The sequence below is a fragment of a genome, unplaced genomic scaffold (assembly GCF_019419815.1).
Source record: "Pyrus x bretschneideri cultivar Hongxiangsu unplaced genomic scaffold, Pyrus_bretschneideri_v1 Contig3, whole genome shotgun sequence".
NCBI lineage: Eukaryota > Viridiplantae > Streptophyta > Magnoliopsida > Rosales > Rosaceae > Pyrus > Pyrus x bretschneideri.
In genome coordinates this window covers 3,899,235-3,971,323 of record NW_025999612.1, presented here as the reverse complement: position 1 = coordinate 3,971,323, position 72,089 = coordinate 3,899,235, and the positions used below count along the sequence as shown (strand labels likewise).

General features: G+C 36.9%; 3 protein-coding genes and 1 long non-coding RNA gene across 5 annotated transcripts in view; 3 read left to right on the top strand and 1 right to left on the bottom strand.

The window, feature by feature from the left end:
- The window catches only part of LOC103953385 (protein ROH1), a 1,667-nt gene extending 342 nt beyond the window's left edge, over positions 1-1,325 (bottom strand). The window contains exon 1 of the mRNA XM_048589730.1: positions 1-1,325. This exon is cut by the window's left edge and continues 342 nt beyond it. Within this exon, the coding sequence (XP_048445687.1) occupies positions 41-1,219 (1,179 nt within the window). The 5' untranslated portion in view covers positions 1,220-1,325 and the 3' untranslated portion in view covers positions 1-40.
- An 18,676-nt stretch (positions 1,326-20,001) lies between these two features.
- On the top strand, positions 20,002-22,105 carry LOC103953386. Of its 2 annotated transcripts, XR_007260337.1 has the most exons (7): positions 20,002-20,173; positions 20,267-20,328; positions 20,402-20,606; positions 20,698-20,776; positions 20,869-20,916; positions 21,131-21,244; positions 21,422-22,105. It is a non-coding gene; the product is annotated as an uncharacterized LOC103953386 (long non-coding RNA). The 2 variants fall into 2 exon arrangements; XR_001953639.2 differs by lacking the exon at positions 20,002-20,173 and having other exon boundaries at positions 20,184-20,328.
- An 8,386-nt stretch (positions 22,106-30,491) lies between these two features.
- LOC103953426 (MYB-like transcription factor EOBI) lies at positions 30,492-32,535 on the top strand. The gene is made up of 3 exons (XM_018648948.2): positions 30,492-30,624; positions 30,749-30,878; positions 31,815-32,535. Exons 1-3 carry the CDS (start codon positions 30,492-30,494, stop codon positions 32,533-32,535), a joined length of 984 nt encoding a protein of 327 aa, XP_018504464.2.
- A 17,408-nt stretch (positions 32,536-49,943) lies between these two features.
- Positions 49,944-52,479, top strand: LOC103953387 (myb-related protein 308). Its single transcript, XM_009365122.3, has 3 exons — positions 49,944-50,236; positions 50,378-50,507; positions 51,397-52,479. The coding sequence occupies exons 1-3, from the start codon at positions 50,104-50,106 to the stop codon at positions 52,193-52,195; spliced, it is 1,062 nt and encodes a 353-aa protein (XP_009363397.2). The 5' UTR covers positions 49,944-50,103; the 3' UTR covers positions 52,196-52,479.
- Positions 52,480-72,089: the final 19,610 nt, after the last annotated feature.

The window sequence follows — 72,089 nt, the reverse complement described above, 5'->3', positions numbered from 1 at the left end:
AGAACGAGTTTCTGACCGGTTAGGACCCAAGTATTATCCTTTACATGATCGGCGCAGAGTGTTTACCGCCTTGGTCCAACACCTCAAGCACCTCGGTCCTGCTCCTCACCACCCTATGAAACAACTCTCTGATCTGCAGCTGCAAGGGCACCAAACCCTCCTCCATCCTCCTACAATTCTCCGCCAGCTCTGCCACCTGCGCCGCCACCTCCTCCAGCTTCTCCGCCTCCGCGGGGAACTGAAACGAGTCTGCAAATTCAATCAAAGACTGCCCCAATTTCTCCATCCTCTGCATCTCCTCAAGCAATCCTGCCGACCCCTTCTTCTCTTTCTTCTTCCACTCCTCGGCGATCTTCTCCTGAAGGCTGATCATGGACTGCGTCCAGGACAAATTCCTCGGGACCGGAAAGTGAGTTATCAACCCGGTTCGCTCTTGGCACGGAATCGCCGTCACCAACATCCACATCACAGACAACATGATCGCACTCATTATATACACCGGCTGAGCCAACCCAGAGGCCTCATTGCCCTTCGGTGCCACCAAATTGCTCGACATCGCTTGAATTTGCTTTGCTGCCGACCAGCCTTTCGACATTCCCCACGACAAGGCCCGAAAATGCCCGACAGCTCGGTCTTTACTTGGGGCGGAAACACCCTGTCTGCGACCGAAAGACCAAGATCTCTCGGTTGCTTTGTTTGCTCCTCCTTCCTTGTCCTCCACCGCCATCGCCGTCACCAGAGAATGCAACGCCCTTTTCGCTCTTCGCACCTGGCCGTCACCAAGTGGCCTCTGTTCCAAAGCTGAGACCGCAATCTCAGCCAGCTTCTGAAAATGCCTGATCGACTCGATTCCGTGTGAGACCGCGTTGCAAATGTCCAGTGCTTTGACAACGCGGTCCAAAAACTCGGGGACGAGCCGGTCGAGCGGGGCCTTGGTAATCTGTGATGGGTCTCGACCCATCAACAGAACGGCTTTGAACTCGGCCTCACAGCAAAGGAAGACGTCGAGGAGCTTCCGGACCCAAGCAATTGATAAAATCGGGCCAGAAGGGCAGTCCTCCGGCGGAGATAGGAGGTCGGAGAAGCGATCCGCGACGTCCTTTTGGAAGTGTTCAAGGTCTTCGAGCTCCTGTTCGTGGTTTCCGTCCATGGACACCACCTGGTTTCTTCGGATGCTGATTCGGTTCAGAAACGAACCCTGATTATCTGTTGCGCCCATTTTCTGGATTTTCGATTTTGTTTATTCTCTCCTGAGATTGAAGAGTAAGAAGAAGAGAGAAATGGGAAGCAGGAGGGGGAGAGAGAGAGTAATGTCGAAAGATAAGGGGAGGCAAGTGGTTTTTGGCAGTTAAATATGGTGCGAATTAATGGGGCCACGGATTGTCGGGGACGAGACCGTTTCTTGTTCCTTTTTGTGCACGCTGACTCGGGAATTTGTTCCAAGATTAGCCTTCGCATTCCCTTGTAATTAGCAGCCCAATACAAAACATTTTGTCTCACACCATGCGAGACTGACATTTATATGGTGGATTTGATAGTACGTTGTGATTTTTTGTGGTTAGTGTGACTTATTAGTTATCACAGATAAGTTAACGACCCATTGTAAAGGTTTCTACGTAAATATCACATTATTTGTAAAAGAATAAAAATGATGTGAAGCAACATAAAACTAATTCATGAATATACTACATATGGTAATTAGTAAATAGGAAATTTGGACGAAGATTAGAGATAAGGAAGAAAACTTAAGATAAATTATTCGTGCTAGAAAAGAAAGAAATAAAATTTGATTACATGACAATGAGCTACAAGGAAAATATTACTTTACGACATGCTTCACATTTCAAAGTGTAAATGTTCTTCTAACGTACGCTTCAAGCTTTTGAGCCTATAAAAGCAAATATGTTTAGTCCAGTGATTAAGTACGTTTTATTTGCATCCTGAGATGATTAATTAGTATGCAATAATAATTCTCACTTCATGTAATGCTAGAGAGACTGTCTTTTAAGATCATATTTTGTAAACTAAATGATGTAACGGTTGATGATTAAACTTTTTGTTTTTAATGATTTAAAGAAGTTCAACCAAGAACCACCATATCATATAGTTTATATAACATAACTTAAAAAGATGATATCTCCAGCATTTTCCTTTTCACTTCATTCATCTCATTCTCGCGTCCTCATCTCTATATATAATATGATAATAGTCAGGAGTTCTTTATCAAAAGATTTTAAGACCAAATTCCGAAGTTATGACCAACTCAAAGCCTCTTCCCTGCACGGTGAATGGTCTTCGTTATCGAAGGTTTCATTATTCTCAAAAGAATTGTGATATTCACGCACATGTTAAAAAAATTACTTTCCACACACTCATTTTCAATTTTCACTTTCAAAACGAGTGAATTGAAAAAAATTAATAGATAAAATTAACAAGGATGTGTGAAAGATAAAAAGTGAATAGTACTAACATTTACAAAATTCATATTATTCTAAGCCCATACATTTAGTTGTACAATAATTATATTATCTAGATATTGAATGACTATTTGAACCCCACCGGTTAGTATTTGCACTGTTTGGCCACAAAAGTGAGTCACTAAAGAGATTTATTTTGACTAAAATGATCGACTTTTGACATTAGGTTTCTAAAATGATTCATTTTTAGCATGTCGTCATTATATAATTGATATATCATCAATATTTGATTTTGATCATTTCAACATCTAAATGTCAAAAGTGAACCATTTCAGCCAATTACCTTTAACGAAAATGACTTTCTTGCATTTTTTTTTTTACTAGAATTTAATGAAAAATAAAGCATGTTTTTGGGCTAAGCTTGAGCATTATCTCTCCGACGTAATTAGTTTGTTCAGTTTGAACTGTAAAACCTAGATTTAGCACTCTATATTATCCATATTGTTAAGTACGGAGGAGAAAGTGTGTAATAAACCTCATTTTTCATCACATTATTGTTGGATAAGAAAATTAATATTACTAAGGAATTATAAAATGGTAGAAATAAAAATTATGGAATTTTACTTTTTAAGATTTGTGAATTTTCTTGTTTCGCTAACTTAAAAGAACAATAGAATTTGAATGCCAAGTTTAATGTGGGTATAGAGTCATTAATATATAAATGAAAGATAGTTATGAAATGTGCTGGTAATTGTGGTGGCGAAGGCAGTGGGTGGTGGCGGCTACGATGATGATGGCAGCAATGATGGGTGGATGGTTGTGCCACTCATGGTTGAGTTTTCTTTTTTGTATTTTTTATTTTGAAACTCTCACTCATAAAAATTAGGAAATAACACATTTTATATGAAATTTGGTTAAATTTCATGTTTTTTTTTCCTACACGGACATTCTAAATTTATATGTTTATAAATCTAAACAAGAGAATTGATGCATGTCAATTTATGAACTTTGAACTTTGTTCAAATTTCAAGTTTATTTCCCTTACTCAAACATAGTCTTAGAGAAATGCAAATTCCACATATGTATATTTGTGTGCAGTTTGGAGATTTACATGCAAATGAAGAGTAAGGAGGTTGAGTTGTGTGATGTAATCATCTAGAGGAGAAGAAAATTTTCAACGTGTTGAGAACATGGTCCATTACACAAAGTGTCATAATGCAATTAGCCCTTTGCGATTCCCTACAATGCTTTCAGCACGATCCAAATCTGTTCCCACCTTTGTTTTCCCCACCTTTTATTTTCCTAACTGGATTTATATGGATGGGACACACAAGTTTTAAGATTTGTTCAGTATTGTTTTTGAGGTGTGAATTCAATGTTACATAGCATCTTGTGTTACAGATTTTTATTTGCAAGATTTGTTTTTCATAATTGTTTGGATTTTTTTTATTTTTAATTACGGTCATTCATTTTTCATACTTTTCAATATTACGTATCATTAAAAAAAATATAATTTTGTTGCGTTAGCTTTTAAATTGTTAAGTTTTATTAGCTTTTTTATTATAAGATTATTGTATTGATATACATATAAATGAATTGAATATCAATGACAAGTATGTATCATTTCATTCTTCATGACCAATGTCAAAATGGAATATGTGACAGCCCGTTCTGAAAATTTTAAAGCGTACGCGTGAAAAGACGATTTTGCCCCTAATGTGAATTTTTACGTTGTGTGGTTGTTTTGAGCTTGGTGTGGCTGGTTTTGCACCACACATTTTTCCCCACACACTCCCTTCCCCCTTTCCCTGTCCCTGCATCCTGTCCCGTGCCATTTCCCTTCCCCATTTCCTATCCCATTGTATGGACACACCCCAAAACCCATGTAATCTTCACAGATCGAAGGAACAAAGTACATATCCATGCTCGTGAGGTCCATAGAAGTTCAACCATACCCATTTTAGGTAAGGATACCTTCGTTTTCACGTCGAACTCGGGATACCCGATTTTTGGCACTGTTCATGCACACATAAATTCTTATGTTTTTGGGAATTTCAAGCTTGTAGGAAGCTTGGTGAGGTCCTTAGGAGGCTCGGGGTGGTTCGTTTGAAGGTTTTGGACGTCGGGATCGTGAGTTTCGAGGTTGGACGGAGTTGGGGGTATTTTCCCGGCGAGATTTCGTGGGTTTTAGCACTTGAAAGTGGTATGATTTTGTTCCTCTCGTTGTAAGCTTTATTTTGGTACCAATTTTGTGAAATTTGGTTGAAAAACGAAGAAGATAGGACGATTTGAAATTTTTCCCGATTTTCCGGCGCCGGAGCCTCGCCGGAGAAGACGACGGAATATTCCGTCAGTTTGGACGGAATATTCCTAACGCCGTTGACGGAATCCGTTAAAGTTAACAGAATATTCCTGATGGCGTTAACTGACGCCGTCAGCGTGCCAGGCACGTGCCTGTGCGTGGCCAGCGCGTGTGGCCGTGCCTTGGCTGGTGTGTGGGGGCGCGTGCGACGGTGAAATTTTTTTCTAAAAATATAGGGATGCTCCTGAGGTTGAGTAGATCGCGTTGGTGTATTCACACACCCCATTTGAGCATTGTATGAGAAGTTATTTCTTAAGGTTGGTTATGTGTTTTAAAATTAACGTTTTTATAGTTGTTTCGCATATAGGTGATACCTATCCCGAGGACGAGCGTGGACACTCGAGGCAGGGGGTTACGACCCTTCCACATAACAGTGAGTGGGCTTTTGGTTTTCCGTATATACCTATATACTTATACTTTTCCCAGAAATTGATTTAAAACGTTTATTCGTTTATATGCCATGCCTATAGTTTACCGTTTGTTTATGCATTGTTAGTTGCATGTATATATATGTATGTTTGGTGTTGCGGACGCACAGGTAAGTGCCAGGTGAGTATGATTACGTTTATGTTCAGTAGCGTTTTGAGATGCATATAGAGAGCTCATAACCTGCACCCCCGGTGTTAGTGCTCCCGCCCAGAGTTGGGCACAGTCCTTCACATGATGTTCACCTCCCGCACCACACGCTCATCTTGGATCCAAGTTAGGTGCACAGTCCTGTCGTACAGACCACTTTAGGTGGTTCCGACTCGTAGGTGACCCGCGATTATTCGCCCAGCCTTCACGTGATCATAGCAGTTGAGCGTACTTATATTACACCCAGGCTTGTCGTACAGACCACTTTAGATGGTTCCGACTCGTGTGCAGGTCTAGTTAGTGAGATGGAGATTTGAGCTCTAGATTCAGCCGTACAGGTCACGTTAGGTGACTCCGGCTGACAGCTTTTATGGCATTGATGTGATATTACCTGAGCACTTGCATTTTACTCTGAGGTTTTGGCATAGCATACTTTCCGAGCATGATTTATATATATGTATATTATATTTTCTGGGAAGTATACAGGTTTTACGGCGAGGGGTTAGAACTTATTTATTAAATGGTTTTCGAAAGGCTTTGTTTTTGCCCATTCACGCTTTTGTTTTGCGCCCCTCCAGGTCTAGTTAGTGAGATGGAGATTTGAGCCAACTAGAACTGCACACTTTTGAAACGTGCATGGGCAAAAACAAAAGCGTGAATGGTCAAAACAAAAGCGTGACCTGTACGACAACTAGAACCTGTACGTTTGGAGGTTGTCCCCGGCATATCTGACAGACGATCACCAGTGTAGGACCACCTTCGGGTGTGCTTTTGTAGTGTCGTTTTCTCCTGGACTGCATTAGGCTTTCATGCTCTGAACTTAGTGTTCACACTTACGCTTGCACTTGTTCGTTATTACTTTGTGTAAAGCTAGTTTTTACTTATTCGTACTATTTATATTATTATTTTATTAACTTCCGCACTGTGCACATGGTTACGTCACTTTCACGTGACGGCCAGCATGCCCTGATCTCGATCGGGGTATGTCAGAATACGCTTTGTGGCACACATGACTTTATTCTATTTTTTCACATCGTTTTTCGTATACAAGTGACAATTTACAACGAGAATTGAATCCAAAATGTAATTTAGAGCGGGTTAAGTTTCACCAATACATGAGACTTATAAACCATTAACTAAGGTTAAACACTAATTTTTGTTAAAAATGCGATCACACATAGTAAATCATAATTAATGTAGTGTACGTGACACATAAGTCCTAAGGTGGTAATGAGACTAGGATTAAAAGTGATGGATAAAAATTTGTACTTTAATCTTTGTATTATATGCAGCAGCAGCAATGATAGTAGTTTGCTAGGGTTTAGGGTTTCTGAAAAGACTTCCTAGTCGGTTTCTCAAAAGACATTACGAGATGACCATGTGCTAAACTTCATGAAATTAAGGACAGCCGAAAAATGTTAAGACTAAAAAAACCAGTTGTTTGGTGAAAACAGAGCTCAAACTAGATGGAATATGGTGCCAAAAGGGAACATTCTTTGTCAAGAAATTAATGCATTTTACCGGCCATGCACCGCGTGTTAAACTTAGAAGCTGAGAGATGGAGCCGGCTTCATTGCCATAGATCTATTAAAGTCAATGGGAAAAAAAAAAAGATTAGGATGGGGGGTTGCCCCATCTCCCACATGATGATATTTGATGGTAACGACATTGAATTGTTAATTGTGGGCCTGTGGTGTAAATGAGAGAGAAAGAAAACCAGTGTGGGTGATTAACAAATTAAATAAAAATTCTAAACCTAAAATTTAGAATAACCTGTATGTAGCCAAGCTCACTCAACCCAAACACAATAAAAACCCTACCTTAAACCATAACATAAATCATAATTACTAGCGGATCTAAGAAAGAATAAATCTCTAGCGATTTAAGCACATAATGATGAATAAGAATCGCATAATAGTGACAGAGAGTCCTGATTTGAATAAGAATAAGATGACCAAAAACACATGAAAAAATTGTAGCAAACTCCTTCAAATCAGAGGTAGAACTAAAGATAGAAAAATAAACTTAAGGAGAACGTTATTCGTTAACATGAAAGTGACTTAATAGTTGTGGTTTTGGTTTTCTTTAGAGCCTGTGACCGTGGTTTCTCTATATTTTATTATTGTCTAAGGATGAGGTGACTAGGACACCAAATACTTGTCCATTGGTGTTTGAACGGCTAGAATGTTTTGATTAATTAATTAGAGGTTACTGTTTTTGTTGTTGTATTGTTTGGTAACTGTTTATATAGTTAGCCGGCCAAATCAAAATAATATTATGATATCTGATCTATCTGTCAGTATCCTAGCCGTTGAGTTATAAGCTGATGCCAACGTAGAATGTCACGTGAATTGGCATGTGATTTTCACTTCATCTCAAATGGCTTAATGTTGACCTAGTATCGAAACGGTTACTGTGAAATATTAATTCAAACTTTGAAATATTAACATATTTCTCACTGTTTTATGCAGGCTGGTTTCGATAGAGTCAGATTTGAAATTAACGGCCGATTAATTTTAAAGTTTTAGAAAAAAGTGTAACGTTAATAATTCATTCCCTAATGTCGATGCGATCAGTCATGCCATGCACCGCTTGATTGACGGACCGACTGTTGCTTTTATATTGAGTCTTGTTAGAGTAAATATAGAAATATAGAAAATAATTTGAATAATGATTTTGAGGTACGACTTGAATCGTTTTATTAAAGTGTTAATTGCCCCACTCGAATGAGTTTGCTAAAGGGTTTTTGGCAAGTCACTTCTAGGATACAACAAAGTATGTAATATTCAATTAGCAAAACCAAATTGTATTCCTTTAGAAATAACTAGAAAGAAATTATATGAATATGATGGAGAGAAAAGAGAGTAAGGAATGTAGAAACAAATTTCTAAAAATTGTGTGTGAAACATTATGCCACAATAGGTATTTATAAGCATTAAAACACCGTTCATCGAGTCCTTTCATTTTAATTAAAGATATACAACCCTTCTTAATAGTGTTGACCCAAAATACATGTTTTCTATTTAGAATTTTCAGAAAATAAATATTGATTATTTATATCTTTTAATTCTACTCATACAATTTGAGTAAGCATCATGTCTTTTAACCAAAAGTTGTAGTTCAACCAAAAGATACAAGGTTGAATTAAATCCAACCTTTTGGTACCATCATTTTCGTACACACATGCTGCACAATGCAGCACCAATATATATACATACATACATATATATATATATATATTATAGTATGTTATATGCTGCAATGCTTCACTCGAAGAGAAGCAACGGTTGGGCAAATACTGAACTTTTCAACCAACAAATATATGAATATATTATTGAAATATTCAACAATCCTTCCCCATCTTAAGAATATATAAAATAGTATTACAATAATTCTCTCTTTATAATTAATCACAAGCATACCGATATAATCATGAATGCAATAAAGGTGTCTTTCGAATTAAACCTTTAATTAGTGTAAGTAATTCAAAGTTATAACGAATGTAATGGTGAACTAAGTTTAAACCACCTATTCTTTTGTTAAAACCGGAATCACTACACACATGATTATGTCTTATTTCCTTAAAGAAATTTCTAAACTAATTAAGCACTATTATGGCCTTGTGCTTCATCCTAGTTTCATAAACATTTACAAGAGAAAACCCAACTGTTGGCAGAAGCGGCACCACTTCTTATGTTCATATAGGTGAGGTTCCTTCCCATGTCCCTGCTACTATAGACATAACTACAAATAACCTCATTAAGAGATAAAACTCATCCTCCTAAACGTAGTAGTCTTGTACTGATCATCCTGGAATGAGCTATATATTAATTTTCAGTGCTTTCACAACCACTTAACAATAACTTGTTATTACCCATTAAACTTCTAAACTAGTGATGTTCTAGATAAAGTCAGGTTACCATTATTGGTGACTAATTTTCAGTAAAGGGTTTTAGCCCCATTCCACTAGATGTACTGACTACCAAAGCTCTTGAAAGTGTTTTCGTTAATTGGTAACTAATTTTCTGTAAAGGGTTTTAGCCCCATTCCACTAGATGTACTAACTACCAAAGTTCTTGAAAGTGTTTTCGTTAACGGATCCGCCAAGTTATTACTTGATTTAACATAAATAATATTAATAACTCAATCAGTTATTAATTGCTTGACATATTCATGTCTCAAACTAATATGTCTAGACTTTCCATTGTATACCTTATTGTATGCTTTAGACAAAGTAGCCTCACTATCACAGTATAAAGAAATGGATGGCATTGGTTGTGGTCACAACTTTATTTCCAATAAAAAATTTCTAATCCATTCCGCTTCTTTACGTGTTGTCGCTAATGTTATAAATTCAGATTTCATAGTTGAATGTGCTATACATGTTTGCTTCTTCGAAGCCCAAGATATTGCTCCTCCGGCAATTGTAAAAATCCACTGTGATGTAGACTTATTATCATTAGCACTTGTTATCCAACTTGCATCTGAATATCCTTCAAGTACTGTTGGAAACTCATAGTAAGTTAAACTCAGGTTTATAGTTCTTTTAAGATAACAAAAAATTCTATTTATTGCTTTCCAATGAGTAGTACTTGGATGACTAATATATCTAGAAAGCTTACTTACTGCAAATGCGATTTCTGGCCTGGTACAGTGCATGGCATACATTAAACTTCCGATTACACTAGCATACTCAAGCTGTGCAACGGACCTACCATAATTATTAAGCAAAGTTTCACTAGGGTCATAAGGGGTATTTGCTTCTTTTATTTGTAGATGCTTAAACTTAAGAAGCAATTTTTCTATATAATGTGACTGACACAAGTGTAATCCCTACTATACTTTTTTATTTTAATTCCCAAGATAGTATCTACTTCATTCAAGTCCTTCATCTTAAATTTTGAATTTAGATACTCTTTAGTTTCAGATACAACTTTCATGTTTGTACCAAAAATTAGCAAGTCATCGACATATAAACATATAACAATACCATACTCATTTGTGAATTTAGAGTATATGCATTTATCAACACTGTTATGTCTAAATCCATATGATAAAATGACAAAATTAAACTTTTCATGCCATTGTTTTGGTGCTTGCTTCAATTCATATAATGACTTTACTAATTTACAAACCTTATTTTCATTCCCAGGCAGAACAAACCCTTCTAGTTGTTCCATATAGACTTCTTCATCTAAATCACCATTTAAAAAAGCCGTTTTCACATCCATTTGATGCACATGCAAATTATATAAAGATGCCAATGCAAACAATATTCTAATAGATGTGAGCCTAGCTACTGGTGCATATGTATCGAAATAGTCTATTCCCTTTTTTTGCTTAAAACCTTTGGCAACCAACCTGACTTTAAATATCTGAATAGACCTGTTTGTATTATATTTTCTTCTGAGTACCCATTTACAACCTATTGCTTTTGATCCTTGAGGCAAATCTACTAAAACCCATGTCTGATTAGATATTAATGATTCAAATTCATCATCTATAGCCTCTTTCCAAAAGGCTGCATCTCTTGAAGTCATTGCTTCGCTTAGACTTTTAGGATCATCCTCAACATTCAACACTATGGGTATTTTTTTAAGAACCTTTGTTCTATTTCCTTCGACTAAAAATACAATAGATTGAGATGAAATAAAATCAGAACCTAGAGTCTTTTCTTTTCTTACTCTTTGGCTTTTCCTTGGTGTTGGAAACTTGTGTTATGTGGGACTGCCAGTCCCACATCGCCCAAACACCTTTAACACTACATCTTTATAAGTGAGTTCACTCACTTATAGTTTGAAATGAATTGGGCCAAAGCCATGGACCTTGGGCCTTAGACTTGGAGGGTTTGGGTGTATATATTAAATGTCAAAGATGGGCCTTGGGGTTCTTGGGCTCGGATGGACGAAAAACACAAGTTACGTTTTTTATTTTTTTTGGATTCAGTTTTTTCCGAAAGGATAAAACTGATTGAACAGTTACGTTCAGTTTTAAAAAAAATTGATTGAACAGTTGCATTCGGTCTTTTAAAAACTGATAAGCATGAACGGTTGTATTTGTTCAAATTATACCATTATATATATGGCAATAAAACCAGAAACTCATCATCAATTTCATTTTTTCCTTTCTCCATATTTCACAGAGAAACGCTCAATCAATTCGCCAAGAATCCAAGTTCGTGTGCAAGAACTTGGATTAGATAGTTGTATCCTGCAAGATAGACGTCCATTTGAACTACTGCACTGGTGTAGGGGCGTATTTCTGTCTTAGGAGATTGCTACTGTAAGCCTTTATCTTCCTAACCAAGTCAGTGTTTTGTGGTTTATTAATTAAGTTTTATTAATTGTTTATATTGTTAGATATTGTATCCTTGTGAAATTTCTATTCGAAATAAACTGTGCAATTGTTGTATAATATATACTTAACATTTGATTGGTTCTAACACTTGGTTCATTAACAGTTTCATATTGTTTTCTTTTCTCACCTTGAGAATGACTACTAGCCAGATTAGAAAAAAGTGTTTGATCATTCTCTTTTCCAGACATTGAGTAGTCATTATAGAATTTATTTTCTATAAATTCAACATCTCTAGACTCAACTATTGTATTTGAGTCTAAATTAAGCAACCTATATACCTTTGAATTTTCTGCATATCCTACAAATATGCTTTTAATTCCTCTTAGGGTCCAGTGCCTTGTAAAAGGCTGCACAACCCCATACTCTCAAATATGACAAATTTGGTTTTCTTCCTTTCCAAATTTCATATGGTGACACATGTGTCTTCGTAGATATAATTCTATTGTGTATATGGTATGCAGTAAACAATACTTCATCCCATAAATATTTTGGAGTATTAGCATTAATCATCATAGAATTAATCATTTTAGTGAGTGTCCTATTTTTTCTTTCTGCCAAACCATTTTGTTGTGGTGTATACCATGCTCTTCACAAAAAATATCAAATTCATGTGAAAAATATTCACCACCTCTATCACTACGAAGGCATTTAATTTTCCTTCCTTTTTGGTTTTCAACTTTAGCTTTATAGCACTTAAAACACTCAAAGGCTTCATCTTTATTAGACAATAAATAAACATAAGTGAACTTAGAACAATCATCTATAAATGTGATAAAATATCTTTTTCCTCCTCTTGTTAAAACACCATTAAATTCACATATGTCAGAATGTATTAAGTCTAATAAATTTGTATTTCTTTCAGCAGTTGGAAAAGGTTTCTTAGTCATTTTCGCTTAAATACATGTTTCACATTTATCATTATAATCATCATTGCAAGCAATTAAACCAAGTGTGTGCATGTATTTTAAAGATCTAAAATTTATATGTGCTAAACGTAAATGTCATAAATGAGAGGAAGATTTAACAATATAAGCAGAAGAATTCACTTTATTATTAATACTTATTTTGAACATCACATCACAAGAATACTCCTTCCCAACAAACATTCCATTTTTCGACATTATTAACTTGTCGGACTCTAGAACAGTCTTTATACCGTTCTTAAATAATAAATTTGCAAACACAAGATTCTTTCTAATTTCTGGAACATGCAGTACAATAAGCAATGTCAATTTCTTCCCAGAAGTAAACTGAAGTTCAACGGTTCCTTTTCCTAGAACTTTGGCGGAATTATGATTTCCCATTAAAACCTCTTGATTGTTTGTTGGTGCTTCATATGTCATGAATTGTGACTTGTCATTGCACACATGTATAGTAGCTCCTCAGTCGAGCCACCAATCAGAGGGTTTTATTGCCACTGCCATATTCAATTCGGTAATCATGCCAATATGCATCATTGATACCATTGGAACAATGTTATCAATTCCAAAGTTTTCCACCATATTTGCACTATTGGTCTTATTGGCAAATTCCTCACTTGCTTTTTTTGTGTCAACAATCACAAATGTAATGTCTTTTCTTTCCACAATGGTAGCAGACGCCATTTGCATTCTTTTGATTGCTGTTGGAATTGGTCTTTTTGAACTTCCCTTTGTCAATTTTGACTTTGAAGTTTTTTTGTATTTGTTTCCTTGGACAATGTGAACTTTGGAGAAATCTAGATTTGCAAAATTCTTATCACGATTTCGAGTTTCTTCTTCAATTTGAATACTCTTTTGCAAATCCTCCAAACTAATATCTTCCACCATGTGTAGAAGTTTCTTTCTATAATTATTCCATATTTGGGGTAATTTTGCCATAATAACCTCAACAATCGTAGGATCCGGAATAACTATTTTAAGTTCACGAAACTTTGAGACCAAGACCAGTAATTCATGAACTTGGTCTAGGATGAGTTTGTTATCAAACATAGTGAACTCATAATATTTGAACATTAAAAATTTATCGGTACCTCTTTTCTCTATTATGTACTTGTGTTCGAGTGCTTCCCATATTTCCTTTGGAGATTGAATGTGTGCGTACAGTTCATATAAGCGATCAGATAATGTGCCCAAGATGTGTCCTTGAAATACCAATTCATCTTCTTCATGCTTCTTTTGATCGGCAACTATTTTGTTCTAGTCTTTGTCACTTGGTTCACGAATAGGCTTCAATTTCAGGTTCAACACATAAATGACATTTAGAACAGTAAGCATGAAACGCATCTTATCCTTCCATCGGGTGAAGTTTGATCCATCAAATTTGTCTAGCTTGTAGACATCTTGATTGATAATCTTCAAAGCCATGTTATCAGACTTGTTCTCCATGATGAAAATAACACTTTAAGATTGTTAGAGTAAATATAGAAATATATTCCGAATGATGACTTTGAGAGACGACTTGAATTATTTCTTTAAAATGTTATTTTCCCCAACTCGAATGAGTTTGCTACAGGGTTCTTGGCAAGTCACTTCCAGGATACAACAAAGTATGGAATATTCGATTAGCAAAATCGAATTATATTCCCTTAGAAATAATTAGAAAGAAATTGTATGAACGTGATGGAGAGAAAAGAGAGCAAGGAATGTAGAAACAAATTTCTAAAAATTGTGTGTGAAACATTATGCCACAATAGGTATTTATAGGCATTAAAGCACCCATTCATCGAGTCTTTTCATTTTAGTTGAAGATATACAACCCTTCTTAATAGTGTTGACCCAAAAGACATGTTTTCTATTTAGAATTTTCAGAAAATAAATATTGATTATTTATCGTTTAATTCTACTCATACAATTTGAGTAAGCATCATGTTTTTTAACCAAAAGTTGTAGTTCAACCAAAAGATACAAGGTTGAATTAAATCCAACCTTTTGGTACCATCATTTTCATACACACATGTTGCACAACACCAATATCTATTATATTCATATATATATATATATATATATACACACACATACATATATAACATATATATATATATATATATATATAATAGTATGTCATATGCTGCAATGCTTCACTCGAAGAGAAGCAACGGTTAGGCAAATACCCAACTTTTCAGCCAACAAATATATAAATATATTCTTGAGATATTCAACAAGTCTTTGCCTGAATTTGTGTGGGAGTAAAACTTGACCCATATGTCCATGCCAGGGAATCAGATTCTCACTAAACAAACCATAACTATATAGGATTACTTAACTAGCTCTTATTTTAGTTTGTACTCATATCTCCTCTTGACATGCACAACTCAGAGTTCGATAGACCGGTTAAAAAGTTCTGAGTTTAAATCTTATGCGCACGGTTATTGAATGAAATAAATAAATAACATAAGTCCACTAGTTTGAATATGGTTAAATAACAACAGTGGAATAGTTTGAATACGGTTATTGGTTGGGTAGGTTTTACACACACACACACACACACACACACACACACACATATATATATATATACATATATATATATATATATATATATATTGTAGGCCTATTTGATTGAATTGTATAAAGGACAAAGAGGGAGAGGGGCCGGTGGCAAAGAAGAGAGATATGTAATTTTGAGGTGCGTGTTGTATCACCCCTTTATTTATAGTAGTAGAATAGGTAGAATCCTTACCCTAATAAGATTTCATCTCTAATAGGAAGTAAACTACTAAAGGGAATATACAAAGATACTCCTAGATACACTAGAATTTACACAATTACATTTCTAATCCGATAGGACTGCAACAATATATACACCATATCGAACTTCAACGATCCGAATCATCTATTTTTTCAAGTTGCACCTCATAGATTATCCTTGCAAAATATTAGCTAAATCGGAAATATTTAAGACATCTAATTGGGTTTAAAAAAATTAACGAATAATTTGTTATACAAGAAAGAATGAAATTTTATCTTGAGAATTAAATAGTCAAATGATTTCGGATTGAATTGAATTTTTGCAAGGATGATCTATGAATCGAAACTAACAAAATAGATGGTTCAGATCGTTGAAGTCTCGATTTATAGATCATCCTTGCAAAAATTCAATTCAATCTGAAATCATATGCCTATTTAATTCTCAAGATAAAATTTCATTGTTTCTTATATAATAAAGTATTCATTAATTTCTTTGAACTCAATTAGATGTCTTAAACATTTCCAATTTGGCTAATACTTTACAAGGATGATCTATGAGGTGCAATTTAAAAAATAGACGGGTTTAGATCGTTAAAATTTTATGTGGTATGGACTCCACAACCAATCCCCATTGTAGTGGCACAAGTGTCCAAACAAAACCTATATATTCGAATGTGTAAGTCAACTATATATCATGAGGTCGCATCTCTCTACACATATTAAGGACTCAAGATTGTGACTTGTGAGAGTGCCATATGCAGTATTATGCCAGTTATGTCTGAAAGCTATGCATACAAATTACAATCCTAAACTGGTGACTCCATGGCTGCAGGTCATTTTCCAATGGCATGAGGGCCGAAACATAAATCCAGTAGAAACCGATCGAATAACAAATTAAAGAGCGAGATCGAGCTCGACTAAACAAGTCATCACTGAGGACTGAGGAGGCAACTTAAAAACATGAAAGACCAAACCCAAAGCCTGCAACACCATCAGCTAAGATGGGTTTTCTCTCTTTATTCCACAAGGTTTTGGTATGGTACACCAACACCTTTTCACTCTCTAACTAGCTAGTAGAAATTTTTCAGTGGGGGACAAATTTTGTGGGATAATTGTGAGATGTTAGTGGTCTGTCGACTAGCTATATTTTGGTGATCAACCACTAACTCACTACCGCAACACAAAAGATTTATCCAGCCAAGAATGTTGCTTGCACCACAAGATGTGAGTGATGGGCCATGCTAACTTGCTCTGTTTTTGAAATATTGGGCCTAGAGCATTTCTCCTAGGTCTTTTTTGTAATAGCCAATTGGGCCAAAATCCAAAGGCAAGTATTGTTGCCAACACAACCTGCGCAGCAACGCAGCCAGCCAGAACTCCGTGGGGTGATGACGTCGGCCACGCTGATATTGCACCTGTAGCCTGAGTTATCGTTCGAAGTATTTGATACTATAGAAATAAAATTACTAGTTTGTTATTATTATCATTTTTTTTTAACTAACGATATTGCTAGTTAGAGTTGTAGTAAATAATATTTAAGCGAGAGGAAAGAGGGACGACAAAGAGATGGAAGAATGTGCTCATCCGTCTAGCTTGATTGATTTTCCTTTGGCTTTGTGCTTGAATTTATACTAATTATGATGGTCTTTACTTGTTTTCAAAGTATACAAATCATACAAAGAAATGATATTCTAGATCCTATAGGATTCCTACTTTTAATTTATACAATCACATTTTTAGAATAATACTAACTAGGGTTGGAAAAAAAATCCCGAAAATCCCAAACCGTACCGAAATAATCTTGAAACCGAACCAAAAACTTCCCAAACTGAAAATTCGAAACAGTTCGATACCCAATCCCGAAAGGTTTGGTACGGTATTGGGATCTCATATAGCCTTGTTTGGTATTCCTGAACTGAACATATCAATATTTTAATATAATTTTATATATATTTGAATTAATAATGGCCATTGGATTTAATTGAGGTTCAATCTCAACCGTTTGTTGTCACCTCACTTCCTCATGGACTTCAAACTCTCCCATCTATCATCTCACTTCCATAAAGCTTCCTACATCTGCTATCATCATTATGTCTGAAGCTATAATGACTTCCACCTCTTTGCTAGCACCTAGACTCTAGGCATATTGACTTTCAAATATAAAGCAATGACAACTTCGCCTTCACAATACAAAACCAACATGGCTTTCATACATAACCCTGATATTCTTTCTCTTTCTTTCTCTCCCTCATCTGAGTTCTCTCTAATTTCTCAATCGCCCAACCAATGTAGCCATCACGCACCACCACCAAATGACTTCGTGGTGCAACTACCACATGTCCACCACTACGTCGCACAGCCACCATGCTGCGCAGCCACCACGGCTCGCTTGTTGATTCTTTGTCTCTTAATCTCTCCCCCTTCCTTATTATCCACCTTTGTCGGCCTCGTGGGAAATCTTTGCACGGAAAATGGCCAATCCCGAACCGTACCGAAATCCTAAATTTTTTTCGGGAATCCCAAACTTTTGGTTCGGTTTTGGTTTTTGGAATCTCATCCAAAATAGATTGGTTTGGGATTTGGGTTATGAGTTTTGGTTCGGGATCCCGTCCCGAACCACCCTTAATACTAACTGCAACATTCTCCTTGAGTGTGTATAACTAAATAAGTAGTCGCATAAGATCTTAAGGTAATTGTGGAAGCAATAGATGAAATCTTTTCATCAGACACATGAACTACATACGTGAGGTTCCCAAGTATGGATGCATATAAAATTATAATCTCACCAGAAGAAGGAACAAACAGAGTTAGACTAACAACGGTGTGGTTTTAGTTAGAAGGACTCTGATGCCTAATTCAGAAAGACTGTAGAAAATAATAACAATATGGTGAAGGTTCTTAATTACCTGAATAAAGTGGCTGACCTTAGCTATTTATACAGAACTCAGGAGTTAACCTTAGCGTCCAGGTTCGTTAAACCTCTTAGTAGAGTGTTCCTAGGGCATTCATAAAGAATGTGTCTCGTTAGCCCGTTAGGGTTTGACTAACAGTCTACTATTTTGTCAAGTACAAAGTAATTATATGTGATAAGTTATACACGTGGTGTGTTCCCATTGGTCGGGACATTTTATGTTGCTACACTCGTAATCTAAGGAGAAAATGTGAATTAATGCAATGTCGATGCTTGAGATTAATAAGCAGTGGTAAATGCACATGTCAAGGGTATGGCCAACCCAATGTGGGTACCTCATTAAAACTTTGCCAGGTTAGCAAAAATCCAGTTAGAAAAAAATTCTCCTGATCTAAGGAAAAAATAGTTCACTAAGGCCAAGTGAGTATATTATAGAATACTCCCCTAGAACTCCCCATGAGAACCTTTGCAATTGAAACAGTGTAGGCAATACAACTCCTCAAATAAGTTTCAGGAAAGTAAACTTCGGTGGCGACTCCATGAAGAGATCAGCGAGGCTGCCTTGGAATCAGATATGCTTGATTTCAATTTTCTAATACTTTGCTGATGTAGACGCAATAAGCTTGGCATGGTCTCTTAGATCGTCTAGTCAATACAAGCGAAATTGTCTTCATTAGTTATTGTCGGGACTCAACGATGGATGAAAACATTCAAGTGTTTCAAACATGCTCAACGAAAGCTCTATTGTGCACGTGTGGCTTTGTGTAAGGTGATGAGCTTAGCAAAGTCTAAGACATCACAACTAAGGTCTATTTCGTGGACCTCCAATATATTGTGGCGTTCCTGGCAGTAAAGACATAATTCATCTTTGAGAATGTGACTTATGCGGGTTTGATGCGTTAGCATAACTAACAGGGTAAATATTACTTCAAAATTTTCAAGGGGGTTGGATCCTGAATTACATAGGGATGGAATAAACTTAAATTCCGTAGTACCTTGAAGACATCATAAAACGTCTTTAACACTATTCTAATAATGGCATACATGCACATAGAAGCAAATGTTCAGCCTAATAAAACTTTGGATTCCATAACCTCTACAGAGGAGTCAGTTTATATTTAATGTACAAGTGATCATGGGCAGTTCAAATGGCAACCAAGATATTCTCATAACAAGGCTCAAACCTCTTGCCAAGAAATGGACAATTTTTTTTTTTTCCAAGATCAACATCTCAGTTTTTTACTTTACTCGTGAGCCAGCTTTCTCATACTATTCTAGAGTCTAAGTACGATTCATGTCAACTACAGAGGCTTCAACTTTAGCCAATTTGGAATGATTTCTTTAGAGAACCCACAAGCAACATAGTTTACTTACATATCTCTAATTGATTAGTTACTCACATAGAGAGTGAACTCCTTGATCAAATTGAGGGGGTGTTCGAGGCTTATACAAAGTGTGTGTATATATATATATATATATATATATATATATATATATATATATATATATATATATCTATAGTGTGCGGACGGATTTGGCCTTCATTTTCTTCAATGTTTTCTGATTTTGGTGGGATTTTATAGTGGAATGGCCATTTTACCCTTGGTCATGTGTGTTGCGCGTGCGTGGCTATCGGGTTTTCTAGGGAAGATACTGAAGTGTCTTTCATTTCTCTCTTTCTTCTTCTTTTCTTCCACCTCTTCCTTCGCCGAAGCAACTAAAAATAAAAAACCTACTCGCGACTTCTTCCTCCCAATTTCGGAGCTTCTCTCTCTTCCACTGTCTTTCTCTCTCTCTTCCACTGTCTCTCTCTCTCTCTCTCTCTCTCTCTCTCTCTCTCCCCTTCATTTAAGCACCTCCATACACAGGCGTCGTTTCTCCCGTAATTATATATTTAATTATTTGAAAGTTAGTTCTTCTATATAAAATTCTTGAGCTTTTGATTACCTAAAATTTTCAATTTTCTACGATATAGGGTTTTTGGATAATTTCATGATTTAGTGATCCACACATTTTCCATAACCCTCTTTACGGAAGGTAAGCAATTTATCTTGCTTTAGATTTTAAAAAATTATTTACAAAAGAAATTTATAATCTGGTGATTTTCTAGGGATCCAAGGATTGAAAAAGCAAGCAAAGCAGGGAAGAAGGTTGGAAAAGCAGGGCTCTTTCATTTGCTTCCATAATTTCGTCCCCTTATCGCAGTGCAGTTCTTGCTATGATCTTCGTTTTCAGCCCTATTTTGCTTCGGGAACCTATTCTTGGCAAAAAAGACATCGTCCTTGAAACAGCTTGAAGCTCCACTGGGTTTCGAGGTAAGATTTTCTCTGTATAATCCCACCAAACAATTATCAAATTATTATTGTTATTCTTCTATTTGGAATTTGACTATTGTGATTAATTTAGATTTTTCAGGAAGCGGGAGGTTGTTTGTAGAGTGAGTGAGATGGAGACCGAACCGCCACCGGATAGTAATAACGATGAGGTGCAATCTCGATTTTTTGTTAAATTTTGATGTTAATTTCACAACATTTTCATGTTTCTCAATTCTTATCTATTTTGTTAAATTTACGTTAGCCTTCACCGTTGGCATATACCTCGCGACCTCATCATCATGTACTCAAGGTATAGATTTAACGCTGACTGTTTACAGTTTTCATATGGGTTTTTTGAATTATAAGAAATTTGGTCTTCCTAAGATTTAATTGTTAATTTTACGGTTTAATTGTTTTCCACTAATATGCTTGAATGGTAAATTAGTTGTATATATATTCAAAAAAAAAAAAATCTGAATCTATCGCTCTGGAACTCGGCTCACCCTGGGTTTTCGTTTTTTTAGGTTTTTGTTTGTGGCTCTCGAACTTGCCTCATCCACAAATTCGGCTTTGACCGTTATTTCTCCTCCTTGGCTTCTGTTTCCATCTCTGACCTGTTCAACTTCGATTGAGCTTGAGTAAGCAGTCCACGCTTGCCTTCTTTTACGTCCAAGGATAATTGGTATCAAATATTTGCATTTTCATTGTTCGAAGTAGGAGACACCATTTTTTTTCTTGATTTTTTTTTTTTTTTTTTTTTTTTTTAAATTTTTTTTTTCTGAAACTTAATGGTTCTGATTTCAATCCTCTTGCAGAAGATTGAGAACCAGAAGGTTGGAGGACAGGATGATCAAGTATTAACCCATTTTAAAAGAAAAGGTAAACCATGAAAATCCCAAAGTGATATCCCATGACCTACAACGATTTTCTTATCGATCAAATCATTATTGGAAGCCTACTCGGAGTCTCCATGTCTTGGAACGTAATTCTGGAGTTGTTATTAATTTTTTAAAATTATTTGATATGGGTTTTGTTTATTTGTGGAGTTAGATACTATTCTACTCATCTGCCGTTGGTTTTATGATTCTTGTTGTTGTGCTGCAGCGCGTTCATTAACAAACTTCCACTCCCGGAATCTCGACTTGAACACGTTGTCGATAACCTTCATCAAATTTGGGTCACTTTTGTCAATGTCCCAATTGGCCTGTCATGCAAAAAATTAATAAATTAAAATCTCATTATTATATTATATTTAACAAACATAATTATTATTTGACTAATGAAATTAACACATACAGCTAACTCATCAATCATGTGCATCTTCAGCTTCTCGAGGATGGGTCTCCAAGACTCCCAATCTGCAGTACATTTGGTACGCACCATTGCTCCTACATCAGACGAAATGTTGGGGCGCTTATTTGACTTCACAGTCCTTATTATTTCATCAGCAATGATTTGGTAACGACTCCCACCATAAGTATGTCGGACCTGCACCGCAGCTCTTTTCTTGTTGTCTGTCAACAAAAAATATTTTCATAATACTAAAGCTAAATAAAAACGCTATACAAATGAAAAAATTTCAAGGCAAACCTTTTCCAGAACTTGCAGTAAATACGGTATTTATTTCTCTGATTCAGATGCACCAAATATATTGACCTAAAATTGATCGCCACTTGCACGACGAAACCTTTGTCGCGCAAGGGTTTGCACAGCAACGACTTTGCCGCGCAATATGTATTTCAAAAATAATTACTACCTTAAATAAATTGATATTATATTCCATTCAATTAATACATTAAATAATTAATACCTTAAATAAATTGATATTATATTCCATAATATAAACAAATTTTCAGTTATAATATATGTCACGTCCCGGCCCAGACCCCCACCACATCCCGGGCTCGACTCCACCGTAGCACGATATTGTCTGCTTCTGGGAACTCACACGAGAACTTCCCAGTGGGTCACCCATCTTGGGATTGCTCTCGCGCGAACTCGCTTAACTTCGAAGTTCCTAAGGAACCCAAAGCTAGTGAGCTCCCAAAAAGTCTCGTGCTAGGTAGAGAGGGGAATATACATATAAAGCATAGAGGATCCACTCCCATGGCCGATGTGAGATGTTACAATCCACCCCCCTTAGGGGCCCGACGTCCTCGTTGGCATACTTTCGGCCAGGGATTGGCTCTAATACCAAATTGTCACATCCCGTCTCGGGCCTCCACCACATCCTGGGCTCAACTCCACCGTAGCACGATATTATCCACTTTGGGCTATGACCACACCCTCACGGTTTTGTTCTGGGAACTCACATGAGAACTTCTCAGTGGGTCATCCATCCTGGGATTGCTCTCACGCAAACTCGCTTAACTTCAAAGTTCCTAAGGAACCCGAAGTTAGTGAGCTCCCAAAAGGCCTCGTGATAGGTAGAGATGAGAATATATATATAAGGTGAGGATCCACTCCCTTGGGCGATGTGAGATGTTACAATATATATTTTAAAAATAATTACTACCTTAAATAAATTGACATTATATTCCATTCAATTAATACACTAAATAATTAATACCTTAAATAAATTGATATTATTTTCCATTCAATTAATAACTTAAATAAATTGGTATTATATTCCATTCAACTAATACCTTAAATAAATTGATATTATATTCCATTCATTCATTTAAATAATCAAACATGAATTAAAACATAATTAAGTCCAAATACATAACTTATATAAAAATAAAAAATAAAAAAAAAACCTTAAATTTAAAACTACTATTTCGATGGTCCTCCATTCCGCTGGACTTCATAATGCCACCTATTGTAACCTCCTTCCAATGCATCCTCAATCAACTTCATCAATTGTTCGTTCGTATCATCATCAAGAGTATACTTACATTGTTACACATATATGCAAATAATTAATTCTAACATATAACAAAAAGTTTCACAAAATTAATTATTGATCCATCAATAATATACTTACTAATAATTCATCCATCATTGCCTTCTTCGCCTTCTTGGGCACATCTTTCCAAGAACATCATTCGGCAGTAGGACAATTGTTTAGCATGGCTATAGCAATCGCATGCGCGAATTGAAAATGCTGCCTCAAATCATTCGGGTCGGCGTTAGTCATGCTCTGATCATTGTTTTTATCCTCCATCTCAACATAAACAAACTTGTGAAGAATAAGGCGGACAAAATTGTGGAGAGTAAGGAGAGCAGAAGTGCATATTTGTAGGAAGGCTAGGTCCTTTGTGCGACGAAGGTTTTGTCGCGCAAAGACCCTCACAAAATACAATGCAGATTCCTGTTGATTCACATGCACTGAATGCTCTGACTGAAAATTGACTGTAACTTGCATGACGAAGCCTCGCGCTAGTGTTCCTTGGTTTCCCAAGTGTTGAATGTGCTACCCTAGAAACTTAACAACCTTTGCACTATCAAGACTTTGTCGCGCAAAGCTTCAACGGGAAAAGCTTCGTCACGCATTTATTTTCCCACAAAAAAAAAAAAAAAAAAAAAAAAAAAAATTGTGCGTTTTTCTTATTAGATTTGCGTGACGAAGCTCTTCGCCGCACAACGTTGCACGACGAAGATTTGTTCATCGTTGCGCAAGGTCTCATTGCGCGAAGGAATATGCTTTGTCATGCAAATAGTTTTTCCTACTAGTAATTATATATAATTCAAACATTTTCTGAAATTCTTTTTCTATTTATCTCCTGATTTCAGTCAACGATGCTAAGCAAAACGAAAGCAAGCCCATTAGATTAAGGAAGTCCAATGGTACTCATTGTTCCTTGTTGTAGATAGTGTTGTAACTACATTTTCCACATGTATGTAAGTAGTATGGTATATCATATATAAATTTAAAACTTTCTACATGTTTTGTATAGTTTGAAAACCCACAACATCGCACAGACACTCTTGCTAGTATTTACTAAATGACCTAGTTAGACGTATGCCGCACTTGGCCCTACTTACTATATTTAATGGATCAATTTATGTGAAGAAAGAAAACATATATAGCTTTTTGGTTTTGTTTAAAAAAAAAGGGATATATTAAAAGCCAGTTGGTGCAGTATTTTAAGTTAATTAATACAATGTCACTCCTAAGTTTCATTATTTGCAACTAACTGATAATTTTGTTCTTTTCATTATTTGTCGAATAATGGTCTCGCAAGTCATCACCAGCAATGGAAATGGCTGATTTTGATTAGAGTTCAATGCTTCTCTTTTTTCCTGGACAAATTACAAAAGAACAAGTGCAAACCGAGGGGGCCAAACCACAGTAAGTAAAAATAAAACCCCATGAATCACTAGTTAAATGATGCGACAAAGTCATTATATGATGTGACAGTTAGGGGTTTTAGTGAAAAGTCAGAATAATTATTAAAAATAATATAATTTAAAGAATTTGACCAATATCTTAGAGTTGTTCCATCGTGGGCAATAGCCCGATGGAATGGCTCTCAAATAAGGCCAGATAGCCCGAGCAATGAGGTCCAGCGTGTGCTAGCGATTGAGCCCGAGCATGTCTGGAGGAGAGGCCCGGCATGAGTGGCCGGCCCGAGAACCCGAAGGCCATGTGATGCAAGGTTGACGTTTGAGCGACGTCAGCCACGTTTTATATATTTTTTGCGTCAAGCACGTGCACTTCAAGTGCGTGTGGGCATGTGTTGTCCAACAAGGTTTCAAACCTGGGGCCCGCGGCGTGTTTTAGAAATGTTACCGTTGGGGAGGCCACGTGGCTTCCCCATGTCCGTTGGATTTGAATGGCAACAATTTATGGACCGTTGGATTTCCAAAGTAAAAAAAAAAAATTTAAAAACCTTATTCAATTTCAACCATTGGATCTGAGATCAACAGTCCATGTTATTCGGCTTTATAAATAAATAAATAAATAAAAAGAAAAAACAGTTTAAAATTTTGAAATGTTACCGTTGTGCCACATGGCGCAATCTCGAGTGTTGAAATTCAATTTTTTTTAATCCAACGAAAGAGATTAATTATGTGAATAAAATTTTTTTTAAAAATGTAAAAAAATTTTAAAAATGTAAAAAATTAATAAAAATCCGAAAAAAAAATTTGAAAAATTTAAAAAAAAGAAATTTTATTTTATTTTTCTATAAATACCTTCTCATTATCTTTTACCTTATACCACAATTTCATATTTTCTCAACTACTTTCAACCACATTCCTATCTTTCTCTTAGTTTCAATCCAATTTTTTTCCAATAAAATGACTAATGATACAATTTTTGTAAGAATAAGACATTATAAGAAGGAAGCAGAAATTATGAATAATGATAGAGATCTTGAGAAAATTGGTGTGAGATTTCTGAGGATGGATGGTGGATTATATGGAGGATTCAGAAAGGATTAGGTTGTAGATAATGTCACGTGACATGCCGTTATTCGTTAAAAATCTGATCGAAATCTATCCTAAAAAATTGTAAACAGATTGTGACATGTGGCGCGATGTGATTAATTAAAAATCTTATCGGAAACACTAATTAGTCATCATAATCTCTATATATAAAGCTAGCTGACCCATTTTTAGGGTCACGGTTTCACTAAAAAAATTTGGACAAAAATGTTCTCAAAACAAAAAAATTCAAAAGCAGTTCAAAATAATGCCGGGCTATTTTCATCATATAAACATTGTTTTTTAATGATTAATTGTTTTTGTACAGTTTTTTTAATAATTAGTATCTCACAATAGGCTAGTAATAATGTGGTTCAATTAGTTGTATATTAAATATTATTTTTTCTATTTTTAAATACATTCAAAACATCTTAAGAGGCGTGTAGTGCCGGTTATAAAAAAGGTCATTCGCACGCGCATAATAATGTAATTCAATTAGTTGTCAAATGATTATTTTTTTTTTTAACAAACGTTATTATTTACATTAGGGGGCTTAGCCTCACAATTGGCTAACAATAATGTGATTCAATCAGTTGTTTATTTAATATTATTTTCTCTATTTTTAAACACGTTGAAAACATCTTAAGAGACGTGTAGTACCCATTATAAAAAAAACGTTTTTCGCATGCGCATAATAGTGTGATTCAATTAGTTGTCAAATGATTGTTTTTTATTTTTATTTTTTCGAACAAACGATTCTACACTAAGGGGAGGGGATGGACTTAGCCTCTCAATGGGTTACCAATAATGTGATTCAATAAGTAGTTTATTAAATATTATTTTCTCTATTTTAAAACACATTCAAAACATCTTAAGAGACACGTACTGCTGGTGATAAAAAAACAAAAGCCTTTTGCACGTGCACAATAATGTGATTTAATCAGTTGTTTATTAAATATTATTTTCTCTATTGTTAAACACTTAAGAGGCGTGTGGTGCCAGTTATAAAAAAAGGTTGTTCACACGCACATAATAATATGATTCAATTAGTTGTCAAATGATTTTTTTTTTTTTTTTTTTAAACAAATGATGTTATCTACACTAAGGGAGAGGGGAGTAGGCTTAGCCTCACAATAGACTATCAATAATGTGATTCAATGTTTATTAAATATTACTTTCTCTATTCTTAAGGTAAATTCAATAAAATGTAGATGAAAATTGAAAGACTGATTTTATTATGTGGATTCAGCTGCTTTGATTGGTTTATGAGGCGTTTCTTCTAGTATGGTTTAATATTATTCATTTATTTCAAATATTTGACTTTCTCTTTGTCATAAAAAAAATTATTGAAGCAATTCACGCATATAAATACATTTAAAACGTGTAAGTCACATGTAATACGTTATGATTCAAAAAATGTCTTTTGCACACGTATGAGTGAAGGCTAGTAATCAGAAACAGAGCTGGGGTTTTGCACGTACAAGCTAGCTGAATCATCTTTTAAAGGTTGTAGTGTTTGAGAGCTCTGTTTTATGCTAATACAAATGATGTATGTGTGTGTGTGTACATATATATATTAGATGCTGCAACCAACTAGAAACTTTGTTTCTACTAGGAATTGATAGCAGAGCGAGGTTAAAAAGTTACGGGTATGGCTAGAATACTACAGTGTAGGACATGGAATTCACATATTTCATGAGAAGTTTTGAAGTGTCATGATCACTTCAATATGAGATGTTACTAATTTACATATTATAATATGAGTGGATGAAATGACATGATTGATATTTTATGCTTTATATACAATATTAATAAATAAAATAATCTATTATGACATGAGTAGATTGGTAATACCACGTTACCGATACGATAATTATACAAAAAAAAATTAAGGTATTCATATGGTGAAGTAAACGTGTCTTTTGGCACATAAAGACATATCTAAACAACATTTTTATGTGATAGGCAGTTTTATGTGATATGCATAAAATGCTTATGCATACAACTAATTACTCTGTTAAAATTCTAAAATTTTCTAGTGCGCACAAAAAATTGTGACACAAATCAATTCCGAAGTATCAACAGATAATTCTATCAATATTTTTTTAGAGAAATTAGGTTTTCATCCCTATTTTTTCTACTCCATTGATTAAAACCTTATTCGTTTTCAAATTTTGATCAAGATCCATTGTTAAATGTAACATTTCTAACACTAGATGAATATATTCAAAAACAAAATATTTACATGTCAAGATAATTAAGTTTTATTTTTAAATATATTCATCTAGTGTTAGAAATGTTACATTTAACATATTATATTTATGGCTAAACTCTTTATCATACATTTCTATTTCTAGTTTGTACCCATTTTTAATTTGCAATCATTTTTTAAATTGTACCAATTTTCTTTTAAATTTTAATTTGTACCAATTTTCTTTTAAATTTTAATTTGTACCCATATATTAATTTTTTTTTGTCCCTCATTTTCTAAACTTTTATTTGTACCCATAATCTTTTTAACCTTTTATTTGTACCCATAATTTATTTATAATGTACCCATTTTTTTAACAAATGTACCACTTTGTTATATGTAAAATGTATCCCTATTTTTTTTTTGTAAGTACCATTTTTTAATGTAAATTCTATTTATTTTTTAATCTAAAATGTACCATTTTTTTTTAAATAAAATGTACCCATTGTTTTCTATATAATATGTATCCACGTTTTTATATAAATGTACCAAATATATATATATATATATATATATATATAATGTAGCCAAATTTTATTATATAAATGTACTCATTTTATAAAAATAAAAAATAATAAAAAAATCCAATTTTTTTTAATAATCTAGAATGCACCCATAAGGAATTATTATTAATTTTTTATTTTATTTTATTTTTTTATCAAAACCCATAAGCAATTTTGAATAATTAAATTGGTAGTCTAAATGAAAGCAAAAAAAAAAAAAAAAACCGTTGAGTCTTTATTGGTATTATTGCATCTCTTTTATTATTATGTCATTTATGTAGTAGGAGAGGGACTTCAATCAAAAATTTAAAATGCATAAGGTTTGAATCTATAATAGTTAGGGACCAGGTACCGCAACTATACTATCCCATTTTTTTTTTTTTTTTTTTTTCAAATAGGACCTCCAACAAACAATCTCAACAACCCTTTTTATTTGGAAACAAATTAACTTTGTGCATCACAAAGCTTTCTCCCGTTCAAAACAAAACTTTGTTTGCATTAAGTATAAGGGAAAGCTTCGATGAATTCCCAACGTTATGTATTAATGAGGAAAATGAGAAGTTTTCTGTGGGAGAGATCGGGAGAATTGATATAAAATATTAAAACATATCTAAGTTACATGCTTAATACATATAAACGGTTAAAACTCGTCAAGTAAATTGTTAACTTTACATTTATGATTGACGTAATAATTTATTGAGGGGGCTTCCTTTGGGGCCAACCCTCATCACCATTCGAAAGTTCAAACTCTCCATATATAATTCCCTGGCAAAGAATCAACCAAATTTACTTGACGCGTTTGGAAGTTCATAAAACTTTGGTCAAATTTCTTAGTAGCACTGCGCACTATAAAATTTAGATAGAGGACTTGAGAGGACTTGAAAAAGACTAGATCAATATATGTGAAAGTAGAACATTTGTTGTAGCTTCATTTGTAGTGCTTTGAGTAGTTCATTGATAGTGCTCATTTACTTAATTTTAACAATTGAGTCTTAAGTCCTTACGACTTTGAAAGTTCCTCATCTAAAATATAGAGTAAGTAATCTTAATATAATCCTTATATAATCAAATATAGAGTGGTTCAATATTCTAATGGATAGAGTTTTAGGTTTTCCATCCATGCTTCCCGGTAGTAGTTTCAAACTCACCCCTCCCTTCATAATAGTAAATAATAATTGTGATAGGTATTCAAATTAGCATAATGATGGTAAAACAATTTATATATATTGGATCACATTGCGGAGTTGCCCAACGATGCTAATCATTTTCATTATGATCTCTAAACAGATGTATGAGGAAGGAAAAGTACAAGTAGTTTGACTCTCAACCATTTAATAAAATAAATTAACACAAGAAAAGGAGAGAGTAATCAAGATCCATATTGGAAATTGTATAATTTGTTACACAAATAAGGCTCAGAAATTAATTTCGAAGTATTCCAAAATAAAGCCAATTTCACGCTTCCACGTTAAACGTAATAGAAGAAAAAAAAACTAAAAACAAGATGTTACAAACAAGTACAAATTAAGATCAAATTTATCAAAGTGGATGGGGTGTCAATATAGGGTTAGATGGAGCTCCGGTGTCTTAACATGGGTCCCATCTTATTGGAGAAGATGGCCCATTTGTACTTTCTCTTACTTTTAAAAGGGCTGTGAGAGAGGGACCCAACGATTGCAAGAGCCATCTGAATTTCAATTCCCATGCAGACTCTGGATTGATCAGGCAACCAAAAAAAGTAGAGGAGCATATATTTACCAAATGGGTCACCACTATTGTTGCAAACAAAGAAAGGTTAAGAGAGGGCTTTGGTCCCCTGAGGAAGATGAAAAGCTCGTTAGATACATCACCACATATGGTCATGGCTGTTGGAGAAAAGTTCCTGAGCAAGCTGGTCCTGATCTCTCTCTCTCTCTCTCTCTCTCTCTCTCTCTCTCTCATATATACGTACAAAACTTTGCATGAATTAACTTTGTGATTAGGGTTTTGACGTTTATATGTGTGCGTGTGGTTTTTAGGGCTTCAAAGGTGCGGTAAGAGCTGTCGCTTGAGATGGCTCAATTACTTGAGGCCTGATATCAAAAGAGGAGGGTTTACACCAGAGGAGGAGAAATTGATTATTAGACTTCATGGGGTTGTAGGAAACAGGTGCAAATTGGAGTTACCCTACATTAATTTGCATTCTAATTATTCTTACTTTAGGGTTTTTGCATTCTCCCGAACCACAAACATGACTAATTCCTAGCCCCAAAATCATTTTAATTTCTCAACGTGTTATCCAGAAGAGTAAATTGAAGCTATCTATATATGAGGTTTCACCTCATAATTAAATATTGGGTTGATTTAAGCCATTGCGGTTAGCCTAGTGGTAAGGTAGATGAGTAAGAGTATACTAGGTTCTGGATTCAAAAGACTTAGATTAAAAGGTTAGTTAGCTATTGCCAGTAACTGGATTAATCCGAATTTAGTTGTTAAAGTAATGGCTGGTTTGGTATTGTTGTACTTTGAAAAAAAAAAAAAAACTGCTTCTGTTGTGCTGTGAGAATAAGCAGCTGTAAAATAAAGCAACAGAGTGTTTGGTGAACTTTTTTGTAAAAGTGCTTTTGAAAAAAAAAAAAGCAGTATTATAGTGTTTGATAAACTTTTATGTAAAACAAATGTGAAAAAAACTGGTTTTTCAAAGCTGGGTTTTGCAGCTTTGTGTTTTTGGCTTTTTTTCATCCAAAACTGTAAAAAAAAACTGAAGCTGAATGTTTACCGAACATAAAAAAGCTCCTAGCTTTTTTTGATAGCCACTTTTTTTTCAGAATCATCTCAGTACCAAACTAGGGCTTAGTTTCTTTTCCTGAAAAGGTTAAACTTACTTGTTTCAGCTAGCACTGTCATTCATGCACCTTATTATTTTGGTGAGTCTAGTTTTCCTTCGATCTTAATATCTTACAATTCTAGTGTCACAAACATTGTTAGCAGATGAAAATTTTGAAATTTGTTTTCCTTTGATCTTTAGTACCTTGCATGATTCTTTAATTGGGGATGTGATCGTCGGTACCTCTTATCACTCTAACATGAATTAATAAATTGTAGATGGACGCATATAGCAAAATGCCTACCCGGAAGAACCGACAATGAGATAAAGAACTACTGGAATTCATGGATTAAAAAGAAGCTAGAAAAGCCTTCTTCACCACCAACCACATCTCCTTCAAATCTTGATCATCAGCACAATTATCAAATGGGTTGCAGTTATCCAAACCAACAAGTTTTTATGAACCAAAATTTTATTACAAAACCTACAGCAGCTAGGGATCAAATCCTATACCCTTCTCCATACCCTCTATTCATGTTTGATGCTGTTTCACTTGATGAGACTACCAACAACAACACTAATGTACAATCAGCCGATCAGCATTTTCCACTTGCCAGGTCGAATAATTCGAACAACAACGGAACATGGATTTTGGATCAGCAGCAACAGCATCAAGTTCAAGCCTTTCCTTCTTCTACAGCACCATTTACAAACAATAATATGGATGCACAGATTCTACCATCCCTCCTAGGGTCAAGCATTGGAAACAATAACATGGTTCCTATTGAAGTGGAGTCATGTAGCAATATTGATGAGGAAGAAGAGATTTCAATGGAGTGCTTGCAAAGTGCTACACAGGAGCTGAATCCATTGGTACATTCCCGCCAGGCTCAACAGTGTTCATCAAACAACTTTCATTTTTGGGACAATGTTGAAGGACCAACTTTATCTAATTTGAGATCAGCTAATATATTGTCTTCTTTCCCATCATATCTATAAGAGGCTTGATGATGATGATAACGACAAATATGATGATGAATCGATGATGATGACGATGGTGGTGATGATGTGGTGATGGTGGCGGTGGTGCTGGTAGTGATGGTAATGATGACTAGCTAAAGCTTCCCCCCATCAGCCTGGCATTGAAGGAAGAAACTTGCAGTTTCAGGTTTCAGGAAACCTATATTTACGTAATACTTTTAACTGTTATACTGTGAAATACGATTACGTATAGAAAACAAAGTATAGATATGATGTGTATAAATGGATGCAATGTTCCTACTCGAGTTTAATTCTTGAAATCAGAAGTACTAATTAAGGAATAAAGGCTCAAGCAAGAGAAATAATTTCATGCATGCATGTGGCCTATCGGTTACCAAACCTCATGCGTAATACTGGCAGAGCCACTACTAGAAGAAAAACTAACATATTTTGGAGCGGTGGAGCAAGTATTTCTACAACAACTAATCACTTGCATGTGATTAATTGTTCCAGTTAGAGCCTTCGTATTAAAGAATTTGAGTTCGAACCCTCCCCTCTTCAGTTTAATTCAAATTAGATCTAATTTTGCTTGTAATTGAAAACACTAATCAGGTTGATGAGTGATGTAGAAAATTCTATATATCCTTAGGTAATTAAGTTAATTTTTCCTTATAATTAACTAGGGCTAGATTTGGTCATAACCTTATATAGGGTTACAATTTTGTCAATTCACTTCCTAGGACTCGTTGGAATCAATTTGTACGAAGGAAAAGGGCATTTTTTTTGTAGCAGCATTAGAATCAGGTCATGAAGAGAAAGGGAGAAGGTGATTTCGGGTTTGATTTTGTCAAGGGTTGTTGAAGAATTGAAGTGAGGCACCTACAGTGGCATTAAGTGAAGAGGGATGGAGGATAATAGGCCCAGATTTGCGAAGAAATTTATGTGGTTTATGTTGTTTTAAACTTATGGAATGACAAATATCTTGTGTAGAATTATACAAAAATCTAGAGGTGGGCACGGTTCGGTTTGGAGCAGTTTCAAACGGTATTAGTTTGGTTTTAAAAACTGTTAAGTTTTTAGACATCATAAAGAGTGCTCTTAAAAGGTACAAATTAAACATAACCAGTAGCTAATCAAACCACTAGAAAATGCCATAATCCATATTTAAAATGAAACTAATCCCTCATTAAAAACTAGTAAAAATCCTCACAGAGCAACCTTAATTATTAGCTAGCTAGGTACCAATTGCACACAAAAATTAGGGCTTGGGAAGAAGAAATGAATGAATTATTAGGCGTTCGAACCAAATTCGTGCACCATCGTATGTAGAGGAAGTGCACAAACACGGACAACCTATAAAATAATAAACAACCTTGAGCAAGCCTAGGACGGGAGAGAGGGGTCGGCCAAAGGCTTTCTGACGGTCAAGTTAATGAACTGTTTTAGACTCAAGCCACGGGCAAGAGAATTCAAGTATAAAGATTGCGTTATCAGAGACGAACCCTAGATGGGTGTATTTATGCCTTGGGGAGATAGACCTTTTTAGGATAGAATCCTCGTTCTAAGCCGGTAAAATCCTAAAGGATATCTAGAAGTATATATTGCATCTTCTTAGGAGTTGTGATTACTTACAGCGTACGCCAATTCCTAGATTGTATGAACTCTAAGACTTATAAAGATCTAATTGTGGCTATATCTGGATCAGATTACGTGTCTTATGGAACAAGCATGGTCATCCAATGGATTCACTTGGATTTCACATATAGCCCCAGAACAAGATGATGGTGGTACCGTTGCTCCATCTAATACAACCCTGCTTGGAGCTGGTGAGTCCATGACCTAACTTCTAAGGTAATTGTATTCGGATAAGCAAACTCCAGCCCTAGAAAATTATGGTCTTTTAAATGGTTTGCAACTTTACATGTATACTCTGTGCAGTAGATAACATATATCAATGATCCAATGCTAAGACATATGTATATTAGTTACCCAGCAAACAGACTTGCACCTTCAAATCTGTCATGCCCCGATCCCAACATACATCCAAGATCGACATGTGACGACACCAAGTACCCGTATATCTATCTTACCTCGCCTCCAGCTATGAACAAAGTAAAACTCAAGTCCCAAATTCGTAGTAATTTTTCGTATATTTTATGGCCGCATCTAACCTCCTCGTTACACTGCCTACGTACCCTAAATAGGGATCAAGCCATTCGTAGTTCACCAAACACTACACTCGACTTTTATCACAGTACTTTTAAGTAGAAAATCATTGCACTCATCAATCAATTATTAGAACTTGACAAGCATAAAATTACTAGGTTCAAGGCTACATAACAATCCCACATGACAATCAACATTTCCACTTCATCCATCACATAAATCATTCCACAATCACTCCAATTAATCAATTCCATGAATCACATATGCATGATATTAACATTTGACTATGTTAATCAATCAACAAGATCACATATCAATACATGAATTTAATTAAAGAACTCTACATAATTCCCTACTTGGATTATAAGTAATAGCATGGTAAATTTCATTTATATTCACAAGATCTAATGTGGTTAATCCCTATTCACTCGAATCTAGGGGCCAGACTAACTTTATGGAAGCGAGCAAAAGTAAGGATTCCAGATTACTCAACGGAATCCAACAAAACTATGGTCGCCTATTTCAAATGTGCCAAGTACAACTAATCCTCATCACCTTTAGAATGTGTATAGTCCCCCATCGCGAATATACCAAGTAGAACCATAGGCATAATCTCATTGTGCAGGCAGTGATCACCAAGCAGGACCACATCCTAACTCTAGCTAGTGATCAACCATCGTAGATATACTAAGCATGATCATTCCTAGAATGCGTATGGTCCCTCATTGTGGATATACCAAGCAGGACTATCCATGTACCACTGCTACACATCAACCATAAGCCAAACAATAATTGTCATCATGTCATTCACACAGGTATGCCAATCATGTACACATATGTTTTCCACACCATTCCACAATCGCATCAATCTATATCACATACCAAGCATCAAAATGCAGGGCTAAAGCAACATTGTTCAACCGAAGTCTACATCTCTAAAGAATTGGATTTCGGATCACTCAACAAAATCCAACAACATCAAGTTCTGAACCACTCAACGGAACCAAAACACCAAGCAGGATTCCTGACCACTCAACGGAATCCAAACTAGGATACGATTCTGGACCACTCGATGGAATCGCAGAGTGGAAAGGATTTCATACCTCTCAACAAAATCCGAGTGGATACAATTCCAGACTACTCAACGGAATCGTGGAGTACAATGGATATCATACCACTTAATGAAATCCAAGGTAAGATACAATTTTGGACCAGTCAACGGAATCGCGGATCACGAGGGATTTCGAACCTCTCAACGGAATCTAGATGGAGCAAGGAACCAGACCACTCAACGGAACCCCAGTGGATACCCAGTTCTGGATCACTCAACAGAACCGAGCAGAAGGCCAAGAAACATATCAACGGCTCGAAGAACAAAACATGAACCAAGTGCTCAATTTACAAAGTCTCAACGAAATGAAACAAAGCACAAGTACTAGATTTAGAACGGATAAATGAAGGGAGAAATAAAACAATGAAACGGGATATGAAACAAGCTCTAAAGCAACAAACCCCCTAGCAATGGGTTAATGGTCCACTACTAGCCCTCACATTTCATCACATTATACCAATCATGCAAATCAAACCACATCTCAAATATGCATGTCAATCACATTTCACAAATATCATCAGTACACAAGTCAAATCACGTTTAATAAACATAAGTCATTGGCTAATTATATAAAAATCACATTTAAATAGAAATCACATTTATAAAAACCAATTCACAAATGATATCAATGTAAGAAATCAAGGTAATAACCATATCATGTATATTCAAGTCACTCTCTAGCCAATGTAGGCTCACTAGACTTCACTTAGGTATGGTTTGGTATTGAGGTGATTTATAAAAAAAACTAGTATGAAAAAAAGCTGAAAGAGTTTTTGGTGTTTGGTAAACACTCCAAATCAACTTTATTTCAAAGTTTCAGATGAAAAAAAGCTAAAAATAGGAAGCTGCATTTTACAGCTTCAAAAAGCAGCTTATTTGAAAAACACAGAGCTACAGTAATCTTTTTAATGAATTTTTCAATTTGCCAACATTGCCCTCCTTTCTCCTTTCTCCTACCTTCCTCACACTTTCAGACTTTCTCTCTCTCGCACACCCTCTCGCAAAATACAGACTCTCTTTTGCACACCCTCTTCCTCTGTTGCCTGTCGATACACCTCTTCCTCCTCCTCATTTTCATCTTTCTCCATCGATCTCCGCACCACAGACGCCGCCGTCGCCTTCCCTATTTCCTCTGGTAAGCTTTTCTTGTCTAAAATTTCATTATTTATTTGTTTGGATTTTTAAATTTGGGGATGGGGAGAGTGAGTGAAAGAGGGGTGGGAAGAGTGAAAGGAAGAAGTGTATGGGTATCGGGAAAAAAAAAACTAGGGATGCAGGAAACAACTGGGGGAAAAAATTAGGGAAAAAATTAGGGTTTGTGGAGGAAACAAACCCTAAAAGAGGTAGGAGAGAGAGAAAGAATTGCTGAAGAGAGAGAGATATAGAGAGAGAAAGAGAAAGCGAAGCAAGAGGTAGTCATTTTCATACTTATATATTTTTAATTTCTCTTCTATGTGCATTGTTCTTTATTGTCTATGAATACCATTTCAATCTGTGTGCTAATTTTGATTTTCCTAATCTAAATTTCATCCCCAATTCGACCTATCCCAAGTTTCGAAATCCCACTGCTCGATTCAATTCAATTCCTTTTTTTTTTTTTTTTTTTTTTTTTTTTTTTTTTTTTTTTGTAATTGTTCTTGTATTGAATTGGTTTGTCAATTCTGAGGTTCTTTGGTTAATTTAGAGAATTAGGATTGACTCATTTCTGGGTACTGTTAATTTGGAGAATTGACATAATTTGTTATGCTTTAAGGCTGATTCTTTATGTACGGTTAAGACAAAAGAAGAAATTTTAGGGTTCCTGGGACTGCAAGAGGAACAAGGAAGCTCACTTCAATTTCTTCGTAGAGGCTACAGGGTTAGCTCTTATCTTAAACGTTTTCTTTTCTCCCTCAAATTGTTTAGAAACACGAATCCAAAAACAAATTTTTAAGGAATAATGACTTCAATTCTAGTTGAATGAGATGTGATCTAATATGCAGAGTGCTACTTGGTGGGAAGACGATGTGGAGTGGGAAGAATCTTCTGCTTGGCGTAATTGAGCAGTTTAGGGAAATGAATGCCGGTGTACCAATGGATCACGGACACACAGTTGAGCCGGATCATTCTTATATGTAATCAAGGCATGGCAAGTGTAATCCATTGTAATCTATTATTTTTGGTTGAATTGATTCACCCACATAGGTAATCTAGTTTTGGTGTGTAAAAAATGTAACTAGTAAAATTAATTCTTTATCACAAATGTTATTTGTTATTTTTGAATTGGATTCATCCTTTGACTGCAAGCTTGAGGTAATAAAGGTTGGTTGTTTTTTTTGTATCCGAGCAGTGATCTACACTAAATCTGAACTAGGAGCGAGTTTCAAACTTGGTTGCGAACTGTATTGGTAGTGACGCAGTGAGTCCAGGATGCAGTGAGTTGAACATGAAAGCCTTAACTATCAAAGTAATCCACCACTTGTAAGAAAATAGCAAAGAATCTCCAACGGTCAAGTTAATTAACAATATTAAGACTCAAGCAGCGAGCAATGTTCAAAAAATAAAGTATATTTAGTAACTCATCTTTATTTGTTAAGAAAATTAAATTAATGGCATATATAGTATTATACCATTTTTTGTCATTTCACACAATCACAACTGTTTTACATAAAAGTTTACCAAACACTATCATACTATTTTTTTTTTCCAAAAGCACTTTTACAAAAAAGTTTACCAAATACTCTTCTACTTTATTTCACATCTGCTTATTCTCACAACACAGCAGAATTAGCTTTTTTTTCTTCAAAGCACAGCAATGCCAAACAAGCCTTTAGTCTCCCGTTGTACTAATTTTAGTATTTAGAACGTTTTAAGACATGTTGACCAAAAGTCAACTCTAAGTCAACGGTGGGGTCCACAACCCAATGCAATTCGACCTGGAATGTCCACCCATGAATTTTCGATTCGTAACTTCCCAAAAGTCTCATTAATCTTCTAGAACAATATCCTGAAATCTCATCGCAATCCAACGATCGAATCTCCATCAATTTCTAGAATTTTTACAAACTTAGAAATTCAATTCGGGAAGATCCGTGAGTCGGATTCCTGATCCATCACATCGAACGGTAGAGTGGCTCTGATACCATTATATCACATTCCAGTCTTGACTCTGCCGTAGCACTATATTTTCCGTTTTGGACTTACCATTCCCTCACGGATTTGTTTCTGGGAACTCAGACGAGAACTTCCTAGTGGGGTCACCCATCTTAAGACTGCTCTCGCCCAAACTCGCTTAACTTCAGAGTTCCGATGGAATCCGAAGCCAGTGAGTTCCCAAAAGGCCTCATGTTATAGGGAGGGGAGCATGTACATATAAGGCACATCAACCCCCTCTCCGTTGGTCGATGTGGGATCTTACACACAAAGAACTTTCCATTGACATCGAAATCACCTCCAACGGACATCGAATGGAGGAGATAGAACTGGGTCAAGGAACCGGGTCGGGTGGAGAAACCGGGTTGGTCGGTTTCCTCCTTTTCCTTTCCCTCCTTTTCCCTTCCCTCCTTTCCCTCCTTGCTTTCTTTTCTCATTTTTCCCCCACTCTCCCTCCTTTCTCTCCTTTTCTTCCTCTCTCCCACTACCATCTAGCAAATTCTAGTCTCTTCTTTCTTTCTTTCTTTCTTTTTTTTGTAATACTAATTATGAAAAACCAAACTTTGTAACTAAATAATTAAAATTCTAATATTAACAAAAAAGATAGTTAATAAAACCTAATAGATATGAAATATGTAAATTAAATAATGAAATTCCAATGACGAGATTTCACAAAATTTAAATGGGTTTTTTTTTTTTCTATATCACAAATGGTCCTTGAAATTGACCATCACCATCAAAATGGTTCTTGAAATTGAAAATCAATCAATGTAGTCCCTAAAAATAGGTGTTGCAAATCAATATGGTCATTCCGTCACAATTTTGTTAAAAAATCTGTTAAGTGTTAACGTGGCACATAAATGGGCCCCATAAGTCATATTTGTGAGTAAATGGGCCCCAGAAGTCATTTTTTTTTATCACAAATAGTCCTTGAAATTGACCCAATACATCAAAGTGGTTCTTAAAATTGACCCGCGACATCAAAATGGTCCCTGAAATTGAAAATTGATCAATGTAGCCCCGTAAGTAAGTGTCTCAAATTAATGTAGTCTTTTCGTCATAATTCTGTCAAAAATTATGTTACGTGCTAATGTGACACATAAATAGGTCACACAAGTCTAATTAAATTTTAAAAATTACAAATAGGCTTAATAATTTAATAGTTAATAAAAAAATTGTCAACCCAAAAACTCAGTCTTGCAATCACCTCCAATCCCAGTCCACATTTCTATACCTCATTCTATACCTCATTCACTCTCTATTCTCTAAAAATAATCTCAATACACCCATCTTTACACACTTCGACATTCTTTCACCGAATTGAACCTAGATCAAGATTACCTTTGGTGACGGCTTAGTCCATTGACAACGACTTTTGGGCCATCATTGTTAACATTTAGGGGATTAACATCCTCACAACTTTAATCTTGGAGAGCTTATTCGGCACTTCCCTGGTAGTCTAGTGATGCAAAGAACGATGAGGTCTACCTTAAGATAATGAGGTTATAACCGAGGTGCGTCCATTGTTGGTTGAAAACTATTTCCACACCCCTTCTTAGGCCTTGGTTAAGCCTTGTGCCTTTGAGAATTTGTGGAAGGGATCTCTCTTCTGGGTACGACCTACTATAAGAAACAAAAAATTCATTGTGTAAAAAGGTATTTAGACAACTTTTTTAATTAATTATTAAACCCATATCAGCACATAACAAATTTTTTTTTACAGAATTATGGCAATAAGATCATATTTATTTGCGACACCTATTTTCAAGGACTACATAGATTGATTTTCAAATTTAAGGACCATATTGATGGTGTGAGTCAATTTCAAGGACCATTTGTGATAAAAACCAGTAAATCTTGTGGAGCCCATTTATATGTCACATCAGCCCTTAATGGAATTTTTAACATAATTGTGACGAAAATACCACATTGATTTGCGATACCTATTTTTAGGGACTACATTGATTGATTTTTATTATTAGGGACCATCTTGATGGTAAGGATTAATTTCAAGGACCATTTGTGATAAAAATCCTATTTTAATACATCTGAATGATTACTTGAATAAGAGTCAACATGAATCGCAAAAGAAATCAAATATGGACTCTAACAAACAACCAATCAAAACACTATGAGACCATGATTTTCTAGGACCAGAGTAAGGTTGATCTGAATACATTTACCTCAAAAATCCGGTCATGGACTCACCAGCTCCAGGAAAAACTATATCAGATAGAGTAGCGATGCCACCATCACTCTACTATAAGGCACTAGGCAGAGTCTTAGTGATTCCGCTGGATGACCATGCTTATTCCACAAGACACGCGATCTGATCCGATTATGGACACAATTAGATACTATAGGTCTTGGAGTTCCTATAATCTAGGAATTGGCGTGCGTCGTAAGTAATCATAACTTATAAGAGGATGCAATATCTACTTCTGGATATCCTCTAGGATTCTCCAGGCTTAGAACGATGATTGTATCCTTAAAAAGTCTTTCTCCCTACGATATAAATACACCCATCTAAGGTTCATTTATGGTAACGCAATCTAAACACTTGAATTCTCTTGCCCATTGCTTGAGTATAAAATCATTCACTAGTTTGACCGTCAAAGAGCCCTTGGTGAGCACATATCCCATCTCCGGTTCTTAGGCTTGCTCATGGTTGTTTATTGTCTTGCAAGTTGCTTGAGTTTGTGCTAAACCACCAATCATAGCAGTGCTCGAATTTGGTTTCAACAATTGGTGCTTTCATTGAGAGTATACCCATATTCCTTCCATCTAAATCATTATGCTAATTGATATGTTAGAAAGCTCAATTAATAACGACAGTCTTGTCGCCTCCTTAGGCAATATCCATTAGAAGCACAATAACGACAATTTGTTTGTCTCTAGAAGGCGTTCGACAAAGTCCATTAGCTAGAGAGCCTGCTAGACTCGTCGACAGAGGCACGCATCAAAGATCTCAAAGAAGCTGCTTCTTGTTTGAAGAATTGACTACCCGTAAGACGGAAATGATCAACCTAACGTTCTAACATTCAAGAAGGCTTCTGGCTCTCCACCCTAAGGGAAGAAATGTCCCCCGAGGTAAACTGTATCTACGACGAGCAAGAATATCTGGGAAACAATCAGAAAGAAAGAAAGGCAGCTTGCAAGAAACCAAAAATGGGGACCATTATCAGCAAGCCATTAACAATTAATTTTCACATCTTGATGTTCTTTGACTGCGATTTTGAAAACGTCCACTCACTTACGATGATGCCCTCATCGTTAAGGTCTAAATCTCTAACTCCCTGGTGAGCCACGTCATGGTCGACAACGGCTCAGGAGTCAACGTCTTATTAAAAGACACTGCCGAAAAGATGTCGATTCTTGACATCATTAACAAAGGGAAAACAACCCTTCATACCTTCAACGGGCCACCCGTGCAATCTCTAGGAATAGTGAAGTTGGCGGTCTAAACAGTACCTTATAGATTACCTAAAGACTTTCCAATTAATGGATTGCCCAACTCCTCACAATGCCATCCTTAGCCGAAACCGGTGACATAAAATGAAAGCCATTATGTCCAGCTACCTAACTTTAGGTAGAGTAAAAGAACTAAAAAGAGATCAATCAACGACGCATTGTTGCATTGTTGAAAGCATGAACATGATTAGAAAAGGAAAATAAAGCTCCAATACCTGCATGGATGAATCAGTATGGCAATCCCAATCGGGGTAAACGAGTTACAAAGAATTTGACCTCAATCTTGACCCCGAAGATGACAGTACGTTGGAGTCAAATGCAGACAAAGACGTAGTGTACATTAGCCTCGACCCTGACAAACCTGAATGTAAAGCCAAAATAGCTCAAAACTAACTGACCAAGAAAAAGAACTAGTCACCAACTTCAAGTGAGCTAACTTGAATCTTTAAGAACTTTAACTTTGTTAAAGTTGGCATTTTAATTTGGATTTTTGGAAAAATCATACTTTTTATATTGATGTATCTTTATATAACTATTTTATTATCAAATTTGTGGTTCTTTTATTTGTTTAGATTAATTATATGTGGCATTGAATGAATGAAAATAATCCAATCTTTTACTAGACAATGTACTAGATTAAGGCCAATATAGTCTCATCCAACTTGGTGTTTCACAAAACAATGAACTGGGATTCAAAGCCTAACCAATCCCTGCCAATTTAGTCTTATCCCTAGGGCCAATCTCATACAGCCCATCAAACGAGTCATAGGGCTAGGATTGGATTTGATTGGATTGGTGGGCTGGATGGGATTGATGGGCATCTCATACTAATAGTTTAAGCTTCAACTATTTTGTGTAACTTTGAATCCTTATTTGGTGGGCTGGATTTGTTTAAGAGGCATCTCTGTATTTTGTGTAGCTTGATAGTTTAAGCTTCTCGTACTAAATAAGGATTCAAAGCTACACAAAATATAGAGATGCCTTTTAAAACCTAAGATTTTTGTGAATGAGCTAGGATGAATGAATTTGTATGATCTTTTGATTTAATTTATTTGCTTGAGGAGTGCTCAACTTAATTTTTTATTCCCATTTTTCCATGTCATACGTTATAGGTTTGATCAATCTCTACGACTAACTATCACTTGCTTATCCCCATTAAATCAATCCTATTTGTACTTGCTATATGTTTTGATAAAATGTTTGAGTGCTTCTCTTAGGTGAAGGAATAATTTACTTAAATTTAGTTCAAACAAAGAGGGTGGATTACAAATTTATGGGTGAATAATATCCCACATTAGGCATATGATAAAATAACATACAATTAACATATGAGAGATTATACTTTTAAAATCTAGTAATAGGTGATTAAGTTGAGACAATATTGATGAAGTAGGAAATGTACCATGTTGGGCCTATATAGTTTATCAAAAATTAGTAAGTATAATTGAATTTAACAATGGTATAAAGGATTGAGGGTTACCTAATGATAAAGCCATCTCGTCCAACAATAAAACAGCTTTCTACTCTCTACACTTTCCTAATTGCTCAACATTATAAAATAGGGTAAAACATTGTATTGAGCACGATAAAATGTGAGAGAAGGACCCTCCTATAATTTGATACACGAAATAAAATTGCACCTAAACCTTTATTTATATTTTATTTAACTAATCACGCTTTTGGTCATTAAAAAGTGCATTTAGAAATTTTAATTATCAAGCTCTTATCTCCTTACCAAAAAAACAACCCTCAGATCTAGTAACTCCATAGCCGCTGGCTTTTTGTTACGACTTGTGGTCAGTGGCAACCGCTCTCGCCTCCCTACTAGTCCATCCACTTTGAGAGGGTATCAGTGTTGGGTCTATCTGGTCTATCGTATTTGTGACGGATTTACTTTGAGACTCCTTGATTTGGGTATAGTGGTCTCTTGTGGTGGCCATATATTGGTTTAAAATAATTTGCTTTTTGTGCAATTTCTCATCAAACCAAGAGATTGATCATTGGAGAATATGTACCCGTCTGACATCTTTTTTACTTGATTGTTCTTGGTAATGAAACACCGTATTGCTTCTGTGAAAAAAAATAAATAAATAATTATCAGTTGCATTATAAATGGTTTTTTAGTTGTTACTAGAGCCACCAAATTCTAGATTGAAGAACTAATTTGGGCTTTTATTTTAAGCCCAAAAGAACAATAGTGTATGTTCCCAGTTGTAATTAAATCATACATAATTCAACATTTATATTAACCGATCTGTCATCACTCATCTGTATTAGTTGAAAATTAGGCAAATTAACCTCATTATATTACCTATTAATCCAGTTCTTCACGTGTGTGAATAATGCCACAACTTTTTCATCCTAAAAAACCAAACATTCATGAAGAATTTCCATTGTTGGAAATAGGGGTGTAGGTATATCTATGGATTTAAATTGGGGTGAGGGTGGCCAATATTAATATATAAGGAAAGGGGCGCCGCACAAAGATTCATCATGTAGGGTACAAGCGATCAAAGTTATCATTATCTTTAATTAATAATATTAATTAGCAAGAGAGAGTGGATGTTAAGAACAGTACATATAAGTAATCAAAAGAGATTATGGTAGAGACATTTCATCCATGACTTAATGAGTTAACCAACCAATGCTTATAAAGGCAAAGTCCCAATGTCTTTTCTCACTAATCACTACTCAAAATCCTCAATGGTAGGCCCAAATGCAACTCCTTTGCTCCTCCTTAAAGCTAAGAATAATAATCATTGCTCCTTTCCGATTCTTCTCCCAAAGATCCTTATTTAAAATATATGTATGATTTTTATGTAAATATATTACTTTCAAAGTTTAAGCTTGCGATCCATCCAAGCAAAAGTCACTTCTTAATCTTCACATCAAATGTGGTAGATGTTTTGCATCATCCTCTCACTTTCCACATTGGATCGCTGCATTTCGGTGATCTCTTTCCATTATTATATTTCAAACTACGTATAAAAACCTTTGGCATGCCATATAAAACTATATAAGGAAATACCTAATCGTTTAATTTGTGTTCCACGTTCTAACTAATCGTTTGGATTCATCGCAGCCAAGACAAGGACCTTGTCTCCCAAATACGCTTTTGCAAAAATATTTTAGCATCTCCCTTAATCTGTTAAGATTGATTATAATTAATGATCAACAGTTTAATTATTTTTATCAACCATGCATAATCTGTTTTGGCCATCAAGAAGCACATATTTTGGAAATTCACACTTGGTATGTGACAATATTGATACTACAACCTAGTATGTGTTGAGATAAAATTTCACACCGGTGAGTAGCATATAAGATTTTGAGTCTTTCCGCTTATTACCAATTAGTTTTTGGTTTGATGCTCGATCTAATTCATGTGATCATCCATCAATATATAGTTCTCTAAATAGTTAACGTAACCGATGGTCAAGTAAAATTGATGCAATGCCAAAGAAAATTTCTTGTGTAAACCCCTAAAGTCAAAAAATTACCTATGGACGAGTCCTAATCAAGGAGTTGTTGTAGGTATATCAACTAGATGTGTCAAACATGTTAATTGATTAACCATGTACGCATAGACGTTATTCATACACTATCTATATGTGATCTTAATTTGTTCATTTCTTGTTATTAAAGCAAAAAATTAAACAAGTCAATAGCAAATTAATACAGAGTATTGTATTGGATCACTGTGTATTTTATTGTCGGATGATCTTAAGTCATGCATATAGCAACAAACAAGCTATAGATGTCCTTTTCAATGTCCAATGATTCTTTTGGAAGCCATGGGGAACTAAACTAACCCAGAGTACAATTTGATTTAAATAACTCATGAGTTACGTGATGCCACCGTCACGCCGTGTATCTTACGTACCAAAATAATTGTACAACAATCATGTTGATCGAGATGACATCATTCGTCTTGAATAGCTTAGGATCATTTTGGAAATGTTTTTAAAAAGAAAAACTAATTAAAAATGTTTAAAAAAATTTGAGTTTTAACGATAAAAATAAAATAAAAGATAAAGTGAATAGTACTATGATTGACTTTTTAGTGTAAAAATATAGTTTTTCGTTAAAATGAATAGTAACTGGAGCTTTTCGTTAAAAATCCTTCTTTAAAATGATAGAAAACACTTTGGTTAAAATATTTTTGGAATCAATTCTTACTAAAAATAAATATTTCTAGAATCCAAAAATATTTTCCTTAAATCACTTTTAAACGACCCCTTAAATGAAGAAATTATAATTAATCTCTAAGCAAGCATTAAGGAATAGGGAAATCAGGATTCACTAAACTCTCGTTTTAATGAGGTCTCCGTTGTCCCCCAACTAAACCAGAGAATAGCTGATAATTCGTAGTATTTTACATTAAATTACAACTTGGCAATGATTATCTGTACTCTTTTGTTATAACCTTTTTATTACGGGGATTCGAACTCTAACACATAGATTAGTCCCATTACATTCTTATTGTTAATTAATTTATTTTAAGGAAAAACAGTCACAATAAATAACTTCAATGACATAATATGAATATTCAACTCAAAATCAATTAGTATATATATGGAAAGGCTTCAGTATGATACTCTCAAATTCCCATTTACGTGCATGACCGGTCTACAAATTTTTTGATCAGAGCTGACAACAAAACTAAGGCCCAAAATAATAATTCTCACACAAAAAGTTAAGGATTCTTTTGTCCAGTAGAAAAATTTACCAGAAAAACATTTTGAGTCATTTGAGAGATATCAAGTCAAACAATTTTATAATTGATAATAATTTCAGTCGATATTGTGTGTAACGGTTTCATATTTTTTAAAGAAATGATAAAAATTTTGCCTCTTTAAAAGTAAATTAACTACACTCTTTAGATTTTTTAAAATCATGTAAAACAAAAATAGATAATATAAATAGATTGATATATTTACACACACAAAATTGACATTTTTATTGACAACACACCAGGTTAAATTCATGACATGCTTTTGGCTTAACTATTTTAAGATGACTTCCCCTCATACATTTTTTTTTTTCTTTCTATTTTTTGTTCCAAGTCCTTCATGGCAAGGGCTGACGCCTCACACAGACAATTCATATTAGAAGAGGCACATAGTACACAAATGTTAGCCTAAACACGTGAAAAGGATTTACAGTAAGCGGTTCTTATGAATAGTACATTGCAGGGTATTGAAAAATTGTATTGCCAATTTGCCATCGTGTTACAACACAATCTGAAAACCTATGTTACAAGTACTGCAAATATATACTATTCATTTTTTTTTGTTTTTGTCTTACAATCTATTCATCAAGTATTATGGAAATATGCTTAAAACCTAAGTAATATGTATTACAGTTTTCTTTGCCGAAGTATTATAAGTTAGGTGTATATTATTGAGCAAGTACTATCAAATTGCTAGTAAAGGTTGATTCATTTATTTAAAAAAGTTTAATCTAGTCAAGGTTGATTCAATTTAGTTTTTTCAATGTGTGGTGCACAAAATAATCAGTAGATTGGTTTGCAAAACATGATACAGCTGCATGCATTTTCTGTTTTGTGTGAGAGATATTTAGGGGTGTAGCATATTAAAATTTATACCCATTTTTATTGAGTTTTTAAAGTGAGATTTTCACCAGTTTAGTTGACTTTTACTGACTATATGTTATAAACTCCATCAATTTCACAGACTTTTAGTCATATATTTGTGTGGAAGACTTTTAGTCATATATTTGTGTGGAAATGAAAGAAGAGTAATATGATCCATAAAATATGGTTTAAATTGATGGTTTCTCTAGCATTACCCTTGTTGAAATGGTAATCATTATCATGAAAAAGTGGTTTTATGAGGTGGTGATTGCAATGATGGTGGTGAAAGTGTCACGTGGTGATTATTGGCAAGATGGTGGTAGTAAAGTTGGCGTCTTTGGTGATTATGGTGGCAGGCTGGTGTTGAGGTGATGGAGAAGTAGGGATGGGGGCGGTGGTGACGGGGTGGTGATGATGGTGGTTGGGGTGGCAGCCATTGTAGGAGCGACGATGATGATCATGTAATAACAATGGTGGCGGCGATGACAATAAGGTTCTAAAAGGCACTACTAGGTGCCCGGTAGGATTCGAGCACCTAATCGTCTAAGCGGGGCCTAAGTGGTTTTTTAGTATATTTACCCGAAGCAAACTTCTTACATTTGGGATCATATTTTGCCTTCACATGTAAAGAATGCTTTTCTTTTTTATTGTATGGGAACTGTATCGTAGTTTTTCGCTTTAATAGAATTTTATTTTTCGAGTAAAAAATTGGACTAATAATTTTTTATGTTATATTAGAGGGAATCAAATGATGAATATATAGGGACGGATCCGTGGTAGCACAACCTGTTCTACAAAAAATTTTACACACTTTTTTGTGGGGTCCACTTCGTAATGTAGTTTAACGATCTGAACCATCTATCTTTTATGTCTTCCCTCAAAAATCATGTCTACCAAAAATCACCCAAATCTAAAATCATATGACCGTTGGTTAAGGGTTTAGGATTTAGGGTTTCTTTGTAGAACTGTATTCATCTATTTTCTTCACTACAAATAAATGTCTTAATGGTTTTAGATTTGCATAATTATTTGCAAGCATGATCTATGAATGATGTTCTAAAAGACAGATAGTTTGGATCGTTAAAATGCATTACGAAGTGGACCCCATAAAAATGTGTTAAAATGTGTAAAAACAAAAGTGGTGTCACAAATCCACCACACACACACACACACATATATCCTATTTATAATTCATTAACTTATAATTTTGCACTACTTTAACTAACCCATGGACTTTGAATTTCAATGAATGCCGATTCATGTGTACCTATATGTAATTTCAAAATTTCATGAATTATAATTTCCTAGTTTTTTTTCTTTCTAAGAATCGCAATATACTAAACCATTATGTTGATTTAGTTATGAAAATGAAATATAAAAAAGATTTATAACAATTATTTTACAGGTTAGGAAAACACCAAATACCTTGTCGGATAGCATGTAATATTTCTTTGATCAATAGGTTACAGAAGCATATATCACATGTTACACCAGGGCGGCGCGTAATTTATTCATAAAATTACCCTTTTTGTCAAATTTTCAACACATAAATACATTCCTTCTTGAACAAAAAGTCAGACAATTACAGTGCCTTCTTTCTCCCAATCATTTCCGAGCATAAATCCTCACATATAGGTTTTGTTGCTATACAGGACGTGGTACAAAGTGATTGGTTGAAATGACCAATTGCTTGACAGTAGCAGAACAAGGAGCGAGGTGTGTGGAATCACCAGCATGACTTAGAGTACGTGAAGTTTGTTACACAATACACAAATATGTACGCAGAAAATAGTAACCAACAATGGAATGTAATATAATTAATTATGAGAGAGAAAGAGGTAGCTGATGGAATGTCATTGTAAATCTGGTTCGCTTTATGGACCCCATCACGTCGGCTCATAACCTCATAGCCTCCTACTGTAATTGTATTACTTTTAAAGGGAGGTAGAGAGAGACCTAGCAAAACACCAATTTGGTGTTGGTGATCACCATCATCACTATATCGAGTTTCATCAGTTCTGATATTCAAACGTTATCAGAATTGAGCAGAGTTTGGAGGGTTTAAGTTAATTAAAAACAGATTAGGAATTACAAATTAAGAAGATCGATAATGGGGCACCATTCTTGCTGCAACCAACAGAAGGTTAAGAGAGGGCTTTGGTCCCCTGAGGAAGATGAGAAACTGATCAGATACATCACAACTCATGGCTATGGCTGTTGGAGTGAAGTCCCAGAAAAAGCTGGTCATGGTCCTCTCTGTCTCTCTGTCTATATCTATCTATCTGTCTATCTCTTCCCTTCTGTGTGTTCGTTACTATTAATTATATCGTAATTTAATTAAATTCCTGATGATAAAAGGGGCTTAATTGTTGTGTAATTTTCAGGGCTTCAAAGGTGTGGTAAGAGCTGCCGCTTGAGATGGATTAATTATTTAAGGCCTGACATTAGAAGAGGGAGATTTACTCCAGAAGAAGAGAAATTGATTATTAGCCTCCATGGGGTTGTAGGCAACAGGTTTAATTTAACAAGCTGTATTATTAGCTAATTAATTTCATTAATCTATTTATTTCCTAATATGTAGTGATTGTGCATGCATCAAATCCAAATTAACCACCCATTGATATAGTCTTTCGGCCCTCCAAATTTAAAGCCATTGCCACGTTCGAAAATGCTCAATGGGTTTTGGGAAGCTTATATTTTTCTTTTACACAATGTGATGTTAATTTATGCTCTTTTTTTCTTGAAGAAACGGCGCTTTTGAAAATTTAAATTTGTTGCACCATTTTCAAATTATTTCAAGATTTTGGCGAGTCTGTTTTATCTTAGAACCTGTAAATTTGAAGCTATTTTGTTGTGGTTGTACGTATGTAATTGGAAGAAGTGGTTTTGAAGCTTGAGTTCGTATGGTTTTAATTATATATAAAATCACCTACTGGTCACGTTTATTCTTTCCAATAATAATATAGACAAAACAAAACCCTCCTTCCAATAATATATAAATTAATCGGTTCCAGGCCTTTGAAAAGAAACTTAAGTGAAATGGACCTCTAACTGAATACAAACAAACTTTAAAAACAAGTTTTCGGAATCAAATATATGTGTGTGCGTGGGTGCGTCAGGTTTATGTTTTAAATTTACGTGTAGCTAGTCCATAAGCTATCTTCATCACCTGTACTGTACAGTAAGAACCACATTCCACCTTATTTTTTTGCGAAAGACGTTAAGTAGTCAACTTCGGAAGTTGGCGTTGAACATCTCAGCTCATGAAATCAACGCAGATACACACAATTATACTACTAATGTAAATTACAAATTAATTAATTAGTTGCTTATGGAAGTTAATTTATTTGCTCTTTATTATACTATACATGCATGACTATAACTGTAATTTACATATATGTAGATGGGCTCATATAGCAAGCCATCTGCCGGGAAGAACAGACAATGAGATTAAGAACTACTGGAATTCATGGATCAAAAAGAAGATACGAAAGCCTTCCACACCTTCAAGTGCTACCACAATAAGTCCACCACCTAGTGTTGATCATCATCAGCATATAATTCCCCAACTGGGTAATTACAATAATCAACTAGATTTTGCACACCAAGATTTGAGTACGACCATAAAGCCTCAAGCTCAAGAAACCCTCTTTTCTTCAACATGCCCTATGTTCATGTTTGATACAAGTACTACTGCCAATATTGAAGCCGCTCCAGACAGTTACAATGCTCGTGGGGAGATTTTCCAAGACATGATTGTCACGACTGGTTTGAACTCATCTGAGCCGTGGAATTTGAATCAGCATCAAGTCCAGGCTTTCCCACCTCCGGTGACAATGTCATTTAATACTACAAGTAGCAGTACTAATAATATTACCATGAATACAAACTATTTGCCACCGTTGATCGAGAACATGGACAACATGGTACCGAACGTTGATCATCACCACCATCACCATCATCATCAATCTTGTAACAATATTGATGAGGAGGGAAATCATGATCAGATAGCCTTGGAGTGCTTAATGCAAAGGCAGGAGTTGAATGAATGGGTTGTTTCCCAACAACAATGTTCTAGCTTTCTATTTTGGGACAGTGTTGTTGATGATCAAGCGACAGTTCTTGTTGGACAAGATCACGGTATTGCACATCCAACTTCATCAAACGCAGTACAACTCTCTTCTTTTCCTCCATCTCTATAAGATATTAATGGTGGTCTGAACAACGTGCACTGCTGTCCCTCCTAACTTTACCATGCACCTGTGCACCTCTCTCTCTCCCTCTCTCTCTTTCTCTCTTTTCTGAAGTTCTTTTGAAAATGGTCCAGGCTTTTGAGTTCAGAGTTTGTTTTCTTTAATTTTGGGGTGAGATTGATCGATTGTGAAATTAAAGTGAGCTGTACATAAGAAAATGCATGAATGTTTATTTAATTTGGATTTGGGAACAGAAGAGGAATGAATAATACATGCAACGCGACCTTTGATCATTTGTCTTGGTGTTGAACTATATATAGTACGAAATGGTTTTTCCTTCCACATGCATGGCTTCTTAAATTCCAAGCTATGATAATCTTGAAAGATCAAGAAAAGTTCACGAAAAGTGAAAGCTAACAATATTATGAAAATAGAGTAATTAAAGAGGAAAAACTAGCAATTAAATATCTTATATTATAGAGGAATTAGCCATTTTTCTTCCGAATATGTAAGTTATTATCAATTTCTCCCTTAAATTTTAATTTTAATCAATTAACTTCCTAAACTTGTATTATTAGTCAAATCACCCCCTTGCGGTTAAATTTTTCAATTTTCCATCCACTATTCGGTCCATCTCAGTATTTATGAGGGAATAAAAGTCATTTTGCACCTCAACAATACCCAATCCCTGTTCATAAGCAGGAGCAAAAGTCAGAGTGCAATTTTCTTCTTTTTTCTTCCACCAGTTGGGTCCTATGATTTCTGTTTAAATTACCCATGGAGCATAATCGATCTGAACAATGCGATGGAAGTGTGAAAGCGGCGTCGTCTTCAGCTTCTTTTGTATCCAACGCTCTGGTTCGTCGGCGTCGGTGTGCTTGGGTCTGTGGCACACCAATGCGGGCTCGCTGATTTTTGCTGTTTTGGATTGAAGGCAATCAAAACGGGTGGTGACGATTAGCTACTGAGCTAGTCGTTGTGCTGCACGCTCTGCAAAGGGTAAAGAGTGAGTAAATTGTTTTGGGAAGATGGTGGAGAATCAAACGTTTTGCAAAGCAACTTGAGTCGGTCCTTCTCTTCTTCATTTCGTTGGCATACATTAGAAATTGTCGCTTTAGTGAGACAATAAATTCAACACCAGATCATCTGCACCTCCTTAGTTTCAAGCGACAAAGTCCCAGGGGCGGTCCAGAAGGTAGCCGAAGTAGGCGCCTTTCTAGGCCCCCAAATTTTTTTTAAAATATTATATATATACACACAGAGGAAAGCCATTTTTTTGAGAAAAATAAGGAGTAGTTGTATGGTTCACATCACATCGAACTTTAACAATCTGAACTGTCTATTTTTCAAGTTGCACCTCATAGATTATCTTTGCAAAATATTAGCCAAATCAGAAATGTTTAAGACATCTAATTGAGTTCAAATAAATTAACAAATATTTTGTCATATAAGAAAAACTGAAATTTTATCTTGATAATTAAATAGGCAAATGAGTTCGGATTGAATTTAATTTTTGTCAAGATGATCTATAAATCGAGACTTACAAAATAGACGTTCGGATCGTTAAAGTTCGATATGGAGTGGACCCCACATCTAAACCCAATTTTTTGAAAAAAAATGAGGATCCCTATGCATAAAGGGCATGTATATATATGTGTACACACACACATATATATATATATATATACACGATTTAAATTCAATAAAAAAAAGCAAAAATATAATATTAGGCAATAATATAATTTTTCACAAAATGAATTTTACTGTTTTTACTTTCATCACCCACATGTAAGTTGTAACTATATTTTATTCTTCAAATCTAATTAAAATTTAAAAATCAAAATGTCATTCTTTTTTCTTGGTACAACCCAATCGCTTTCTCGCTTTATTTTCGCAAAATTATCGCTCTTCTCTCTCGGTCTTCACATGATAAGTATTCTGATATTGATGGGAAAGACTTAGTTCTAGAGCTAAGAGTGTTGAGAGAAACTTTACCGAATGAAATAAATCAGACAATAGAAGTGTTGAAAGGTTGTTTCTCGAATGCATGAGTTACTTATAGAATTTTGTTAACTATACCAGTTACAATTGTGTAACATCCCGTCCCGAAACTAACGAGACGTACATTTAAAATGACAATTTTACCCTAATTTGTTTGTGTACGTTAAGTGTTGTGTAGTGTGGTGTTGTAGGACCACACACACACTCACACCTCACCCTCACTTTCCCGGGATTCCCTCCCTCATTCCCTCACTCTTTGTCTCTCTGTCTCTGTCTCAGTCTCTCTCTCTCTCTCTCTCTCCCCGAATCCATCTTCTTCTTCTTCCTTCTGCAAACTTACGGACCACACACAAACACACTCAAAACATCAACCATCGAGGAAACAAATTGCACCATTGAACTCGTGAGGTTGTGAGGAGCACAACCAAACCAATTCCAGGTAAGAAAACTACCATTTTCACGTCGTTTCGAAGTGGTCCGAATTATGCACTGTTCATGCAAACCTAAACTAGTGTGTTTTTGGAATTTCTAAGCTTGTAGATGTGTTTGTGAGGTCCCAAGGAGCTTGGGAGTGGTTCGTTGGGTGAATTTGGACGTCGGGATTGTCCTGTGCAAAGTTGGCCGAACTTGGATCGTTGTTGTAGGTGAGATTTCATGGTTTTTAGGCCTTAAAACTAGTCTAACGTTGTTCTACTAGTCCTAGGCTTCATTTTGGTATAAAGAACGTGAAATTTGGTTGAAAAACGAAGGAGAAAACAAGGTTTGAAAAATTCCCAGTTTTCCGGCGACGGCGGCGGCGCCGGCGACGGCGACTGGCCGGAGAAGGAAGGGGAATATTCCGTTAAGTTTAACGGAATATTCCTAACGGCAGTGGACGGCGTCAGTTAACGGCGTCAGTTAAGGTTAACGGAATATTCCGTCAGGTTAACGGAATATTCCTGACGGCGTCTGTTGACACCGTCAGTGTGCAGTGCACGTGACTGCGCGTGGGGGCGCGTGGGTCAGTGACTGTTCAGGCGCGTGGGGGCGCGTGCGTGGTCCAAAAATTATTTTAAAAATATGGGTGTGATCCTGAGGTTGTGTAGATCACATTGGTATATTCAATTGTCCAATTTGAGCAATGTATGAGAAGTTATTACGAGAAGTTGCTTAGGTGCTTTTAAATTAATGTTTTCGTAACTTTGTCGCGTATAGGTGATTCGTTTTCCGAGGACGAGCGTACGCACTCGAGGCAGGGGGGCTACGACCCTTCTAATTATCAGTGAGTGGGCTTTTGTTTTCCGTATATACCTATATACAGTTATATTCCCAGAAATTAAATAGAAAATGTTATTTGTTTTATGCCATGCATTATATAAATGTTATTTACGCATCATTACATGTATTATTGGTGATATACATACATATATACATGTGTATTTGGTGCGGTGGATGCACAGGTAAGTGCTAGGTAAGCGGTATTCAGGTGGTTATGCATTCCTGTTTATTATGCAATAGTAGTTTGAAATGCTTAGAGAGCTCATAATCTGCACCCCCGGTGTTAGTGCTCCCGTCCAGGGCCAGGGCACAGCCTTCACGTGTATGTTCACCAGCACCGCATGCTCGTCTTGGATCCAAGTTAGGTGCAAGCCTGTCGTAGAGATCACATTAGGTGGTTCCGACTTGTAGGTGACCCGCGATTTATCGCCAGCTTCACGTGATCGTAGCACTAGAGCATACATATATATTACACCCAGCTTGTCGTGCAGACCACGTTAGGTGGTTCCGACTCGTGTGCAGATTCAGTGATTGAGTTGAGCGTGGAGCTCTATATGCAGCGGTACATGTCACGTTAGGTGACTCCCGGCTGCCAGTTTATATGTGATTGATGTGAATTACGCTTGAGCATTTATATTTGATTATGAGATTCTGTTGTGACATATTCTCGAGCATAAATGGCATATGTGGAGCATGATTGACATACCTATACATACGTATATATGTTCATTTTCTGGGAAGTATACAGGTTTTACGGCGAGGGGTTAGAATGTGTTTTGCTAAAGAGTTTTCAAAGAACTTTGTTTTTGCCCACTCACGCTTTTGTTTTTCGCCCCTCCAGGTTCTAGTGGTCTAGCAAGTTCGGTGGTTTATCCCAGAGGGCGTCCCGGCATTTCTGACAGACACTCACCATTGTAGGGTCACCTTCGGGTGTACATATGTCGTATCTTTTCCTTTTGGACTGTTGTAGAATTGCTCTGATTTGTGTCTCACATACACTAGTACTTTGTATGCTATTAGGTTTTTATTTATTCGTACTTTTATATTACTATTTTAATAGCTTCCGCACGCGCACATGGTTACGTCACCTTCGTGTGACGGCCAGCATGCCCTGATCTCGGTCGGGGTGTGTCAGCTTGGTATCAGAGCCTAGGTTTGGCAGTCCTGTGTCTTTGTGAGTATTCTAATAGTTGGTGTCTTCTGTCAGAATCATGCCGCCTCGTCGGGAACCACGTCGCTCAGATGAGCCTAGTTTCCCTGATCTTACTCAGTTGGGGGAAGTGATTGCTACAGCCCTTCAAACAGTGATGCGCCCTCCCCAGAGGACTCCTCTGGAGACTATGTATAACCTGAAGTTGGATAAGTTTAAAGGTAACGAGGGTCATGAAGGCGCAGAACGTTGGTTGGAACACATAGAGAAGACTTTTCGTGTGTTACATAACCAGGGGAACCTTCCTATGGAAAGGTGGGTTGAGACAACCTCTTGGTTTCTGGAGATGGAGTCTGCAGCTTGGTGGGAGCAAGAACTTCGTATGTTGACTCCAGCTCAGAGGACCGATTGGAATGTTTTCAAGGATGTGTTTCAGAGGAGATTTGTACCCCCTGAGTATATCGATCGTAAGAAACAGGAATTTACTGAGTTAAAACAGCGAAAGATGACAGCTAACGAGTATTATCGTAAGTTCACTGATTTGTCTCGTTACTATCCTGATGTCGCTGGTAATCCGGCGGAGATGCTTCGTCGTTTTCGCTTGGGCACTAAGAAGAGATGGCGTTCCATGGTAACTACTACTCACTGTGAGTCCTACCAGGAGTTCTATGAGATATTGTTGAGGGTAGAGGACTCTGAGAATATGTCAAGTGATAGTGACGAAGAGAAAAACGGCAATCAGATGAAAGACGACAAAGGAAAAGGTCAAACATCGCTTGGGCCTCGCCAAACTCAGAACTTTAAAAGGGGTGGTGCAAGTTCAAGTTCGTCTAGTGGTGGTTTCAGTGCCTCTGGACAAGGACGCGGAGGTAGGTTTTATGGAGGTGCTCGAGGCCAGAGACAAAGTGATGGTGGCCGAAACCGACCCCCATTTTGCCGGAGGTGTAATAACCGACACTTCGGCGAGTGCAGGCAGATCAGCGGTGCTTGTTTCGCGTGTGGACGGACGGGACATAAAGCAGTGAATTGTCCCCAGGGTCAGCAGCAGAAGCCGCAGCAGACCTTTATGCCGCCACCTGCACCGATTCGGCAAATCCAGGGTCCGAGTAATTATGGTCAAGCAGGTAGAGGTGGTGCCTATCATTATCAGGGTGATGCTGTTCCCTATGCCCCGGGACCGTATCAGTATCCCCAGGACCCGTATTCACAAGGTGGTTATCCCCCATATCCCAGCAACTACATGCCGTATCCTCCAGCTCCAGTTGGTGGTTCTCAGTGGTACCAAGGAGGACAGTATCAACAGAGTGAGAATGCCACTAGTAGTGCAGGATCTTCGAGACAGATGGGTCAGCCCAGTCAGGGGCGTGGAGCTCAAGGTCGCGGTGTTCAAGCGAGCAGAGGTCGTGGAGGACGACAGCAGGGCCAGGGGCGTATTCACAATATTTCCCTGCAGGATGCTCAGAACAACCCGGATCTAATTATGGGTACGTTAAATATTCTTGGTTATTTTGCTAGAGTCTTAATTGATTGTGGAGCTACACATTCCGTTATTTCTCATACATTTGCTCAAGTAACGCAACATCGCCCCACACCTCTAGGGTACGATTTAGAATTCGCAATGCCTAGAGGAGAGAGATGTGTCGTAGATTGTATGTACCCAGGATGTCCAGTGATAGTAGAGGATGTGGTTATGCCAGCGGATCTTATCCCGTTAGATATTGTCGATTTTGATGTGATTTTGGGCACGGATTGGTTGCACTTCTATCGTGCCAACATTGATTGTTACGGGAAAGTAGTTACGTTTCACCGTCCTGGATTACCTGAGGTTACTTTTGTGGGTGAGCAGAGTGGGGTAAGACACGGTGTTATATCGGCTTTGCGAGCGAAGAAGTTGTTGTCTAAAGGTTGTCAGGGGTATCTAGCTCATGTGGTGCTAGAAGAGACCGTTCCTAACAGAATTGAGGATGTGAGAGTGGTTAGACACTTCCCTGATGTTTTTCCTGAGGATTTACCTGGTTTACCCCCAGATCGAGATGTGGAGTTCAATGTTGAGTTGCTTCCAGGTACTAATCCTATCTCTTTAACTCCTTATCGTATGGCTCCCGCTGAGTTAAGGGAATTAAAAGTGCAATTACAGGAATTAGTGGATAAGGGATTCATTCAGCCTAGTACTTCACCTTGGGGCGCTCCAGTGTTGTTTGTGAGAAAGAAAGATGGAACTTTGAGGCTGTGTATCGACTACAGACAATTGAATCGGGTGACGATTAAAAACCGTTATCCATTGCCTCGTATCGATGATTTGTTTGATCAGCTGAGAGGTGCTTGTGTATTTTCTAAGATAGACTTGAGGTCTGGGTACTATCAGCTGAAGATTAGTAGGAATGATGTTCCTAAGACGGCGTTCAGGACTCGTTACGGTCATTACGAGTTTTTGGTTATGCCGTTTGGGTTGACGAATGCACCAGCAGCTTTTATGGATTTGATGAACCGGGTATTTCAGCCTTACCTGGATAGATTTGTTATTGTCTTCATTGATGATATTCTGGTGTATTCTACGTCCAAAGCAGAGCATGTTAGACATCTTACTTTGGTGTTGAAGAGGTTGAGGGAACACCAATTGTATGCTAAGTTTAGCAAGTGTCAATTCTGGTTAGATCAAGTCGCGTTTTTGGGGCACATCATTTCTGCTCAAGGTATTCTTGTTGATCCTCAAAAGGTTGCAGCTGTGGAGAGTTGGGAGCAACCACGAACCGTCACTGAGGTGAGAAGTTTCATTGGTTTGGCGGGATATTATCGGAGATTCGTTAAGGATTTTTCGGTGATTGCCTTGCCACTGACGAGGTTAACAAGGAAAGATGTTAAGTTTGAGTGGAATGATAAGTGTGAGCAAAGTTTCCAGCAGTTGAAGCATTGTCTTACTAATGCACCTGTTTTGGCACTTCCAGACGATAGTGGTGATTTCGAGGTTTATAGTGATGCTTCTTTGAATGGTCTGGGATGTGTATTGATGCAGCATGGTAGGGTGATTGCTTATGCTTCGCGGCAGTTGAAAACCCATGAGATGAATTACCCTACACATGATTTGGAATTGGCTGCTATCATCTTTGCGTTGAAGTTGTGGAGACACTATCTTTACGGAGAGAAGTGTAGGATCTTCACAGATCACAAGAGTCTTCAGTATCTCTTCACCCAGAAGGAACTTAATCTTCGTCAACGGAGGTGGTTGGAGTTGCTCAGCGATTACGATTGCACGATTGACTATCACCCAGGTCGTGCGAACGTAGTGGCCGATGCACTTAGCAGGAAGTCACATGGTCGTATCAATGCGCTGTACGCTAGTTGTATTCCTCTTTTGGTGGACTTGCGTGCTACAGGAGTAAGGTTAGAAGCAGAAGATCGAGATGTGGCATTACTTGCTAATTTTCAAGTTAGACCAATCTTGGTTGATCGGGTGCTTGAAGCTCAGGTAGCTGATGAACAGATTCAAGAACTAATTCGAGCTCGAGATCAAGGAAGGAGGCGAGATCTCAGAGTTCGTGATTCTGATGGCATGTTGATGTTAGAGGGTAGAATGTTCGTGCCTAGTAATGAGGAATTGAAGAAGGAAATTCTCGATGAAGCACATATCTCGGCTTATGCCATGCACCCAGGGGCAACTAAAATGTATCATACCATTCGACCATTTTACTATTGGCCGGGTATAAAAAGGGAGATAGCTGAGTATGTGAGCAGTTGTGCTGTTTGTCAGCAGGTTAAAGCAGAAAGAAAGAAGCCGTTTGGATTGTTGCAGCCGCTTCCCGTTCCAGAGTGGAAGTGGGAAAATATCACTATGGATTTTGTGTACAAGTTGCCGCGTACACATAATGGCTTTGATGGCATTTGGGTGATCGTTGATCGGCTTACTAAGTCGGCACATTTCATTCCAGTGAGAGAGAAGTATTCCTTGAGCCGGTTAGCAGAATTGTTTATCTCGAAGGTTGTAAAGTACCATGGTGTCCCTGTAAGTATTGTCTCGGATCGTGATCCACGATTCACATCGAAGTTTTGGGTAGCTTTTCAGGAAGCTTTGGGTACGAGACTACTTTACAGTACGGCGTATCATCCACAGACGGATGGACAGTCCGAGAGAACTATTCAGACCTTGGAAGATATGCTGCGAGCATCAGTGTTACAGTTCAGTGATGCTTGGCACCAGCGGTTGGATTTGATGGAATTTGCTTACAACAACAGTTTCCATTCGAGCATTGGCATGGCGCCATTTGAAGCCTTGTATGGTAAATCTTGTCGCACTCCGTTGTGTTGGTCAGAGGTTGGCGAAAGAGTCTTAGTAGGTCCGGAGATTGTTGAGGAGACTACTCAAAATATTCAGGTAATTAGATCTAACCTGAAAGCAGCTCAGGACAGGCAGAAAAGTTTAGCAGATCGACATGCTACGGACAGAGTGTATAAGGTCGGAGATTGGGTATTTCTGAAGCTTTCACCGTGGAGAGGTGTTGTGCGGTTTGGAAAGAAAGGGAAGTTGAGTCCCAGGTACATTGGACCGTACACGGTCACAGAACGAGTTGGTGAGGTAGCTTACAGGTTGGAGTTGCCTCCGGAGTTGGCTAAAGTGCATAACGTTTTTCACGTGTCTATGCTCCAACATTATGTTGCCGATCCGTTGCATGTGATACCTCCTCAACCGTTAGAGATAAATCCAGATTTGACGTACGACGAGGAACCGTTAACGATCTTGGATTGGAAAGAAAAGGTTCTGAGGAACAAGACGGTGAATTTGGTGAAAGTCTTGTGGAGGAATCACTCGGTTGAAGAAGCTACTTGGGAGACAGAAAGTAGAATGAGGGATTTGTATCCTAGATTGTTCTTTGATCGTTAGGGGTGTAATTAGTTGTTTTGAATTTCGGGACGAAATTCTATTAAGGAGGGTAGGTTGTAACATCCCGTCCCGAAACTAACGAGACGTACATTTAAAATGACAATTTTACCCTAATTTGTTTGTGTACGTTAAGTGTTGTGTAGTGTGGTGTTGTAGGACCACACACACACTCACACCTCACCCTCACTTTCCCGGGATTCCCTCCCTCATTCCCTCACTCTTTGTCTCTCTGTCTCTGTCTCAGTCTCTCTCTCTCTCTCTCTCTCCCCGAATCCATCTTCTTCTTCTTCCTTCTGCAAACTTACGGACCACACACAAACACACTCAAAACATCAACCATCGAGGAAACAAATTGCACCATTGAACTCGTGAGGTTGTGAGGAGCACAACCAAACCAATTCCAGGTAAGAAAACTACCATTTTCACGTCGTTTCGAAGTGGTCCGAATTATGCACTGTTCATGCAAACCTAAACTAGTGTGTTTTTGGAATTTCTAAGCTTGTAGATGTGTTTGTGAGGTCCCAAGGAGCTTGGGAGTGGTTCGTTGGGTGAATTTGGACGTCGGGATTGTCCTGTGAAAAGTTGGCCGAACTTGGATCGTTGTTGTAGGTGAGATTTCATGGTTTTTAGGCCTTAAAACTAGTCTAACGTTGTTCTACTAGTCCTAGGCTTCATTTTGGTATAAAGAACGTGAAATTTGGTTGAAAAACGAAGGAGAAAACAAGGTTTGAAAAATTCCCAGTTTTCCGGCGACGGCGGCGGCGCCGGCGACGGCGACTGGCCGGAGAAGGAAGGGGAATATTCCGTTAAGTTTAACGGAATATTCCTAACGGCAGTGGACGGCGTCAGTTAACGGCGTCAGTTAAGGTTAACGGAATATTCCGTCAGGTTAACGGAATATTCCTGACGGCGTCTGTTGACACCGTCAGTGTGCAGTGCACGTGACTGCGCGTGGGGGCGCGTGGGTCAGTGACTGTTCAGGCGCGTGGGGGCGCGTGCGTGGTCCAAAAATTATTTTAAAAATATGGGTGTGATCCTGAGGTTGTGTAGATCACATTGGTATATTCAATTGTCCAATTTGAGCAATGTATGAGAAGTTATTACGAGAAGTTGCTTAGGTGCTTTTAAATTAATGTTTTCGTAACTTTGTCGCGTATAGGTGATTCGTTTTCCGAGGACGAGCGTACGCACTCGAGGCAGGGGGGCTACGACCCTTCTAATTATCAGTGAGTGGGCTTTTGTTTTCCGTATATACCTATATACAGTTATATTCCCAGAAATTAAATAGAAAATGTTATTTGTTTTATGCCATGCATTATATAAATGTTATTTACGCATCATTACATGTATTATTGGTGATATACATACATATATACATGTGTATTTGGTGCGGTGGATGCACAGGTAAGTGCTAGGTAAGCGGTATTCAGGTGGTTATGCATTCCTGTTTATTATGCAATAGTAGTTTGAAATGCTTAGAGAGCTCATAATCTGCACCCCCGGTGTTAGTGCTCCCGTCCAGGGCCAGGGCACAGCCTTCACGTGTATGTTCACCAGCACCGCATGCTCGTCTTGGATCCAAGTTAGGTGCAAGCCTGTCGTAGAGATCACATTAGGTGGTTCCGACTTGTAGGTGACCCGCGATTTATCGCCAGCTTCACGTGATCGTAGCACTAGAGCATACATATATATTACACCCAGCTTGTCGTGCAGACCACGTTAGGTGGTTCCGACTCGTGTGCAGATTCAGTGATTGAGTTGAGCGTGGAGCTCTATATGCAGCGGTACATGTCACGTTAGGTGACTCCCGGCTGCCAGTTTATATGTGATTGATGTGAATTACGCTTGAGCATTTATATTTGATTATGAGATTCTGTTGTGACATATTCTCGAGCATAAATGGCATATGTGGAGCATGATTGACATACCTATACATACGTATATATGTTCATTTTCTGGGAAGTATACAGGTTTTACGGCGAGGGGTTAGAATGTGTTTTGCTAAAGAGTTTTCAAAGAACTTTGTTTTTGCCCACTCACGCTTTTGTTTTTCGCCCCTCCAGGTTCTAGTGGTCTAGCAAGTTCGGTGGTTTATCCCAGAGGGCGTCCCGGCATTTCTGACAGACACTCACCATTGTAGGGTCACCTTCGGGTGTACATATGTCGTATCTTTTCCTTTTGGACTGTTGTAGAATTGCTCTGATTTGTGTCTCACATACACTAGTACTTTGTATGCTATTAGGTTTTTATTTATTCGTACTTTTATATTACTATTTTAATAGCTTCCGCACGCGCACATGGTTACGTCACCTTCGTGTGACGGCCAGCATGCCCTGATCTCGGTCGGGGTGTGTCAAATTGCCTCTGCAGAAAGATGTTTTTCAAAATTAAGTTGATCAAATCTTACTTTCAATGAATTATGTTACAAGAAAGATTGAATGGATAAACATTTTCATCAATTGAAAAAAAAAATATTGGTTGAAAACTAGATTATGTAAACTTAATTAGTACATTTGCGTCTAAAAACGCAAGACGTATAATATTTAAGTAATGTTTGTATATCTTTCTTCTTTTGATATTAATTTTTAATGATATTTAATGTATAAATAGACTGTTTCATGTATTTAGCAAATTTTTTTTATACATATCAATGTGATAAGAATCAAGGGTCAAAGAACTCTAGAGCTCCACTTCAAATGCTCGCCTAAAGCCCCCAAATTCTCAGGCTGACCTTGCGAAGTCCTGCATATTTACTTTTGATCATGTTGATAAAGATTCCTGCTTCAATAATGTATATGCTTACTCTTCTATCAACGGGGAATCAAGGTTGGATTTTGAGAAGGGCAGGGAATTAGGGATGGATTTTGAAGAGGGATAAAATGACATTTTGCCTTCAACTTTTCCCACATGGGCAACACGTGACTAAGATGGATGGAACGGTGGAGGGAAAATTGAAAAATTTAACTGCAGGGGGTAATTTGGCTAATTAAAATTAAAGTTTATGAGGGAAATCGACAGGGACTTACAAGTTCAGGAGGTAAATTGGCTAATACCTTTATATTTTATGAATGCGTAAGAGATATATAGGTAAAGTTTTAATTATATTACGTACACATATTTATGAAACGTTATTGACATTCTAAAAATATCATTTAATGTGCACACTTATATTTGTTTCCTTATATTTTACATTTTTAAAGTGCATGATGACATTTTTTTAAGTGCTAATAATAACACCAAGTGCATATATAATTGGTCTCTTTTAAAACAAATATTATAGGCAAAACGAATGCTTATGCAGCATGTGAATTTGAAATCACATTTCAAATAAGAATGAAACTTGATCAATGATCTCGTTTCATATTAGGGTAATTATAGGGAGATCAAATTTTTAAACTAAATTTTGTAAATCAAATGATGTGGATGTTGATAATTGGATTATTACATAAATATTGATTGACGTGCTTAATTCCTATTAGTAACACATCATTTAATTTACAAATTTAATTTAAAATTTTAATTTCACTAACATTATCCTTCTTATTATAACAACATATATATCCACGCAGACATCACATGTGTGCGATCATATACTTACAAATATTACTAGTTTCGATATTGAACTTCTTTCTTATACTTGGCCATGCATGCACGCAAATAAGATGCTCAAGACACCGATAATTGTGAATTGAAATTATCAGTAGTAGTTAAATAATGCTTGATAAGGTTGGCCATTCCGGACAAGGCATGCTAACAAGACTACAAACTGACACGAATGTACTAAGATAAGACTGTACACGATTAAGACATGTTCACATATATACTAATAAAATGAAGAAGAAAACTTATTATGAATAATATGAGTTCTTCTAGTAATATATTATTATTTTTATATCAACTAATTCGTAAGATCACATGAAAACGACATGAATATAAGTAAGTAACCTGGTTACCACCCTTAAAATTTATTAACACAAAGAATTAATGATATAGATGACAATTTGCGTCTTGATCAATTCATAAATTGACATAAACACAACACATATATAAATGATAAATAATCCAAACACAACCCGATTGCCACCTTTAAAACATTCTAAACAAAGAGCTAGGAACATGCATATGGCACCATATTAATAAATTGATGATGAAAAATCCGCTTCCTTCGTCAACCCTTCAAATGATAACTTTGGAAATTATTGATTCGTTAAAAGGACAAACCTTATCCTGGCTCCTATGTTTTTAGTCCTTCCTTGCTTTGTTTTGTTTTCCCTGCATGTCTATATCTATATAGCTAGGCTATCTCTCCATACTCCATTTCGGAAGAAATTTTTTATTGTGACTGTAACACAAATAGTACACAATCTGTTTTTATATAAGCGATGAAAATTTTTATTTTTTAAGTTATTAACTTTTTGACACATATATCACATCAATTGTATAGTAACTTGTGACGTACCACCCTGTGTTCCTGTCACATTGAAAAATCTCTCCCATTTCGGGGCCATGGTTTTATGAGTACTAGTTAATCAGTAGTACAATTTGAGTGGAACATTCTCACGTACACGTTAATAAAGACAACCTGCCTAACAAGGCTGCAACAACCATATAATATTTATTTCTCCGACAGCCTCTTGTCAATCAAGAGAAACGTTGGCTATGTTGAGTCCTTACACCCATAATTTTGAATTTGAATGCACTCCTGAGCATGATAGTGAATCTCGTAGACCAAATATGACGACTTACATGGTAAAACTGATTTATACATGTACTGCCGGATTAAGAGGTCATCTAGGTCCCAGGACCCGACGGAAATAAGGAAACATGGAGATGGTTGCCGGAAGACCTTATGCCCATGTTGCTTGGAACTTGAGAATGTCTAAAAATTGTTTGATGAAATGCTTTTTGGCCAGAATTCGGCAGATTTTGGCAAGTCATGCTCAACATGCCGTGGGACAAACCTTGGTAGCACGCCTTGGCAGGTGATGCTCGACATCAAGCCTTGGAAGCTGTTGATAGAACTAGGAAGATATATAATTGTTTGGGCCCAGAACAACGCTTTGGGCCAAGCCTAGAGTTATTCTCGATCTGGACATGGATATTGAGAATATTCTGCTTTAGACCTAGCCCAATGGTGTTCACCCGAATCCTATCAAGAGATGGTTTTATCTGGATGGGTTAGGTGATCAAATCCCAATACAATAAGGATTCTCGAAAATTAAGGATGCTTTGAGTCAGAAAAGATGCTGAAAATCAAGGGATGAATCTAAGTGATTAAAGAGCTTGGTCCAGAGTCATATAGGGGTTAGGATTGGTCGAGACCTAATCAGATTGGCTTGAGGAATTCTAGTTTGAGTGAAATTCTACCTCGACCATGGAGGAAATCACTACTATAAATAAAGAGGGGAGTGCATCATTCAAAGCCCTCCAATTCAACACATAACTACCCTGCACAAACCTCTCAAACACCTTGAGATTTTTACTTTCTATTTTCCACCAACACATCTTCAGTTTGGATAAACAACACTATGGAGGCAACTGGGAACATCTTCAGTTTGGATAAACAACACTGGAGCCGTAGAATCAACCGACCGAGGATGATCTTCAGTTTGGATAAACATCACTGCTTCAAGATCGACTGATTACCTATGCAAGTCTTGCCCATCAAGATTTGGCATTCCATAAACGATTATCACAGATAATGGCATAATTTTCACAGTCGATAGGTTTAAAAACTATACGGCGAGTTTGAAAATCTGGCTCGAACAATCCATGCCGTATTACCCACATGCAAATGGGTAGGTCAAAGCAAGCAACAAAGTTTTGATCAATATTCTCGAAAAAATGGTTAAGGAAAGGCTTGATATGTGGCATTTAAAGTTAAATGAGGCATTATGGGCATATCGAACTTCACTTCGATTAGCGACAGGGACAACTCCATATGCCTTAACTTATAGATATGATGCAATATTACCAATCGAGTTGAGTATAAACTCATTGCGAATGATCTCACAGAGTAGTTTGTTCAGCGCCGAATATAGTCAAGCAATGAGGCAAGACTTAGAGGATATATAGGAGGCTCAACTCGATGCCTATAATTTGCTAGTAGCACAGAAAAAGATCACCGAGCGGGCTTACAATCAATGAGTAAAGAAAAAGACGTTCGGCGAAGGTAACTTGGTTTGGCAAACGATGTTGCCAGTAAGGATCAAGGATCCCAGATTTGGGAAATGGTTGCCAAATTGGGAAAGACCGTTTATTGTTCACAAAGTTCTCGGCAAGGGGGCATACCATCTCAAGGATTAAATTGGTTTCGTAGATAAGGTGCCAATCAATGGGAAATTTTAAAAGAAGTATTATCCAGTTGCTTGGGAGATGCAGGCATAAAATGATATTTCATTTAAATCGGCAAAAGAAGTACAAACATAGGAATAATAAAAAAACCACTAGCCTACAAGTCGACATTGGGAACATAATTTATAAGGTCGAAGGAATGAAGGCTTCGAGTGTAGCTTTTAATTCTAACCACTTCACTTCACCCATAGTGATCTTGGTCGGCCGAGCCCTCTTGTCAACTTTCAGAATTTGGATTCGCTTCGCGCTAGCTACACATGCTACTAGCTGAGGTTTATTTGCCTCAAAATCTTTCTCAAGCTCAGAGGCAATGACAAAGGGTCGAGATCTACCATATTCTCTTTCTTTGCCTTGATCGTTTCCAACTCTGGTAAGATGCTTTCCTAAGCAGCCATTATAGCTGACAAATCCTCATCAGCTTAAAGAGCTTTGTCGAAAATATCAAAATATCGTCGAGTCCACTCCAATATGGTCGTCAAGTGAACAACATTTTCATTGCTCATGAGGTTGTCAGATAAAAATCGAGACTTTTTGTGTGAAGAGCTTGCAGAGCCGAGAGAGATAGAATGTCTTGTAGTTTATTAGCATTAGACTCGACCAGAGCTGCAAAAGGGCTGACTTTTTCGGATGTGCTAGCGAAAATAACATCGAGTTCGACCGCTCATGAAGGTTGTACAGAAAGAAAAGTTAAACAAGAAAATTTAAAAGAAAAACGACAAAAAAAAAACGTTATTAGATCTGTCAAGAAGAGACTTCGGCCATATCTTTTAAGTTGTTGAACGAACCGAGAGAGCTTAATGGCCGAGCCCAATGTTTAAGATAACTCTTCAATTCATACGGCCAATAAAGGTTGTCTACGTTTGATGGCCACTGAGGTGGCCACGAAATATAGACAACACTCTTTGACGAATAGAATTTTCGATGAAATGAACGACTAGGCACCTGATAGTTAATGTTTTTATTTTGGTTTAGCTTTCTGAGACAAAAGTTAACTAGAATAGAAGAAATAAACTTACAAAAGGTGAAGTGACATCCTGTGCAGGGATGTCAAGGTCTTGGTTCTGAGGATGAGCTGGAGTTTCTGCTATGGCTTCTGGCTTGTCAAGAACTGCTAGATCAATTACTAGACCCTCGACGACCGCTTCATGAGCACTATAACCCATTTCCTCGACCAGCGGGTGGACATCATCCTAACTTGGGCTGGGCATAAAAGATGCAACAGCCTTGCCTTTGTTCAGAGGCAAGGGAAATGCATTCAGTTGCCTATTTGGCCGAAGGCGTCTTACCAAAGGACTCAGCTCGTCGTCATCATACTGATAAAAAAGAAGATTTAGTAAAGTCAACTAAGATATATATGATGGATGTTAGGATTTTCTCATACCTTTTCATCCAAAATACGTGGTGCAGCGGTGGTATTTAGATTTAATAAAGAAGTTATTGCGATCGAGTCCATTCTTGCCTCGATAGGAATGGCGCCAGGCTCTGTGCCAAAAACAACTGCGTCAGGTTGAAGATTGATCATATGATGAACTACAGGTTCCTCGACCATCGAGTTTTGTACCAACTGATCAACTAAGTAGGCAGGTTGTGTCGTTGGTTGTGCAATGACGAGTTGATTAACAGTTAGGGCTGGAAGTCTGGTAGCATTCCCATAGATGCCTCGACCACAGAAGGATGAACGAGTTCAGGAACAGTGGCTCTTGTGTCTTGGCTCTAGATAACGAGAATTTCACGTTCCCCTTTTCTAGCCATTCTCTTCACCCGTTTTGAGGGTTGCGCTACGACGCCAGTTTCCTTGGTTGAAGGATGAGGTCGTTTGACTGCTGTTGTTGACCAAGCAGCAGTGTCTGCTAGCTTTGGTGAAGTCAAAACCACCTTGTGAGGAATGGTCGAGGCGGTAATAGCCTTCTTGGTGACAACGTCTGTTGGGGTTGGAAGGGCTGATGTTATCTGTGGAGAAGCGGCTGCGACAACAATAATCTTTTTTCGGGGAAGGACGAGTTTTCTCTTAGCCACAACTATCGCAACCACTTCGGCCTGTTTTATTGAGCGACCAGCTGAAAAAACTGATCAAGTGTTAATTAAAAAAACGTTTGTTTAAATATGTATACGAGCAAGATAATAGAAATAAAGAGTACCTTGGGCTGTCTCTTTAGATTTTGGAGCAGGAGTTTTCTTCGGTCGATCGTCAAAAATTTTATTTGTGATCTCTTCGATCAGTGCAGTGAAGAAATCTTTGGCGTAGATATCCCACTAGTCAACGAAGGTACTAGTGCCATGAGTCTCAAAAATGTTTGGGCGAAGGTGGAATTTTTACACTACTCCTGAAACTTTTCATCTGCGTCTTCATATTCTCTTTCGAATGAACCAGAGATTCGTTCTCGGCTCAGGAGAGAGTGAGAAGTAAGCAAAGGCACTGGGCAGCCCTGGAGATAGCCTAGTTATCAAGCCATGAAGTGTGGGTAGTAAGGGTGGTAAACCTCCCAACTAGCTCGCTAAGCGTGAGAACCAAATGAGATGTTGTGGGCTAGTATGAACAATCCCCAGTTCTGTCAAAGATTGGCGTTTTTTGTTGCCTCCAATGCAGATGTGGGAATGGTAGTCTCTTTGACGACATATTAAGAATTTGTTGTTGGTGAGGTCGTCGCGGTCGAAGAAGAATTTGAAAATTTCTTCCTGGCAGGGCTTAAGGTTAGTTGGAGGCCCATTACTTTAGAGGAATCAAAACTAAAACTCTTTGGCCCTATACTGGCGAAGTAGAGTTACAGCCAAGTTGAAAGACCCAAAGTGGGTCGTTTTGGTGCAGGTCTATTTTCACAACAGTAGCCTCAACCAGGTAGTGCGGAAGGTTGACGAAGATGGCCAGGCGATGACCACTGGCCAAGGCCTTGGCCACTAGCATATTATCGGCGATGCACTTATTTGACTTGGTACAAAAGATGAACTTATTGTACTAGTAGAGCAAGAAAGCCTTGTGTTCTTCGTTCTTTTTCTCGGCTAGCGAAGTGACTGATAAGTGTGTTGTAATTAAAGAAATTTTTTTGCAACTTGTTCACTTCGTTCTTCGATACTTCCTCTTGAGTGTTTTTCCTCAAGACCTTGACAGCACGCTCTTCGAATATCATTGTTAGGTATAAGTTGAATTGATACCAAGAGAGGGCGATATCAACTGGAAGACCAGACGGATATGTGCCGATGATGGCCGTTCTATCAAGGACATTTAGTCTGATGGGGCTTAGATGAAGTACCATAGTGTTGGTGGTCGAACATCAGGAGTTCAGAGTAGCTATCAAAAGTTCTCAATCCATGCTAATTTTGAAGGTCGAGAGCTTGATAGCATCGAAGATGTAGAGTGATTTCCAGGTATCATCGAAGTGAAGCTCTAGTCGATTAACCCAAATGGCCCAAGCCACAAGGGTCGAAGGCCAAACTCCTTATGGTTTGGTCAACTCCTATGTCGACCAATCATGACCCTAGGCGAAAAGACTTAAGCAATGGGCTTTCAACATCTCAGTAATGATTTATGGAACCTCGTTTTTGAACAGAGGGCCCATGATCTAGTGAGTGGCAACCACATCTCCTTTAAAGCGTAGTGGTTTGATGGCATTATGGTTAATGAAATCGCGACCCTTGTAGCATTCCTTAGTAAGCTTAGTGATGAAGGTATTGGCAGCCATTGAAGCAAAAGTTTGGAGGTTTTTGTCTGGGTTTCAAAGGTTGGTATTTTCTGGGTTGCAAGAGCTCAGAGAAAAATGGCAAAAGTTTTTTAGAATTTTGGAAACATAAAGTTGGAATGAGGCCGAAAGTGATATTTATCAACAACTGGAGAAGAAAATCAATGGTTTCAAATTCGAAAATTGAGGGGTAAATTCGGCCGAAATTTTTTGCAACCATTACATAAATTTAAAAATTCAGGCGAAGAGGCCAAAAAGCACGCAAATTGAGGTTGCATGATTGCGTGTGATGGAAAACTTTAAGGCATGATCATTATGAAAAGATGTTTTGATGCCTATGCGCCTCGGGCATGAGGCGCGTGTGTTGCCGAATCCAGACAGTCGTGACAAGAAGGCACCGCGTGTCAAACATTTGCGATTATCAAGAACTAGCATATAGTGAGAGATCGTGTGTAATAATGCATTTGAGTGGATAGAGAATATTCGTTTTTTTGCAAGGATCATTTGATCAACCACAAAGTGTAGGTCGAGGGTTTATTTCTCAGTTAACGATGGATCGCTTCTTCAAGGCCGAAGTTCGGCCAGTCATTG

Bases quoted from the DNA above. Each gene is read 5' to 3' on its own strand.
- LOC103953426 (XM_018648948.2), top strand. From the start codon at position 30,492: ATGGGTCACCACTATTGTTGCAAACAAAGAAAGGTTAAGAGAGGGCTT. The intron at 30,625-30,748 runs GTCCTGATCTCT...TGTGGTTTTTAG, and splicing joins AAAAGTTCCTGAGCAAGCTG to GGCTTCAAAGGTGCGGTAAG. The intron at 30,879-31,814 runs GTGCAAATTGGA...AATAAATTGTAG, and splicing joins CATGGGGTTGTAGGAAACAG to ATGGACGCATATAGCAAAAT.
- LOC103953387 (XM_009365122.3), top strand. From the start codon at position 50,104: ATGGGGCACCATTCTTGCTGCAACCAACAGAAGGTTAAGAGAGGGCTT. The intron at 50,237-50,377 runs GTCATGGTCCTC...TGTAATTTTCAG, and splicing joins TGAAGTCCCAGAAAAAGCTG to GGCTTCAAAGGTGTGGTAAG. The intron at 50,508-51,396 runs GTTTAATTTAAC...ACATATATGTAG, and splicing joins CATGGGGTTGTAGGCAACAG to ATGGGCTCATATAGCAAGCC.